Source organism: Triticum urartu, chromosome 7A (genome assembly GCF_056163025.1).
Source record: "Triticum urartu cultivar PI428250 chromosome 7A, HENAU_Tu73, whole genome shotgun sequence".
Classification (NCBI taxonomy): domain Eukaryota; kingdom Viridiplantae; phylum Streptophyta; class Magnoliopsida; order Poales; family Poaceae; genus Triticum; species Triticum urartu.
Window position 1 is genome coordinate 151221800 of NC_141879.1, and position 72089 is coordinate 151293888.

General features: G+C 47.6%; 1 protein-coding gene across 1 annotated transcript; it reads left to right on the plus strand.

Annotated features, from left to right (window-relative positions):
• Positions 1–28399: 28399 nt before the first annotated feature.
• On the plus strand, positions 28400–29512 carry LOC125522837 (26.2 kDa heat shock protein, mitochondrial-like). Its single transcript, XM_048687875.2, has 2 exons — positions 28400–28706; positions 28808–29512. Exons 1-2 carry the CDS (start codon positions 28493–28495, stop codon positions 29224–29226), a joined length of 633 nt encoding a protein of 210 aa, XP_048543832.2. The 5' UTR covers positions 28400–28492; the 3' UTR covers positions 29227–29512.
• Positions 29513–72089: the final 42577 nt, after the last annotated feature.

Sequence of the window (72089 nt, forward strand, 5' to 3'; positions counted from 1 at the left end):
GTTTTTCGCGTGGGTGGCCTCCAGCGTTCACTCTTGCTAGTCGGCAGCCGCTCTGCGGTCTGTGACTAAGAGTGGGCCTTCGGTACCGCGCACAGTACTAAGCCGTCTGCGGGAACTAACGTCTCAGGCCAAACGGCCAGCCCCCGGGCCAACTCTGGCTGGCGTCGGGGCAAACAGTGATGCTATTGTAATAAAACGCGGAGACAGCCCCGGAGCATCGCTCGTGGTTATCCATGCTTGCGTGGTGCAAAAAATATGCGGGTGAGGAGCTCACATTGATTTTCGTGTAGTCGCGGTCGTTGAAGACAGCCGACGCGACTCAGCGCTCGGGGAGCGCGTCGACGCACCCGCTGGGTGCAGCCCCCGGGTGCTTGAAGGGGGGTTCCGGCCGGTCAGGCTCGACCGGCCAGGCGGCGAGGCGTCTTGCAACGCCCCTTTTTTTCTGCCGGCTGCTGACAGCCGGACAAAACTCTTCTCTTGTCTGCAATCTTCGCGGGGGCGCGTCAGCGCACCCGCTGCGTGTAGCCCCCGAGATTCAGGCCGACTGCTGAGCAGTCGGGCCGGATCTCCCGGCAACTACTTTGTCTTCTCTCTCACGGGGGCGCGTCAGCGCACCCGCTGGGTGTAGCCCCCGAGATTCGGGCTGACTGCTGAGCAGCCGGGTCGGATCTTCCGGCAACTACCTTGTCTTCTTTCTCGCGGGGGCGCGTCAGCGCACCCGCTGGGTGTAGCCCCCGAGATTCGGGCCGACTGCTGAGCAGTCGGGCCGGATCTTCCGGCAACTACCTTTTCTTCTTCTCTCGCGGGGGCGCGTCAGCGCACCCGCTGGGTGTATCGCCCGAGATTCGGGCGCTCGAGGAGGTCCCGGCCGGTCGGGCTTGACCGGCAGGGGGCGAGCGGAATGCGACCGAGCCGGCGCTCTTGCCGGCCAGACGTTGAAGCTGGAAGGCAGGCCGGGTCGCGTCTAGCCGTCCGAGTGGCGAAGCAGGCGGACGGATAGACGAACGTTTTTTTTTGGATACATTTTTTCTAAGTCGACTTGAGCAGTCGGCCACATTTCTTTTTCTCTCAATGGGTTGGCCAGTCGGCCCTTCTTCTGCACGAGCAGCCAGCTGGATGCCTCTCTATCTTCTTTTCTTTTTGCTTTTTTGGCAGTCGGTCACTCCTTTTTTGGCTATGGGCAATCGGCCCTTTCTTTCTTTTCAAGAGCCGGCAGCACAAGCAACAGGGCAGCCGGCCCACTTCTCTCTCTTTTTTTTCAGCCGGCTTGACTTTTCTTTCTCCCTCGGCCGACCTCTTTTTTCTTTCAGCCGGCCACTTTCCTTCTCTGTTTCCCTAGCCAGGCCGCTTCGTTCTTCAGTCTGCAGCCGGCAGGGTGGGGTGTAAGCGGGCAGGCGGAGCAGCCGGCGCGGCTAAGCCGGCAGGCCAGGAAGCGGGCGGAAGCCGGCCGCCGGCTGGAGCGGCGACCCGGCCAACGGGCGTGTGGGAGCCGGCCGGCCGAGCGAGGAGGCGGCCAGACGCGGGCGACGGAGCCGGCAAGCAGCGGAGCCAGCCGTCCGGCTCGGGGCGGAGACGGCAAGCGGCGGAGCCAGCCGTCCGGCTCGGGGCGGAGACGGCAAGCGGCCGAGGCCGGGAGTGGAGGCCGGCACCAGAGGCGGCCGGGTTGGGGGGCCGGCCAGGGCAGAGCAGGCGAGCCGGCGCGGAAGACCCGGAGGGAAGGAGCCGGACGCTCAGGGCCGGGCGTAGAGGCCGGCAGCAGAGGCGGCCGGGTTGGGGGGCCGGCCAGGGCGGAGCAGGCGAGCCGGTGCGGAAGACCCGGAGGGAAGGAGCCGGACGCTCGGGGCCGGCTAGGCGAGAAGGCGGAGCCGGCGCGGGAAGGCCGGGCGCGGGAGTCGGCTGGCGGACGCGGCGACCCGGCAGGCGTGGAGGAGCAGAGCAGGGCCGGGCGCGGAGCCAGCGGGCGGGGCGGACCCGACGAGACGACCGAGTGGGCGAGGCGGCGCGAGGGCGGCAAGCTGGCCAGCCAGGTTGCGGGCGGACCTGGCAAGGACGAAGCCGGGAGGCCGGGTCGCGGGGGAGCCGGCAGGCGCGCGGTTGGCGGTGGCGATGCGGACAGGAGACATCGGGCGCGGTCCGATGGGCACGACCCGGCGGGCGCGAGGACGCGGGGCCGTGGTCGGGTCGCTTGGACGGCGGAGGGAGGAGCCGGCGCGGAAGCCAGCGGGAGGAGGCCGGTCGCGGGGCGGAGCCGGCGGTGCGAGGCGGAGCTGGTCGTGGGAGGCGCTCAGGGGAGGCCGGAACGACGGGCGGCGCGGGAGGAGGCCGGACCCGGCGAGCGAGCCAGCCAGCCGTCTCGCGGGAGGCCGGGTGGGCGAGGCGGGGGCCCGGCGGCGCCGAGTTGGTGAGTGGGCGGAGCCGGAGCCGGCCTAGGCAAAGTCGGCGGGCGCGGCGGGAGGTGGCGCAGAAGCCTGGGCCGGCACCGCAGGCGGGAACGGCGAAGAGGAACCGGCGCGGAGCCGGACGCAGCCGGGCCCGGGGAGGCGGAGCCGAGGCCGGGCGCCAGCGTGCTGGTGGAGCTGGCCAGGGCAGCGGGTGGAGCAGGCGGGCCGCGCTGATCCGGCGCGCGCGGAGGAGCCGGCCATGGAGGCGCGAAGGCCGGCCGGAGCGGCCAGCCGGCACAGTCGCGTGGCGGACGCGAGGCACTCAGTCTCAGAGCCGCTGGTCCAGCAGGTCAATGACGACGGCCAGAGGCCGGATGCGTAGGTAGTTGGAGAGCGGCTAGGAGGAGTAGCGCAGCGTGGGTGCTAGAGATAAACCACGTCATTGCCTGGGAAGTATCCTGGTAGTATCTGGCTTGCATCCGGCCAACGAATGGGTAGTGTATGGATGGTTTGACCATTGACTGACTTGCATCTAGCTAGCTTGTCTAGGTAGCATATGGAGGGGCGAGCGCTTGTTTTGGCAGGAGCAAGGCGCAACGTGGAGGGAAGCAGACGTGAGCGGCGCGTGGGTGGCCACGGCCGACCGAAAAGAGGCCCCGCGAGCAGCACGCGCGCGGACGGACAGTCGGCGTTGCGGTGATGGTGAAGAAGGCAAGGCTGATGGCGAGGTCACGCCGCCCCTCACGGCCGTTCCGGGGGCATGTCGATGTCGAGCCCCCGACCGCTATCGGAGAGGCGGCGTGACGCCGCGATGATGAAGACGAAGAGGCCGACGGCGAGGACGCGCCACCCCTCGCGGCCGCTCCGGGGGCGGGTCGATGTCGAGCCCCCGAGCGCTACCGGAGAGACGGCGCGACGCCGCGGCGGAGGCGATGAAGAAAACGGGGTCCCGCCCGGACAGCGAAACCAGCAGCAGCGTGGTAGCAAAGTACCGCCCCACGGTGGGCGCCAACTGTCGTGGTATTTCTCACGGGGGGCTTGCGAGTCGACAGATGCCACAAGGGCTTAGTGTGTGGGTAAGGCTGCTGCTGATAGGCCCGGGAGCGGGTATGCGAGTAGCACGCGGTGATTTACCCAGCTTCGGAGCTCTCCGGAGAGATAATACTCCTACTGCTGCATGTCTGAGTTTATCTATCTGGGGTGTACATCGGGCAGTACAAAGTGCTCCTGGAGCTGTATCTCGGATCAGTGCCAAATGCATCTGATCTGGTATATGCCTATACGAGGCATGCTAGTGGCCGGCCATGCTCATGGCTGTGAGCATGTGTGCTCATGTGGATGGATGGATGGATAGATGGATGGATAGCTAGCTTGCTTGCTGGCTTGTGTGTGTGCTAGGCCTTGTGCCCGTGAGTGTCCATCCCCTGGATGGATGGATGTGTGCCTCTTTTTATAGTGTGAGGTAGCTTAGGATGTAAGCTAGGTAGTGGCATGGGCTAGGCATGGTGGGTGTCATCCTTGTCCCCTGGGTCACTTCATAAATAGTGCCAGGGGACAAGTGACACTATACATGATGGCTGAGATGACACGTGAATAGTGCTCGGGTACAATTGTCTCGTCCGCGGTATGGCCGCCACGTCGGGGTCTTGCCGATGTCGCTTCGGGCTGCAGTCGGCAGCCGGCTGGTTGGCGTAGTCGGCAGCCGGCTGGCTGGCGGAGTCGGCAGCCGGCTGGCTGGTGCAGTCGGACTGAGGGGCTTTGCTAGCCCCGATGTCTTGAAATATTGTCTTGCCGTCCTCGGGGTACCCGTGGTCGATTACTCCGACACACCCCAAGAGAATTGAGCAAGATTCTGAGAGAACTAATGTAGATGCACCTAGAACTTCTAAGAGGAAGAAAAGGAAAAATGATAGGACTTTGCATGCTTCTAGTGAACCTGTTGTTGTCACACCTGAGAATCCCAATGATATTTCTATTTCTAATGTTGAAACACAATATGGTAATGAACATGAACTTAGTGATAATGTTAATGATGATGTTCATGTTGATGCTCAACCTAGCAATAATAATGATGTAGAAATTGAACCTGCTGTTGATCTTGATAACCCACAATCAAAGAATCAACGTTATGATAAGAGAGACTTTGTTGCTAGGAAGCACGGTAAAGAAAGAGAATCATGGGTTCATAAACCCATGCCTTTTCCTCCTAAACCATCCAAGAAAAGGATGATGAGGATTTTGAGCTATTTGCTAAAATGATTAGATCTATCTTTTTGCGTATGCGTTTGACTGATATGCTTAAAATGAATCCTTATGCTAAGTATATGAAGGATATTGTTACTAATAAAAGAAAGATACCGGAAGCTGAAATTTCCACCATGCTTGCCAATTACACCTTTAAGGGTGGAATACCAAAGAAACTTGGAGATCCAGGAGTACCAACTATACCATGCTCCATCAAAAGAAACTATGTTAAAACTGCTTTATGTGATCTTGGAGCTGGTGTTATTGTTATGCCTCTCTCTTTATATCATAGACTTGATTTGAATAACTTGACACCTACTGAAATATCTTTGCAAATGGCTGATAAATCAATTGCCATACCTGTCGGTATTTGTGAGGATGTGCATGTTGTGGTTGCAAACGTTACTATTTTAACGGACTTTGTTATTCTTGATATTCCCGAGGACGATAGTAAGTCGATTATCCTTGGTAGACCCTTTTTGAATACTGCAGGGGCTGTTATTGATTGCAACAAAGGCAATGTCACTTTTCATGTTAATGGTAATGAGCATACGATACACTTTCTGAGGAAACAACCTCAAGTCCACAGTATCAATTCTATTGGAAAATTTTCAACAATTACTATTGGAGGTTTTGAATTTCCTCTTCCTACTGTCAAGGAGAAATATATATTCTTATTGTTGGGGACATGCATATCCCCGTTGAGGTAACCTAGTGTTATTCGAAATTTCTCCGGTTTCATGCGATTCGGAATGAGTTTGTTAACAAGGCTTGATCAACCTTGTTAGTAGATTCCTTTTGATGAGCATGAGATGGATGGATTTAGAAAACACAACTCTCTGTACCGTCTTTTTACTTTCTGTTATTTATATTAAATAAAGCAAAAATAGTATTTTTTTGTCTGCTTTTTGAATTATCCATGCAATAAAAAAATACCCCGAAAACAAAAGTTCTCCAAATGCCCTGAAAATTTAATATGATTTTTTCTATAATATTTGAGAATATCTGGCACTGAGAACACACCAGGGGGGCTCACCATGTGCCCAAGAGGGTGGAGGGCGCGCCTACCCCCCTAGGCACGCCCCCTGCCTCGTGGACCCCACGTGGGTCCCCTCCACTTATTATTGCACCCACACACTTCGTCTTCCTCCAGAAAAAATCATCCACCAGCTCAAACCCGAGTTCTAGCTCATCTTGCTACCATTTTCGATCTCCTTGCTCAAAGCTCCATTCACAAAACTGCTTTGGGGGATTGTTCTTTGGTATGTGACTCCTCCAATGGTCCAATTAGTTTTTGTTCCAGTGCTTTATTTATTTCAAATTTTTGTTGCTTAGGTGACACTGTTCTTGAGCTTGCATGTCAAATTGATATGGTCCCAAGTAGTTTTAATGCATGATATAGCCTCTAGGCACTTGTAGGAGTAGTTTCTATCATTTTTTTGAGTTTGGTTCACTTTTATTTTGAGTTACTAAAAATTTCAGAAATTTTTAGAATAAGATGAAGAGATTTTTGAGGGGCTCTTCGAGCCGAAGCTTGAATGATAAGCAAAGTGAAGAAAACCAGAAGCCCAAATATAATCTCCCTCGCACTGCGGAGGTTCGGCCGTGTGAATGGCCTTGTGATGAGTTCTTGAGAGAAGCCGGGATTTATGAAGATTTTTATTATTTGGCCTAGAATGCAGGCCTCACCGACTTCCTCCACGACCAGTGTGAACAGTACCTCTTACTCACCAATAGTTTTGTGCAAAATTTTCATTTCCATGCTAGGAGATCACCACCTTCGGTGGAATTTTATTTATATGATGAGCATAAGGAGATGTCACTTTTATGACTTTTGCCGGGTTTGTAGGATACCCTTTGAGGGCAGCATATAGGAACCACGTCATAATGATGTGGAGGGATTTATTGATATGATTGCTGTAGGGGAAATGAGGAAAGTTTCCGATGCAAGAATCACTAGCATACATTTTCCTGTTCTACGTTACTTTGCAATATTTGCTAGTAGATGCTTAATTGGTCACGGGAACTGTGGAAATCTTAGTGCCCCTGATATTGTTATTTTGCGCCATGCTTTATTTCATGATACCACTTCTAGTTTAGGCGCTATTGTTGCTAAACGGTTAAATATGAACCATACAAAGGGTCCTGTCTTGGGAGGCATATTTGCCTCGCGCCTTGTTGCACACTTTAACATACCTATCAGTCATTTTGAGAAAGAGGAAAAGTTGCTGCCTCCTATTGTTCTAGGTTATAAGAGTATGGTAGCACATGAATTTATTGTTAAGGATAATAATAAGATACTTAAGTACAAATTAATATTTGGTAAAATTATTGTGAGATTATTACCTTGCCTGCGCCCTCTTTGTTTAACATATTTTCAGGCACGCACCTCATTTTGCCCGGGGCCAGATGTCAACTGCAGAGCCAGAGCCACCATCTGATCCTCACCGTCAGTCTATTTATCAGTGGAATCCGGAGGAGATCGCCAACCAGTGGCAACCTGAGGACCCTTCTCAGTACGACCCCTACTACAATTTTGATCCATGGTCATAGACCAACTTAGGCCAAAAGCCTAAGCTTGGGGGAGTACGTATTTCTCACCGACATTACATTTATGTTCACACACTCATTCGAGTTGTCGGTGCTCATACTTTTTTAGTGTATCATCCATGCTAGTTTATTTTCTTTTTAAGCTTTCTTCTTGTGTGTTTGAAAAACCTTAAGAAAAACCCAAAAAATAGTTGTAGCTTTTAGCTAGTTTACTTTCCATGCCTGTAGTGGTAGTAATTAAAAGAAAACCCAAAAAGATTTCTCATTCTTCTTCTGCTTGTTGGGAGCTTTCCCGTGTAAATAGTTTTGTTCCTTTCCTTTTCTTTGGGGGTCGAGAGGAGAAGACCACGATGAAAATGTTGAGTGGCTCTCATATGCATTATTGTTGATCTAACAAAGAGCCCATATTACCTTGTCTTCTCCAATGTATTGAATGCTTGCAGATTCCAGCTCAGTCCAATGCGCATGCACTATTATTATTATCCACACTATTCGGTTGTGCAAGTGAAAGGCAATAATGACGATATATGATGAATTGATTGAGATGAGGAAAGCTGGTATGAACTCGACCTCTCTTGTTTTTTTAAATATGATTAGTTCATCGTTCGTGATTCAGCCTATTCTGAATGAAACATGTTTGCAATGATAATTAGAGATTATAGTTGCTTATGCCATGCTTAATTTGCTAGGAGTTTATAATGGTTTACCTTGCGTGCCAACATGCTATTAAAATGGTTGTGATGTGGTATGATAGGGTGGTATCCTCCTTTGAACGATTTGAGTGGCTTGACTTGGCACATGTTCACACATGTAGTTGAAACAAAATCAACATAGCCTCTGTGATATTTATGTTCATGGTGAATTATATCCTACTCATGCTTGCATTCGGTGTTGATTAATTTTAATGCATGTTCATGACTGTTGTCGCTCTCTAGCTGGTCGCTTCCCAGTCTCTTTCTAGCCTTCACTTGTACTAAGCGGGAATACTGCTTGTGCATCCAATTCCATAAACCCTAATGTTATTCCATATGAGTCCACCATACCTTCCTATACACGGTATCTACCTGCCGTTCCAAGTAAATTTGTATGCGCCAAACTCTAAACCTTCAAATAAACATTCTGTTTTGTATGCTCGAATAACTCATGTATCAACTAGGGATGTCTATATCTTCCATGCTAGGCGGGTTATTCTCAAGAGGAGTGGACTCTGCTCCTCACTCACGAGAAAATGGCTGGTCACCGGGATGCCCAGTCCCATGCTCAAATCAAATCAAAATAATTGCAAACAAAACTCCCCCGGGATTGTTGTTAGTTGGAGGCACCCTTTGTTTTGGGAAAGCCATGGATTGATGCTTGTTGGTGGTGGGGGAGTATAAACTTTACCATTCTGATTGGGAACTGCCTATAATGTGTGTAGCATGGAAGATATCGATATCTCTCGGTTGTTATGTTGACAATGAAAGTATACCGCTCAAAATATTACTCATCTCTATTTCAAAACCGAGCTCTGGCACCTCTACAAATCCATGCTTCCCTCTGCGAAGGGCCTATCAATTTACTTTTATGTTGAGTCATCATCCTCTTATTAAAAAGTACCAGTTGGAGAGCACCGCCGTCATTTGCATGTATTATTATTAGTTTACATTGAGTATGACTTGACTGGATCTCTTTTACCATGAATTACAATGTCTAGTCAGTCCTTGATCTTCAGGGGTGCTTTGAATTTATGTTTTGCGGTCTCAGAAAGGGCTAGCGAGATACCATCTTGTTATATCATATTATGATTATTTTGAGAAATTGTTGTCATCCGAGATTTATTATTATTGCTCGCTAGTTGATTATGCCATTGATATGAGTAAACATGAGACCTAAATGTTATTATGAATATGGTTAGTTCATAATCTTTGCTGAAAACTTGAATGTTGGCTTTACATGTTTAGAACAACAAGAGCAAACAGAGTTTGCAAAAGTTTTTTTTATCACTTTCAGTTTTTCAACTGAATTGCTTGAGGACAAGCAAAGGTTTAAGCTTGGGGAGTTGATACGTCGTCGTCGTATCTACTTTTCCAAACACTTTTGCCCTTGTTTTGGACTCTAACCTGCATGATTTGAATGGAACTAACCCGGACTGACGCTGTTTTCAGCAGAATTGCCATGGTGTTATTTTTGTGCAGATATAAAAGTTCTTGGAATGGCCTGAAAATCAACGGATATTATTTTTGGAATATATAAAAATACTGGCAAAAGAATCAAGGCCAGGGGGCCCACACCCTGTCCACGAGGGTGGGGGCACGCCTACCCCCTAGGTGCACCCTTGCCTCGTGGGCCCCCTGATGCTGCACCGACGTCCATCCTGACTCCATATATTCATGTTCGGGGAGAAAAAAATAAGAGAGAAGGATTCATCATGTTTTACGATACGGAACCACCGCCAAGCCCTAATCTCTCTCGGAGGGCTGATCTGGAGTCCGTTCGGGGCTCCGGGGAGGGGAATCCGTCGCCATCGTCATCATCAACCTTCCTCCATCACCAATTTCATGATGCTCACCGTCGTGCCTGAGTAATTCCATCGTAGGCTGGCTGGACGGTGATGGGTTGGATGAGATTTATCATGTAATCAAGTTAGTTTTGTTAGGGTTTGATCCCTAGTATCCATTATGTTCTGAGATTGATGTTGCTATAACTTTGCTATGCTTAATGCTTGTCACTAGGACCTGAGTGCCATGATTTCAGATATGAACCTATTATGTTTTCATGAATATATGTGAGTTCTTGGTCCTATCTTGCAAGTCTATAGTCACCTATTATGTGTTATGATCTGTTAACCCCGAAGTGACAATAATCGGGATACTTACCTGTGATGACCATAGTTTGAGGAGTTCATGTATTCACTAAGTGTTAATTCTTTGGTCCGGTACTCTATTAAAAGGAGGCGTTAATATCCCTTAGTTTCCAATAGGACCCCGTTGCCACGAGAGGGTAGGACAAAAGATGTCATGCAAATTCTTTTCCATAAGCACGTATGACTATATTCGGAATACATGCCTACATTACATCGATGAACTGGAGCTAGTTCTGTGTCACCCTATGTTATAACTGTTGCATGATTGATCGCATCCGACATAGTTATCCATCATTGATCCGTTGCCTACGAGCTTTTCATATATTATTCTTCGCTTATTTACTTTTCCGTTGCTACTGTTACAATCACTATAAAACCAAAAATATTACTTTTGCTACCGTTACCACTACTATCATATTACTTTGCTACTAAACACTTTGCTATAGATATTAAGTTTCCAGGTGTGGTTGAATTAACAACTTAGTTGCTAATACTTGAGAATATTCTTTGGCTCCCCTTGTGTCAAATCAATAAATTTGGGTTGAATACTCTACCCTCGAAAACTGTTGTGATCCCCTATACTTGTGGGTTATCAATCATCACTACTTTTTATAGCATAAGTGTCATCACAATAATCATCATAAATAGGAGCCATGCTATCATCATAATAAATTTGCTCATCAAAACTTGGGAGACTAAAATTATCATCCTCATTAAACATAGCATCCCCAAGCTTGGGACAAACATTAATTGCAGCAAATACATTCTCAAACATGTCATTCTCATCAAACATGGCATCCCCAAGCTTGGGCCTTTTCATATCATAAGCATAATCACTCTGATCATTAATAGTATGGATAGCACCAATAGTATAGCAATTATCATCATCACAATGAGTAAGAGGAGCAACATCATTTGGGAGGGATAAGTTTTTACCTTTGCTTCTACATCTTTTCTTTTGCTTCTTCGCATCATGTGTGGGTTTAACCCTCTTTTTGGAGCTCCTTATTAATGAGATTGGTTGAATAGAAGGCTCTTCCTCGTTACCTGATCCATCATAAGAAAAAATAGGAGGATATTGGGAAATCTCTTCCCTTTCATTAGTATTCTCTTCATCTTCTAATTATTTTCTTGACTTTATGTAATTGGCAATATAAGGATTTTCAATGCAATTCACCGCACAATACATATAAATTTCCTCTAGATGAAAATCAAGAACTTTATCAAGGGCAAATTCTGGAATATCCTTAGTTATACGTTTCATTTCTTCATAACCCAGAAGAAAAATAATTTCATTATGATGTACAAGGGAAATCAAGTCATCACAATTTTTGGACACGATTCGATCATGAAACAGTTTTCATTGGATATTTAAATGACCACGTTCATTACAAAGTTCACAAGGATGACTAAGAAAATTTAGATTTTCAGCACAAACATCTAGCCTTTCTTCCAACCTTTTAGTTTCTAAATACTGATGCCTCTTGCACAATCTATCTTCCCTATTTGGTGTGTACTTGCAAACTCTATGCACTCTACAAAAATTGACATGCTTATAAGAGACATTTTCATCATGACTAGTGCAATCATCATTAGTACTATGGGTATTCAAAGATTTCATACTAACAACATTGCCATCCTGCTCATCATTGAAAGATTTAGTGCCAAAATTTTTAATGCATTCTTCTTCTAGCATTTTGGCACAATTATCGGAATCCTTATTTTCATGAAAGATATTACAAAGATGAAGCATATGAGGTACCCTCAATTCCATTTTTTGTAATTTTCTTTTATAGGCTAAACTAGTGATAGAAAAGAAACAAAAAGATTCGATTGCAAGATCTAAAGATATACCTTCAAGCACTCACCTCCCTGACAATGGCGCCAGAAAAGAGCTTGATGTCTACTACACAACCTTCTTCTTGTAGACGTTGTTGGGCCTCCAAGTGCAGAGGTTTGTAGGACAGTAGCAAATTTCCCTCAAGTGGATGACCTAAGGTTTATCAATCCGTGGGAGGCGTAGGATGAAGATGGTCTCTCTCAAACAACCCTGCAACCAAATAACAAAGAGTCTCTTGTGTCCCCAACACACCCAATACAATGGTAAATTGTATAGGTGCACTAGTTCGGCGAAGAGATGGTGATACAAGTGCAATATGGATGTTTCATATAGGTTTTTGTAATCTAAAAATAAAAAACAACAAGGTAGCAAGTGGTAAAAGTGAGCGTAAATGGTATTTCAATGCTAAGAAACAAGGCCTAGGGTTCATACTTTCACTAGTGCAAGTTCTCTCAACAATAATAACATAACTGGATCATATAACTATCCCTCAACATGCAACAAAGGGTCACTCCAAAGTCACTAACAGTGGAGAACAAACAAAGAGATTTGTAACATCCCAAATTTTCAATTTGGAATGTTATACACTAGATCATCATTGCATATCATATTTATTGCATTTTGGTTGATCCTAGAAATTTTTCGCAACTCAAGGACCCTGAGAGAGAGTTGGGGATTTCGTTATTTTCATATTTGAGTTGTCTCAAATTTTGAAAATAGGATCATTTGATTTTATTTATTTTATCTTCAATTATTTCTATTACAAAAATTATGAGAGAGGGAATAAAATGACTTTCCCCAAATAAAGAAATATTGAGGATTTAATAAAAAATCATTTAAGATTTTATTTGGTTTTATTTGCTATTTTATTTGAATTTAGGAAAAATGCGCGTTTTTCAAAATTGAATTTAGGCCCCAAATAAATGTTCATCCTATGTGGCTTGATTTTAGAAGCCGGCAAAAATTTATTTCGGGATTTTTGGAGTCCGTTTAGTAGTCCTTTTGTTTTTTCCGAGCGTAAATATATATAAAAAACGTCCGAACCGACCTACGGGCCGTGCTAGGCCCGGACTCCTCCGGCCTCAGCCCTTATAAGCCGCTGGCCCACCCCGGCCCGAAACCCTAGCCGCCGCCCGCCTCGAGCCCCGTGACCGCGCCGCTGCCGCCGCCGCCGCACCCGACGCCGCCCTCGCCGTCGCCGCCCCGGCAGACCCCGCCGCCGCCGATGCCGCCGCCTCGCCGGAGCCGCCGCCGCCTGTCTCGTCGCCGAGACGCCGAGGTTGACCCGCCGGTTTTCGTTCGGTTTTTTTAGTTTAGTTTTTTTAATAGATCGATTTTTTCGGTTTATTTATTTAGCGAGCGTTCGCTCGTTCGTTCGCTTTAACGAACGCGTTATTCGTTTCGATCCAGTTAACGAACGTTCGTTCATTAAACTGTTCGTCGTTTTTCTTTTTCTCGGATTAAATCCGCGATTTTTTAGATCGCGATTTCTGATCGAATTTTCGTTTTAGTCTAACTTTTCGCTCGTTTATCGGAATCAGGCGATTCAAGCGCCTGGAGTTTTGTCTCGTAACCCTCTTTCCGTTTAGCCAACCTAAACAAGTTTTTGCCACCATAAAAATTGCCTTAGATCCAGAATAGTAAACGAAGCCTGTTTCTTTTGCCGTTTGTCTTCCGTTGCTTCGTTCGATTTGATTCTTTTTGCCAACCGGAGTTCTTAAGTTGAACTTTCTGGTTAGATCTCTTATTTCAGTTTTATCTGTGCATTAGTTGAGTACTTATTATATGCTTGTTTGCTTGCGATAGAGTACCCGGAGTGCGCCGCTTGCTACTTCGAATCGCTAGGTTTCCCGGACCATCAGCAAGGCAAGTAACACTTTGATCATGTTTTTCCCTCTACCCAGTTTTATTGCATTAGATCAATCCTTACACATTGCATGATTAGGATCTAATTAAATTGTGGGTTTGGGAAGTAGTTGAGGTAGTACCTATTACCTGTTATTAGCCAATCTTTGGGAGTTACTTCTACGTTTGCTTATTATGCCATGCTATGCTAGTAGACATGGATTGGGTGAGTGTATCCATGACAGATGTGAGATTGTTAATTAATGGTTTATCTAAGGTGGCAACTTAAATACACATCTGGGTGGATTGAGGCACCTGGGTATTCCAGCGATTGCCTGTTTTTCTTTATGGACCGCTACCCAGGCTCAAAGGGATCATGAGATTATTCATGCTAGAAACTTCCGTGTGCAGCCACAAGCTATTATGGGCTCTATCATAGTTGAATAAGTTGTGCGAACTCTTACAGTGGTAGACTAGCAGATGTAGGGGATGTAGGTAGGTACGGTCTACTCGTTCGTAAGGTGCTAGCGCTTCTGAAAGACTATGTCTCGGTCATCCGTTTCTCAAACACCATGTAGTGCGAGAACTCCAACGGAGGAGATCGAGTCTTGTGGGGAAAAGTGCGCAAACCTCTGCAGAGTGTATAAACTAATCATGGTTAGCCGTGTCCCCGGTTATGGACATCTTGAGTATCTAGTGCCTGGATTATCATGTGAATCTCAACATGTTACTCTAAATTAATTTTTGATGGGTTTGTTTAATGATGATGCTTAATTGGGATTGAGAATGTTGTCAACCATTCTCAATGTTTAACAACCACCATGATAGTTAAACAAATGTATTCCTTTGCAGTAGGGAAAAATTGGCTTTACGCAAAACTGTAACCATAGAGCTTTCCACCAGCCAAATATGCATATACAATAGCTGTTTCATTCCATTACACTCTATGTGTTACTTTGCCAGCATATTCCATGTGCTGACCCATTTCGGGCTGCAATGTTAATGTTGCAGACTTTTCAGACGATGATTAAGGAGTTTTAGGTCGTGGTTCTATACTCAGTGATGCCATTGGAGTTGATGGACTCACTTATCTTCCAAGCCTTCCGTTGTTATCGTTATTAGATGGCCTTACGCCATATTTATTGTAATAAGTTCTCTTTTGAGACACTCGATGTAATAAGTGTGTGATTGCTACTCTGTTATAAATCCTTCAAGTACTGTGTGGTGTCAGCATTACTGATCCAGGGATGACACCTGAGCACAGAGATTGGACCGTTTGACGTCTGGTCGCTACAAGATGGTATCAGAGCACACGCTGACTGTAGGACACGACCACTAAGCTAAAGACCTAGATCATTACTCACTCTATTCTCTTTTCCGACTTCTCATCTTTTCTACTCTTTTAGGATGGCGGATGCAAGGAACAAGTTCACTCAACCGGATGAAGATACACCCTTTGGACGTCACTTGAAGGAAGTCACTAGATACCTGAACATAGGAGTACCAAGCTTCACCGGAACCTACAACGCCACTTTACCTGAAGAGGAGCGCTGGATGATTCAAGTTCAAGTCCCAGGAAGGACGTTCATGCCAGTCACTGAGCCCATAGAGTTTTCTTTTGATGCACCAGCTTGGAGTCTAGGAAAGAGCATGGAGCTCACATCGCCATGGGACGCATTCGAGAAGTCTACCGCAATGATCTCAAGGATACTATCTACCAGATTTGTGGGCGCTGAGATGAGCACTGGGAGATGATCAGCACCAGAAGGGATAGATCAGTTGCAGCTTTTATCCAGGAGTTAAATCAGCACATTTGATGTCAGGAGAACCAGATGTGCGCCGACATAATAGACCTGAAGAAGGCAAAGACAAGAATCAAGGAACTAGAGGAAGAACTCAAGGCTAGACGTGAAGATTATGAAGAGGAAATTAAAGTATTAGTGGAGAAGAATGACGATTTGATCAAGAAGATCGGAATATTTATGGGAGGCCCTACACCGGTAGAAGAAGACGAAGAACCCAAGGAGATTCGCCCGGAAGACTACATCATCATCGACGACACCGACTCGGATCCAGATGATAGCGATGACGAGTATGTTGATGAAGCTGGAGCAGATATCATGGAGTCTGCAACCGAAGAATATTTCTAGTAGACCCCCTCATCAGTAGTAGTAGTCCACCATGTAAATATAGTAGTCCGATCACTTTTGCGATAGTTAGATCGTTTGTATGCCCTTGTTTGATTGTTTGAATGAAGTGAATTGTTTGTTTTGCCTCATGTGCATATGGGTAGTGTTTTCTCTATAGACCCCTCTCTATTCTTAAATCTCATCTTTTCTAAACCCTCAGATGCCTCCGAGACGTGACCCCGGATTTACCTTCCCACTGGAGCTCACCCAGTTGATCCAGCAGCAGAACACATTGATGCAGTTGCTAGTCCAGAATCAGAATCAGGGGAACAACAACAACAACCCACCACCACCACCACCTGTTGATCATTTAGCCCGTTTTCTTAGGCTGAATCCGCCGGTGTTTTCTAGTAGCACTGAGCCGATAGTAGCAGATGATTGGCTCCGCAAGACAGCTAGGGAGTTGACCACAGCAGGATGTACGGATGCGGAAAAGGTGAAGTTTGCCGCACATCAGCTTGAAGGACCCACAGCATCATGGTGGGAGAATTTCACAGCCACTTTCCCTGTCGACACTGTCACATGGGACCAGTTTCAGTAGGCTTTCTGAACTGCCCATGTTTCAGCAGGAGCTATGGCCATAAAGACGCGAGAGTTTCGCAACTTGCGCCAAGGAGGACGGACAGTTGGCCAGTATGTGGAGGACTTTAGTAAATTAGCACGTTATTCCCCAGAAGACGTTGCTACGGATGCAGCAAAGCAGGAGAAGTTTTTGGAAGGACTGAACGATGAGTTGAGCATGCAGTTGATGGTAGCAACCTTCAACAACTACCAGGAGTTGGTAGATCGTGCTCTTATGATTGAAGGGAAGCAGCAACAAATTGAGAATCGCAAGAGGAAGTATGGACAAGGAAAACACAATTCAGGAGCTCAGCAGAAGCCACGTTTCACCCCTAGACCGGGAGGACATTTTCAGCATACCCATGGAGGAGGTAGCTCGCACAACCATAATGGCACCAAGAATGGTAATGGGAATGGAGGAAGCAACGGCCAGAACTGCCCCAACCCATCGACCCCAGCCAAGAGAGACCTGAGCCAACTCACTTGCTTTAAGTGCCAGAAGACTGGACATTATGCCAATGAATGTCTTGAATCCCAGAATAGAAATGGCAATGGAAGCTCTGGGAAGAAGCTGAATCCTTTCAACAGGGGACAGGTGAACCACGTTAACGTGGAGGAGGTTGAAGAGCAGCCGGATGTAGTAATCGGTAAGTTTTTGGTTAAGTCATTTACTGCACTTGTTCTTTTCGATACTGGTGCATCGCATTCATACATATCAAGGGGATTTGTGGATAAGTATACACTGCCAACCCAAGCCCTTAGGTCACCCATGTTAGTAACCTCGCCTGGAGCAGAATATATGGCTAGTCTATGGTGTGATCGGTTACCATTAAGGATTGGTAACTACGTATTTCCATCAGACCTAATAGTGTTGGAATCTCAAGGATTGGATGTGATATTAGGCATGGATTGGTTGTCAAAGTATAAAGGGAATATTGAATGTGCCAGTAAGTCAATTTTGCTTACCAACCCAGAAGGGAGAAGGATCAAGTATGTATCCTGACATGTGCCAAAGAGGACTCAAGCAAATTGTTTAACAGGAGTTGTGCAGGAGGAAGTACCAGTAGTGAAGGATTTCCCCGATGTATTTCCAGAAGAATTGCCAGGCATGCCACCGGATAGAGATATTGAGTTTTTGATTGAGCTTTTGCCAGGCACAGGGCCAATATCAAAGAGACCATATAGGATGCCTGCAAAGGATTTGGTGGAAATTAAGAAGCAAATTAAGGAGTTACTGGATAAAGGATACATTCGCCCAAGTTCTTCACCTTGGGGATCGCCAGTACTCCTAGTGGAAAAGAAGGATGGATCGTTAAGGATGGTTGTCAATTATCGAGGATTGAATGAAGTAACCATCAAGAACAAATACCCACTACCGATGATCAATGATCTGTTTGATCGATTGCAAGGAGCTAAGGTATTTTCCAAGATCGATCTGCGATCAGGATACCACCAGTTGAAGATTCGGGAACATGATATACCCAAGACGGCTTTTACCACTAGGTATGGGCTGTACAAGTATACCGTTATGTCATTTGGTCTGACTAATGCACCTGCATATTTCATGAACATGATGAACAAAATGTTTATGGAGTTCTTGGATAAGTTCGTCATAGTGTTCATTGATGATATCTTGGTTTACTCGAAGAATGAAGAGGAGCATAAGGAGTATTTGCGTTTGGTTTTTGGAAAGCTCAGAGAACATCAGTTATATGCCAAGTTTAGCAAATGTGAGTTTTGGTTGAAAGAAGTTGGATTTCTCGGACATGTTATATCCGGAGAAGGTATAGCAGTAGATCCCACTAAAGTTGATACCGTGACCAAGTGGGAAGTACCAACCAAAGTTGGAGAGATCCGGAGTTTTCTTGGACTCGCAGGATACTACCGGAGGTTCATTGAGAATTTCTCAAAGATTGCGAAACCTATGACGGAGTTGTTGAAAAAGGATACCAAGTTCATATGGACTGAGGAATGTGAGGCTAGTTTTCAGGAGTTGAAGAAATGTTTGGTTGGCTCACCAGTGTTGATTTTACCAGATCAAACCAAGGATTATGAGGTGTATTGTGACGCTTCACGTCGAGGACTTGGAGCAGTGCTTATGCAGGAAGGAAGAGTTGTTTCATATGCCTCACGACAGCTTAAGCCCCATGAGTTAAATTATGTTACGCATGATTTGGAGTTAGCAGCCGTAGTGCATGCATTAAAGACTTGGAGACATTTTCTCATTGGAAACCATTGCGAGGTGTACACGGATCACAAGAGCTTGAAGTATATTTTCACACAGAAGGAGTTGAACCTTAGACAAAGAAGATGGTTGGAGCTTATCAAGGATTATGATACGAAATTGCATTATCACCCTGGAAAGGCTAACGTAGTAGCTGACGCGTTGAGCTGTAAAAGTCATGTCAACACCTTAATGACGGGAGATTTACCAAGTGAGTTAGCCGAAAATCTTCGAGAGCTATGTTTGGAAATAGTCCCGAAAGGCTATGTAGCAGCATTGGAGATTCGGTCCACGTTGATGGATAAGATCAGAGAAGCCCAAAAGACTGACAAGGAGATTGCCTCTATTAAGGAGAAAATGAGCAAAGGAAAAGCTAAGGGATTTCGTGAGGATGAGCACGATATCTTATGGTTTGAAGATCGTGTTTATGTACCAAATGATTCAGAGATCAGGAAGTTAATTTTACAAGAGGCCCGTGATTCACCGCATTAGATTCACCCAGGAAATACCAAGATGTATTTGGATTTGAAGGATATTTTCTGGTGGACCAGAATGAAGAGGGATATTGCAGAATATGTAGCAGTTTGTGATGTATGTCAAAGAGTAAAGGCAGAGCATCAGAAGCCAGCAGGATTGCTACAACCATTGCCGATACTCGAATGGAAGTGGGATAAGTTAGGCATGGATTTTATCACAGGATTGCCCAGAACACGTTCAGGATATGACTCGATATGGGTTGTAGTCGATCGTTTGACAAAGGTAGCTCATTTCATTCCAGTGAAGACTACCTATAACAGTGCAAAGTTGGCAAAGATATACATGACCAGGATCGTATGTCTGCATGGAGTTCCAAGGAGCATTGTATCAGATAGAGGAACCTAGTTTATCTCAAAGTTCTGGAAACAGTTGCATGAGACTTTGGGAACCAGACTGGAGTTTAGCACAGCTTTCCACCCGCAGACAGATGGACAGACTGAGAGAGTCAATCAGATTTTGGAGGATATGCTAAGAGCTTGTGCGCTAGATTATGGATCTAGTTGGGATGAGAATTTGCCATATGCGGAGTTCTCTTACAACAACAGCTATCAATCCAGTTTGAAGATGGCCCCTTTCGAAGCCTTGTACGGAAGGAGGTGCAGGACCCCGTTGTCTTGGGATGAAGTTGGAGATCGCCAGTTGTTTGGACCGGATCTGATAAAGGAGTCTGAACAGAAAGTGAAATTGATTCGCGATAGGCTCAAGATAGCTCAATCCAGGCAGAAGAGTTATGCAGATTCTAAACGCAAAGAGATAGTTTACGGAGTCGGAGACCGAGTTTATCTTCGAGTATCACCGCTTCAAGGAGTTAAGCGCTTTGGAGTTAAGGGAAAGTTAGTGCCACGTTTTGTAGGCCCATACAAAGTTTTGGAGCGTATGGGAGAAGTTGCCTACAAGTTGGAATTGCTTGAATGATTGTCAGGAGTTCACGACGTGTTCCACATATCCCAGTTGAAGAAGTGCCACGCAGAGATGGCTGACATACCGCTGAGAGATACGGTACCACTGGAAGCAATTCAGTTGGACAGTGATTTGACTTATGAGGAGAAACCAATTAAGATTCTAGAGTATGCCAGTCGAGTCACCCGCAGCAAGGTTATCAAGTTTTGTAAGGTTCAGTGGAGCCACCACACGGAGGATGAAGCCACCTGGGAACGAGACGAAGATTTGCTGAAGGACCACCCTCACCTATTTTCTAGCCAACCCGAATCTCGAGGGCGAGATTCATCTTAAGGGGGGTAGGTTTGTAACATCCCAAATTTTTAATTTGGAATGTTATACACTAGATCATCATTGCATATCATATTTATTGCATTTTGGTTGATCCTACAAATTTTTCGCAACTCAAGGACTCTCGGAGAGAGTTGGGGATTTCGTTATTTTCATATTTGAGTTGTCTCAAATTTTGAAAATAGGATCATTTGATTTTCTTTATTTTATCTTAAATTATTTCTATTACAAAAATTATGAGAGAGGGAATAAAATGACTTTCCCAAAATAAATGATACTGAGGATTTAATAAAAAATCATTTAAGATTTTATTTGGTTTTATTTGCTATTTTATTTGAATTTAGGAAAATGTGTGTTTTCCAAAATTGCATTTAGGCCCCAAATAAATGTTCATCCTGTGCAGCTTGATTTTAGAAGCCGGGGAAAATTTATTTCGGGATTTTTGGAGTCCGTTTAGTAGTCCTTTTGTTTTTTTTTCCGAGCGTAAATATATAAAAAAACGTCCGAACCGACCTACGGGCCGTGCTAGGCCCGGACTCCTCCAGCCTCAGCCCTTATAAGCCGCCGGCCCACCCCGGGACGAAACCCTAGCCGCCGCCCGCCTCGAGCCCCGCGCCCGCGCCGCCGCCGCCTTCCGCCGCCGCCGCCGCGCCCGACGCCGCCGCCCGCGCCCGCCGCCGCCCTCGCCGCCGCCGCCCCGCGCCGCCCCGCCGGACCCCGCCACCACCGACGCCGCCGCCTCGCCGGAGCCGCCGCCGCCCGTCTCGCCACCGAGTCGCCGAGGTTGACCCGCCGGTTTTCGTTCGTTTTTTTAGTTTCGTTTTTTTAATAGATCGGTTTTTCCGGTTTATTTATTTAGCGAGCGTTCGCTCGTTCGTTCGTTTTAACGAACGTGTTCTTCGTTTAGATCCAGTTAACGAACGTTCGTTCGTTAAACTGTTCGTCGTTTTTCTTTTTCTCGGATTAAATCCACGATTTTTCAGATCGCGATTTCTAATCCGATTTTCGTTTTAGTCTAACTTTTCGCTCGTTTATCGGAATCAGACGATTCAAGCGCCTAGAGTTTCGTCTTGAAACCCTCTTTCCGTTTAGCCAGCCTAAACAAGTTTTTGCCACCATAAAAATTGCCTTAGATCCATAATACTAAATGAAGCATGTTTCTTTTGTCATTTGTCTTCCGTTGCTTCATTCGATTTGATTCTTTTTGCCAACCGGAGTTCTTAAGTTGAACTTTTTGGTTAGATCTCTTATTTGAGTTTTACCTGTGCATTAGTTGAGTACTTATTGTATGTTTGTTTGTTTACGATAGAATACCCGGAGTGCGCCGCTTGCTACTTCGAATCGCTAAGTTTCCCGGACCATCAGCAAGGCAACTAACACTTTGATCATGTTTTTCCCTCTACCCAGTTTTATTGCATTAGATCAATCCTTACACATTGCATGATTAGGATCTAATTAAATTGTGGGTTTGGGAAGTAGTTGAGGTAGTACCTATTACCTGTTATTATCCAATCTTTGGGAGTTACTTCTACGTTTGCTTATTATGCCATGCTATGCTAGTAGACGTGGATTGGGTGAGTGTATCCATGACAGATGTGAGATTGTTAATTAATGGTTTATCTAAGGTGGCAACTTAAATACACATCTGGGTGGATTGAGGCACCTGGGTATTCCAGCGATTGCCTGTTTTTCTTTATGGACCGCTACCCAGGCTCAAAGGGATCATGAGATTATTCATGCTAGAAACTTCCGTGTGCAGCCACAAGCTATTATGGGCTCTATCATAGTTGAATAAGTTGTGCGAACTCTTACAATGGTAGACTAGCAGATGTAGGGGATGTAGGTTGGTACGGTCTACCCGTTCGTAAGGTGCTAGCGCTTCTGAAAGACTATGTCTCGGTCATCCGTTTCTCAAACACCATGTAGTGCGAGAACTCCAACGGAGGAGATCGAGTCTTGTGGGGAAAAGTGCGCAAACCTCTGCAGAGTGTATAAACTAATCATGGTTAGCCGTGTCCCCGGTTATGGACATCTTGAGTATCTAGTGCCTGGATTATCATGTGAATCTCAACATGTTACTCTAAATTAATTTTTGATGGGTTTGTTTAATGATGATGCTTAATTGGGATTGAGAATGTTGTCAACCATTCTCAATGTTTAACAACCACCATGATAGTTAAATAAATGTATTCCTTTGCAGTAGGGAAAAATTGGCTTTACGCAAAACTGTAACCATAGAGCTTTCCACCAGCCAAATATGCATATACAATAGCTGTTTCATTCCATTACACTCTATGTGTTACTTTGCCAGCATATTCCATGTGCTGACCCATTTCGGGCTGCAATGTTAATGTTGCAGACTTTTCAGACGATGATTAAGGAGTTTTAGGTCGTGGTTCTATACTCAGTGATGCCGTTGGAGTTGATGGACTCACTTATCTTCCAAGCCTTCCGCTGTTATCGTTATTAGATGGCCTTACGCCATATTTATTGTAATAAGTTCTCTTTTGAGACACTCGATGTAATAAGTGTGTGATTGCTACTCTGTTATAAATCCTTCAAGTACTGTGTGGTGTCAGCATTACTGATCCAGGGATGACACCTGAGCACAGAGATTGGACCGTTTGAGGTCTGGTCGCTACAAGATTATTGTAGGGTACGAAACCACCTCAAAGTTATCCTTTCTGACCGATCTATTCAATAGTGTAGTAAAATAACATGAAGCTATTCTTTCCGTTCGATTTATCCTAGAGTTTGTACTAGAATAACACCTTAATACACAAATCAACCAAAACCCTAATGTCACCTAGATACTCCAATGTCACCTCAAGTATCCGTGGGTAAGATTATATGATATGCATCACACAATCTCAGATTCATCTATTCAACCAACACAAAGAACTTGAAAGAGTGCCCAAGAGTTTCTACTGGAGAGTAAAGACGAAAACGTGTGCCAACCCCTATGCATAAGTTCATGAGGTCACGGAACTCGCAAGTTGATCACCAAAACATACATCAAGTGGATCACGTGATATCCCATTGTCACCACAGATAAGCACATGCAAGACATACATCAAGTGTTCTCAAATCCTTAAAGACTCAATCCGATAAGATAACTTGAAAGGGAAAACTCAATCCATCACAAGGGAGTAGAGGGGGAGAAACATGATAAGATCCAACTATAATAGCAAAGCTTGCGATACATCAAGATCGTGCCAAATCAAGAACAGTAGAGAGAGAGAGAGAGAGATCAAACACAGATCTACTGGTACATACCCTCAGCCCCGAGGGTGAGCTACTCCCTCCTTGTCATGGAGAACGCCGGGATTATGAAGATGGCCACCGGAGAGGGATTCCCCCCTCCAGCAGGGTGCCGGAACGAGTCTAGATTGGTTTTCGGTGGCTACAGAGGCTTGCGGCGGCGGAACTCCGATTTAGGTTATTTTCTGGAGGTTTGGGATTATATAAGAGGTGTTGGAGTCGGGAACAAGTCAGGGGGTCCCCGAGGTGGCCACGAGGTAGGGGGCGCGCCCAGGGGGTAGGGCGCGCCCCCACCCTCATGGTAGCCTCGGGACTCTTCTGGCCCATCTCCGATACTCTGTGGGCTTCTTCTGGTCCAAAAATGATCTCCGTGAAATTTCAGGTCAATTGGACTTCGTTTGGTTTTCCTTTTCTGAAAAACTCAAAAACAAGGAAAAAACAGAAACTGGCATTGGGCTCTAGGTTAATAGGTTAGTCCCAAAATCATATAAAATAGCATATAAAACATCCTAGATGGATAATATAATAGCATGGAACAATAAAAATTATAGATACGTTGGAGACGTATCACAGAGATCCGATGAATTGTGGATTTATGATCAAGTTTATATATGAACAATATTTGGTTCTTCTCTGAATTCTTATATGCATGATTTGATATCTTTGCAAGTCTCTTCGAATTATCGGTTTAGTTTGGCCTACTAGATTGATCTTTCTTACAATGGGAGAAGTGCTTAGATTTGGGTTCACTCTTGTGGTGTCCTTTCCCAGTGACAGTAGGGGCAGCAAGGTACGTATTGTATTATTGCCATCGAGGATAAAAATATGGGGTTTATATCATATTGCTTGAGTTTATCCCTCTACATCATGTCATCTTGCCTAAAGCATTACTATGTTCTTATGAACTTAATACTCTACATGCATGATGGATAGCGGTCAATGTGTGGAGTAATAGTAGTAGATGCAGAATCGTTTCGGTCTACTTAATACGGACGTGATGCCTATATTTCATAGTCATGCCTAGCTATTCTCATAACTATGTGCTTTTCTATCAATTGCTCGGCAGTAATTTGTTCGCCCACCGTAATACTTGCTAGAAGCCACTAGTGAAACCTATGGCCCCGGGTCTATTTTATATCATATAAGTTTCCGATCTACAATTCTTGTTTACTATTTATTTTATTTTGCAATCTTTACTTAACAAAAATACCAAAAATATTTATCTTATTATCTTTATTAGATCTCACTTTCGTAAGTGACCGTGAAGGGATTGACAACCCCTTTATCATGTTGGTTGCGGGGTTCTTGATTATTTGTGAAGGTACTAGGCGACTTGCGTGTAGTCTCCTACTGGATTGATACCTTGGTTCTCAAAAACTGAGGAAAATACTTATGCTACTTTGCTGCATCACCCTTTCCTCTTCAAGGGAAAACCAACACATGCTCAAGAGGTAGCAATCACCCAGTTACGAAGTGACGTTTGATAGCACATAAGGCATTCATCTGGTATCCGGGAGTGGCATGATCTCATGGTCTAAGGAACTGATACTTGACATGAAGAAAGGTATAACAAATAAACTAAGCGATACGATCTGTTGCTGAGCTTATGGTTGGGTCTTGTCCATTACATCATTCTCCTAATGATGTGATCCAGTTATCAAATGACAACTCATGTCTATGGTTAGGAAACCTTAACCATCTAGTAGAGGCTTACTAGGGACACGTTGTAGTTTATGTATTCACACATGTATTTAAGTTTCCAGATTAATACAATTATAGCATGAATAATAAACATTTATCATGAACGGGAAATATGATTATAACCAATTTATTATTGTCTCTAGGGCATATTTCCAACATAAACCACCACAGTGAGCCGAAGCCCACAATCCAAGTCCAATCCATCTCTTGTGAGTGATGGAGGATATATGTCTCACTCCGGCCTGCCAGTGAAGATCGCCATTTCCGCGTGGGAGGGATCTTGGGCACAACTGTGGAGGACAGCCGGAGAACCGCTAGCCACCTTGGCTAACACTGGCCAACGGATCTCCCCCTCAGGAACTAGGCTCCTAAATCTCTTGCGTTGGGATGAATCATGGCCGACTATACCGCAACGGATGCACAAAAGGTGCATTCCAACTCGTTATGCCCCTCCCGAAAGCACTTGAAGCAGAGGCCAAAAAGCTGCGGTGTAACTTCCGGCGCTCTAGGGAGGAAGCAGAAGAATGTCTCCCCACCGAGCCAGCCTCCTGCTAGTGCCGCAACGCTCGACGATAGTGCCACATGGCCCTCTGTGATGGCCCAACCTTTAACCAACCCTCCTCCTGTGCCACCGCCTGAGCCGGATCCGTGGACCTAGGTGGCCCAACACCTTCTAAGGATGAGCGAGAGGAGCCAGGTGACTTTGGGAGGCCTAGACCCGAGACCATTGGCTGGTGACGCGGAAAGGCTGTAGAGACTGACACAGGGTTGGTCGAACCAGGAGCCATGGGAGCCAGGGGGGTCGAAGGTAGACATACTTGGTGTTTTCTTAGAAAAGGTATCGTAATATCTGATGTCAAAAGGGAAGGCAGCCACTAGCGAACATTTCGTTCGCTGGGACGGGACGACCAAGCAAACTTTTTTAGGTAGGTATATACGAGTGTTTCCATGCGACCCCCAAGCTGCTCCAGATAATTATGGTGCAGAAAAAAGGACTATGCCAACTAGTTGATATTTCCAGAAAAATTGCCATCAACCAAAATGTAAATATTTTCTTATACAAAAAAAGGCATAGACAACATAATTTAAAAAATGCAAACAAAAAAATGCCATGGTGGCGTACCAAAAAATAGTTATATGGCAAAAAGGACATAGTAAAATAACATAAAACCGTGCTCCAAATTGCAGACAAAAGAAGATTATGCATGGAAAATTTGCATATTAATTAAAAGAAAGACATACACGGAACTTTCCATGTTTTATATTTTTATTTTCAAAAACACATAGAGATCACACACAAGAAGTTGGCACAATCCAACAAAAAAATACAATTGACATGCTCTCAATAATAAAATTTCCATGCTCTAAAATAATAAAAGGATATCATCTTAGTAATAAAATAGGCATTTGCGAAAATAGAAAAACAAATTCCAAAATTGCAATGAAAATAATTGATAAAAATCATCAAAGCTTGCTATGTTAGCATAACAAAATAAAAGACTAAAATTGCTATGTTTGGAGGTGAAAAATGTTAGGAATTTTTCATGGGACCTTGAGAATTTGTCATCGAAGGTAGACATATCTAGTGTTTTCTTTAAAAAAAAGGTATCACAATATCTGGCGGATGTCAAAACAGAAGGCGCCCACAAGCGAACAATTCGTTCGCTTCGATGGGGACGATCAAGAAAACCTTTTTAGGTAGCTATATACGATTGTTTCCATGCGACCCCCAAGCTGGCCGAGATAATTATGGTGTGAAAATGGGCTATGCCAAATAGTTGATATTTTCAGAAAAATTGCCATCAATCCAATTTGAAATGTTTTCTTATACAGAAAAAGGCATAGACGAAATAATTTACAAACTGCAAACAAAAAAATGCCATGACAGCGTACCAAAAAAATAGTTTCATGGGAAAAGGGCATAGTAAATAAAAACACAAGAACAAAAAACAGTGGTCCAAATTGCAAAAAAAGAATATTATGCATGGCAAATTTGCATATTAATTAAAAGAAAGACATACACGGAACTTTCCATGCTTTATGTTTTCATTTTAAAAAACACATAGAAATCACACACAGGAAGTTGGCACGATCCAAAAAATAAATACTATTGCCATGCTCTCAATAATAAAATTTCCATGCTCTGAAATAATAAAAAAATGCCATCCTCTTACTAATAAAATTGGCATGTGCGAAAGTAGAAAAACAAATTCCAAAATTTCCATGAAAATAATTGATAAAAACTCAAAGCTTGCCATGGGACCATGAGAATTTTTTTCTAAAACTTTCCATGTGTACAAAACAAACTTGACATGTGAAACATTACAAAAAATAGATTAAAAATTGCCATGTGGCAAGTTTTTTTTTATAAATCAGCCATATTTAAAAGAAAATTGCCATGTACCAAAAGCAAAAATATGCAAAGTAAAAATGAAAATAAAAGGAGGAGTTGGGATTCAATTACGGGTCTCCGATGGGCGGCTCTATTTAGTTAGGGTAGCGTTCGCGCAACTTTTATGTCCTGCTTATGAGTTTCGAATCTGATGTGGCAAGGCTTCTTATGGTAAGATCCGTGCATATGATCTGGTGGCAGGGGCGTTCGCTGGAACTTGCTACAAATATGACGTTCCCCAATATTATTTTCAAAAAAGAGAGGGTAACATTGGATTATGTGGGTTATTATACAAAGGTGGACACGGTTTTATAGTTTCGTATGGTTATTTAGGAGCCTTGTATAAGCTGAACATGCAGAGTTTATAGCAAACCAAACAGTGTTATTAGGTTGACAGTGGAGCTGTCTGTTGCTTCCATGCGAGTCCACCAAACGGTAGGAATTCAGCACATCAAAAGTTAGCACGAATCGTAAAGCCCCAACCGATCATTCTGGAGGACTCGAGACCCCGACCGATCTCTCCGGAACCTTCTAAACCCAGTTCACCATCCCCTCGCCCAAGAAAGCTTTCCCGCTCCTCCTTTACAAAACCCCCCTCCCTCCATTTCCCACCCCCGTCTCGCCCACCACAAGAATCCAAAATCATCACAGCAGAGCGAGAGAGAGAGAAGAGAGAGAAAGAGGAGAGAGAGACCATGGCCTCCGCCATCGTTTGCAAGGGCGAGGGTGCCGCGCCGGCCAGCCTCCTCAAGTCCGGTGCTCCCGTGGCCTTCTACCCGCTCCGCTCCCCCGCCGTCACCGCCGCCCGCCGCCCGTACAACACCCAGGCCAAGGAGGTCAGCCGCTACGACGACGACGACGACGACTACAGCGCCCGCGACCTCGTCACCCCCAGCTTCTTCTCGCAGGGTATGCTTCCGTTCCTTTGCGTTCACCTGTGGCGCGCCCTTTCTTTGCGTTCACCTCAGCCTTCTGATCTGCTTTTGGTTTCCTTGGTGCTGATTCTGCAGACGTGATCGGCTCGCTCGGCGCGCCGACCAGCATGGCCCGTCTGCTGTCTCTGATGAAGGCCGGCCTCTCCTCCACTGCTGGTGCTGGGACGTCGCGGCTCGGACGCTGGGTGGCCAAGGAGGACGACGACGCGGTGTACCTCAAGGTGCCGATGCCGGGGCTGACCAAGGATCACGTGGAGGTGCGCGCGGACAAGAACATCCTGGTGATCAAGGGCGAGGGCGAGAAGCAGCCCTGGGACGGCGACGGCGACGACTCCGAGGTGCCGAAGTACAACCGCCGCATCGAGGTGCCCGCTGCTGACGCGTACAAGATGGACAAGATCAAGGCCGAGATGAAGAATGGCGTGCTCTGGGTCACCCTGCTCAAGGTCAAGGAGGAGGAGCGCACGGACGTCTTCCACGTCAAGGTCGAGTAGTCCTTGTGGATGTGGTAGTGCTCATGGAAGACGCCTTGTTGATGTGGTCATGTTTGGTGTCTTGTTGATGTGTTCATGGAGGATGGCCGGCGAGAAGAGTGTGAGAGACGCCTTGTTGATGTGTTCATGTTTGGTGTCTTTCTTCCTTGTTTTGCTTCGTTGATCGTCTTGCATCGAGTAGGTGAAGTTGGCTGCGAACTCTGTTAGTTTCCTCAAGTTTGGCATATGATGAACTGATTTGGTGGTGAAATTGGTCAATTCTGTTAGTTTCCTCAAGTTTGGCATATGATGAACTGATTTGGTGGTGAAATTGGCCATGAAGCCTTGTTGATCTCCTTAAGTTTGGCGTGCTGGACTAAATTAGTGGTGAAATTGATCATGAACGGTGTTGATTGTATCAAGTTTGATCTCGCCTGTCTATCTTTTCTCGTTCTTGATCTGTATTGCTTTAAGCTTTCTGAAAAAGCTGGGCATTCATGCCTACTCTCTGAAACTTTGACTGATCTCCTCGAGTTTGACGTCATGGAGTTGGTGAACGGGCAGTTACGGGTCGATGATTTATCCTCTGTTTTACTTTGTCAGAAGAGTAACTGTTCGTGTTTGTGCTTGTAGCGTTTTTGTGTGCACAGTAACGGAATTTCAGTATGCACGACGAAATTGGTCAACAACTCTGTTGATTTCCTCAGTTCGACGTGATGAACTGAATTAGTGGTGAATGGGCAGTTACTCATTCTTGTTGCTTGCTGTTTCAGTCTGTAGGTATAGTATTCTTGCGAGCAGCCATATGAGATGGCCGTTTGTTTATCTCATGCTTTGTGATCTTCTTGGTGACAAACACAATCGGAATAGATTGTTTGTCTCATGCTTTGTGATTTTAAAATAGAATTGCAGTATGCACAACGAAAAGCAATTGGTTTTATCTTTGGCTTTCGGCGCTGCATCTTTTCCCCTTTTCTATTAGATTGAAGTCCAGCAGCGGGTTTTACTGTACATGATTTACCAGATGATCGCTGAGAGAGGGCGTGACAGGAACTGGAAAAATATACAATTATGCTTACGCTAGATCTCCCATGGAGGCATGGCGATTCCAGAGGCGATGAACCTGGAGGAGGTTGAACGCCCATTCGGGGTCGCATCGGCCAGTTCCATCGAGCGAACCCAAGCAACTGGGGTGATGTTCGGGCATCAAGTAGCCGCTGCAAACTCTTGCTAGGTCTTGGACAGCCGACGGTGGAGCCGCAATCACATGAAGAAGCGACATTTGGGGAGAGGGGTCTTCCCAACAAACCGCAATGGCGAGGGTGCCAAATCCATGAACTGTCGTCTATAGGCCGAGGAGGTAGTGAAGTTCCACAAGCTGGGCCCAGTAGCGAAGCTAGCTCACTGGGCCAGGGTGGCCTACAGTGAGAATTGCTCATTTTTTCTTTAGTTTTTCAACCTTGCAACCCAGGTTGGGCCGTGGCCCACCCGGCCATCCCTACCTCTGCCACTGGCTGGACCTCCAGCGGAAGATGCCGCCATGATCCAGGCGAAGAATGAAGGAGATCGCTCTGAAGTGCAGGTCAATGAAGTCCTGCAGAAGGGTGGAGGGGGCCGGCCTTAGCGGTGACGAATCAAGGCATCGTCCTGGATGGTATCCCAAAGTGTGCAGTTCTTCCAACAAGATATGGTGAATAGCTTTGGCCAGAGACGGCGGGGCGACTCGGTCCCGTTCCACGTGTCTTGAAAAATCGATGTGCTTTCCTCATCCATTGTCGATCTTGGTCACAGAAGCAAAAATGTCTTGGTCTTGGAGGAGCGGGGCAACTCCATGCCACGACAGGGTAAGTTGACTGTCGTCTAAGTTGTAGCCTAGCTGAAATGATTCAGACTTGCACGCCGTGCCCATACTGAAGCCTGTGCGTGCATATATGTTGTTTTTTATTTTAAGATGAGAGAAGAAATGACAATGGGTTTTAGGTCGAGCTCATTGCAATGCTTTATACAGAAAAAGACCTTTCATAAAGACTGTAACCCTTTGATCATTGCATATCTCTATTAGATTTGACTGTAGAAGATTAATTGTGAAGTGATATGCAACACCATTCACATAGGGAGAGTCTCCTTTTCCTGCATATTTGAATGCTTGTACGGCTTCCCAATGATCAGGGAAACATAGAACACTTTTTTTGTATGGATGATTGGCTATGATTGCTTTAGGAGGTTGCCTGGCTATCAGAGAGCGAGACTGAACAATGAATGGATAGTGCCACATGGCACATAGTCTTGTGCGGAGCTGGGCATCACCCATGAACACATCTTTCAAAAAATTATTGCTGGCATTCATTGTACAATGCATATGCGGAAAATCAATTGATACTGAGTGTTTCAGTAATGCAAGTAGTTCAAAGGAAACATTAATATTGATTAGGAGAGTGGCCTTATTTACGATCTAGACGTGTATAAAACTTGATCTAAAAGCTGATAGTTTCATTCTATATGCCTTTTTCCTGTCACAACATGGCAAATATTAGAATAAACAACAGAAATAATCATTTTAAATAGGAAAAAGGTTAAATTTGGTGTACAAAGCTTAGATACGCGGGAGAGGACTACGTTAAGTTGAAAATAATTAATTGTAGCATTCATGAACTGAGAAATGGTGCCTAGGGATGTTGAGCTACATAGAAATTGCCATGAACCAGGGGCGGAGTCAGGATTTAGACATCAGGGGGGGCGAGAAAGATACTATATTCAAGAGAGCCAATACATGAATTTCGTTTTAGAAGTAGCATTGATACGAAAGCATTGGCAACTAATATTTGACAGTACAAAATTCTACATCTCTATTAGTTTCAATTTAACTCTATGAGTACATCAGGTGGATTTTTATTTTGGGTGGCATGAATATTGGAGCTGGAAGCCTTCCTCTTAAAAATAAATCTACTCTCGTTATATTCTTCTTCTTCATACTTCAACCATTGAAACATTGAAATAGAGAGTGGAATTTGAACTCTAAATTGTAACCTTACTGCATCTAATAGGTAGATTAACCTATTTTTATATGTAGTTGGACTAGTTCACCGTATGTGTCTGATCTGAAAAAACTACTGGGAGTTTGTTGTATATTACGATAATACCAGTAATGTACCTTAAGTTATGCCAAAATCGAATGATGAAGGAGCCGTGATTCAATCGCTGGATTAGAAGCACAGAATTAATGCGTAGGGCTCCAGCAGCGACGAAAGGAGCAGCGAGATCCGAGAGGCGACGGCGCATGGGCGGACAAAGCCACGAATAAAACTAGGAACGAAACTGACTACTCGATCGACGGCTGTACGTACGCCTATTTTCCCCATGCGTAGGTAACTAGCGATTGAGTATTGGGTCGTTTGGGCGAGATGATGGGGGTGTCTGACACTGCTCGCACCCCCCCCCCCCTGTAACACCCCGGATGTAACCTACCTTATTTGTACTCCAACTCTTGCCGTTTCCGGCACTAAGTTATGTAATTTCCTCGTTGTCGGGTTTTTGTCTTCGTGTGTTTTGTCTTTGTCATGCATCTCATATCATGTCATCATGTGCATTGCATTTGCATACGTGTTCGTCTCATGCATCCGAGCATTTTCCCCGTTGTCCGTTTTGCATTCCAGCGCTCCTATGTCCTCCGGTGTCCCTTTCCACCTCTTTTCATGTGTGGGTGTTAAACGTTTCCGTATTGGACCGAGACTTGCCATGCGGCCTTGATTTACTACTGGTAGACCGCCTGTCAAGTTTCGTACCATTTGGACTTCGTTTGATACTCCAACGGTTAACTGAGTGACCGAAAAGGCCTCGTGTGTGTTGCCGCCCAACACCCCTCCAAAGTGGCCCAAAACCCACCAAAACCTCTTCTATCATCAAGATCGTTCGATCACGATCGCGTGGCCGCAAACCGCACCTCATTTGGAGTTCTCTAGCTCCCTCTACCCCTATATAAAGGCGACACCCCGAAATTTTTGGGCAAACCCTAGATCCCTCCCTCTCCTCGCGCGCCGGACACAAACCTCGCCGACGGACCTGTCTGGCTAGTCGCCGCCGTCGCCACCGCGCCAATCAGGCGACGCCACGTGGCGCGCCGCCACCCGCAGCCACGCCGGCCCGCTCGGCCCGCCGCGAGCCCCCGAGCCCGTTCGGCGCGCCCGTGCCGCCCCGTCTCCTCTCCCGCGTCGGCACGCCTCCACCGGGCACCGCCGCCCGCCATCGCCGCTGTCCTGCTGCGCCCTCGCCGGCCACCTTCGCCTCGTGCCAGCAGCCCACACCTCGCCGCCCGACGACGCCGGCGACGCTGCCGCCTCGATCCTCGTCGGCGACCGCGCCTGGAGCCGACCCCGCGACGCCGCGCCTTCCTCTCCATCCTCGCCGGCGCCTGGAACCGCGAGATCCGGCGACTTCGGCGTTGAACCTCGGATTGCGTGCACCGGCCGATCCAGATATGAGGGTTGACCTAATTTTGACCTAATCCCCGTAATTTTTGCACATTTTCATCGCATCATAACTTCACCACCGTGGCTCCGATTCGTGCGTGTAGCATATCAAAATGTTCGCCTCGACGAGTACATCATTTCATCTCATTGCATCATTTTCATTTGAGCTCATCTTGATGCCCGAGATGCTGTTGGAAGAGGGCTATGTGATGATAGTTTCAGATCTGTTTCAGCAAATGTCCTTTTGTCATTTTTGCCATGATTAATGTGTGCATGACATGATCCTGAGCTCTACATGTGTTTTGTAGAATGCCATGTTATCTTTACAGGGGTGTATGTCATGTATTTTTGGGATCATTGTGGTGACTAGCACAAGCATGGAAAGTAGCTTACTCAATGATGCTGATTTCAGGGACTTAGAATTTCACTAAGTCCTTGCCCTGTCCTTATTTTTATGCCATATGTTCATGTTGTTTTCCTAGTGATCCATGCCTCTTTTGAGCATGATCAGTAAGGATGTTTTGTAGATAATGTTGTGCTCTATCCATCCATGTCTTTGTTTGCAATTATGGACCACCCTACCTTGAGTCAATCGAGCTCTACTTTTGCTATAAAATGTTCCTGGCAGATTGTTAACATGTTCTGCAATTTTGCCAAGCTTGTTGTTGTTGATCCGTGCATCATATGTTGTTGTTCTTGCCATGTTTAGCTTCTATGCCATGTCTATTTGCTGGGTGTATGCTTAGTTTGTCATGAAATGCCTCGTAGTGAGTGAATCGAGCTCGTAAACATGCCTACTTGTTAACTGTTTTGTCATGCTCCAGTTTATCACTAGGACTGAATCTGTTTATATTTTTGCTATGTTCACATGCTTGCAATTGTATTTTCTGATCCCTTTTGGCTCATGGTCACTAAAGGACTTTTGTTATATGCTTTGAGTAGCTTCATGCCATGCCTTGCTTTGCCATGATATGTTCCTGTAGCATGTAGTTATCGTGCTCTAAACATTGCTTCCTGAGGATAAATTCCTGACATGCTGTTATTTTCACTAAGTCTGAAACCTGTTATTTTTTGCACTTTTGCCATGCTTGTTTGAACCTGTTAATGAGTGAATTAGCCGTAGCTCAGTGTTCATCTTTTGTCAAGCATCATGAGTGGATCCCTACCATGTATTATGTTGCTATGTTTGGGTGATGTAGCATATTTATCTTGATGCATTTAGATGGCTACTTGCTGTTTATCGCAGACCGGTGCCATATTTGTTTTGCTTGCCATTTCCAAACCGTGCATCCGATTCCGGTGATCTTTATATCGATTTCAACCGAAATTAACTCCTCTTTCCAGTGACACTCTTGGATTTCCAAGTTGAGGCCAGGTTCAATCATTCCTTTCCAAATCATGCCTATGCATCACATATCGCATCCCGCATATCATACCATGTTTGCATCATGTTGCTTGAGCATTGCATGTGGTTGATTGTGTTCCTTTTGCTTGTTGTTCTTGCTTGGGTAGACCCGGGAGATGAGTACGTGAATGAGGAGCCCGTTGAGTTCGCTTACGAGGATCAAGGCAGCTCTGAGAACTTTGCAGGCAAGATGACCATACCCTCGAAATCACTTCTATCTTTGCTTGCTAGATGCTCGCTCTTTTGCTATGCCTATGCTACGATACCTACCACTTGCTTATCATGCCTCCCATATTGCCATGTCAAACCTCTACCCACCATGTCCTAGCAAACCGTTGTTTGGCTATGTTACCGCTTTGCTCAGCCCCTCTTATAGCGTTGCTAGTTGTAGGTGAAGATTGGAGATCGTTCCTTGTTGGAACATGTTTATTGTTGGGATATCATAATATTATCTTATTTATCTTAATGCACCTATATACTTGGTAAACGGTGGAAGGCTCGGCCTTATGCCTGGTGTTTTGTTCCATTCTTGCCGCCCTAGTTTCCGTCATATCGGTGTTATGTTCCCGGATTTTGCGTTCCTTACACGGTTGGGTTATAATGGGAACCCCTTGACAGTTCGCCTTGAATAAAACTCCTCCAGCAATGCCCAACCTTGGTTTTACCATTCGCCACCTAGCCTTTTTTCCCTTGGGTTTCCGGAGCCCGAGGGTCATCTTTATTAAACCCCCCTGGGCTAGTGCTCCTCTGAGTGTTGGTCCGACCGAGTAGACTGCGGGGCCATCTCGGGGCAACTTGAGGGTTGGTTTTACTCGTAGGATGTCTCATCTGAGTGTGCCCTGAGAACGAGATATGTGCAGCTCCTATCGGGATTTGTCGGCACATTCGGGCGGTGTTGCTGGACTTGTTTTACCATTGTCGAGGATGTCTTGTAACTGGGATGCCGAGTCTGATCGGATTGTCTTGGGAGAAGGAATATCCTTCGTTGACCGTGAGAGCTTGTGATGGGCTAAGTTGGGACTCCCCTGCAGGGATTTGAACTTTCGAAAGCCGTGCCCGCGGTTATGGGAAGATGGGAATTTGTTAATGTCCGGTTGTAGATAACCTGAAACTTAACTTAATTAAAATGCACCAACCGCGTGTGTAACCGTGATGGTCTCTTCTCGGCGGAGTCCGGGAAGTGAACACGGTGTTGGAGTAATGCTTGACGTAGGTCGTTCTAGGGTCACTTCTTGATCATAGTTGTTCGACCATGCCTTTGCCTTCTCTTCTCGCTCTCTTTTGCGTATGTTAGCCACCATATATGCTAGTCGCTTGCTGCAGCTCCACATCATACCTTTACCTTACCTATAAGCTTAAATAGTCTTGATCACGAGGGAGTGAGATTGCTGAGTCCCCGTGACTCACAGATTACTTCCAAACCAGATGCAGGGACCGATGATACCGCTCCAGATGATATGACCGAGCTCAAGTGGGAGTTTGATGAAGACTCTCGTCGTTACTACGTGTCTTTCCTAGATGATCAGTAGTGGTGCCCAGTTGGGGCGATCGGGGACTTTGTCGCATTTGGGGGTTGATCTTTATTTTGGTTCCGTAGTCGGACCATGAGTGTATTGGATGAATGTAATGACTCATTTATGTATTTGTGTGACGTGGCGAGTGTAAGCCAACTATGTATCCTTTCCCCTTTATTTATTTACATGGGATGTTGTGAAGATTACCTCACTTGCGACATTGCTTTCAATGCGGTTATGCCTCTAAGTCGTGCTTCGACACGTGGGAGATATAGCCGCATCGAGGGCGTTACAAGTTGGTAATCAGAGCCTTCCCCGACCTTAGGAGCCCCCTGCTTGATCGAATCGCTGGCGTTGTTGATTCTAGAAAAATGTTTTGAGTCATTTAGGAATTATATATCAGAGAGTTAGGAATTCTTTTTACTCCTCAGGCCCTTCGTCGCTCTGCTGAGGCATCCTGATGTAGAGTTTTGACTCTTCTCTTCTCAAATTTCACTAATTTTTTTTATGATCACGCGGGTATCTTGGAATTGTTCCGATGGTTTTGTGACGAGAACATTGTTCTTGGTGCCTCCTGACATTTAGGGGTTGGGACAGTGTCCCTGGGAGTTGAGCTCCGAGGTGTTGTCGTCACAATTTTATCGTTGAGATTCTGGAATGCCTGTGTTTCACCGACATCGAAAATCTCTTTTATGCAGTTGTTGGTTAGATAACCTCGACGCCACGCAGTACTGGGGCGGGAGTTCGGGAGTATTGCCATAACTTGTATAACGGATGCTTTTCGAAGGTTGAGGTCAATGATTTCCGAAGGTTTCTTGGTTATGTGTTGAAGGATGGATACAGCTAGATGTAGGATTTGCTAGCTTTGGGTGAGATATTATGCTTCCCCTGTATCCCCAACACCTGATTGCATAACCGGAAAGGTTCGGGAGTTTCATAGGTGGGAATTCTTGTAGCTCTAGTTCTTCTTCCGTGGATATTTGGTTTGGGATTGGGTAATCCTCACCAAGTATTTGTTCTTGTCCGTACCTTGTTGTTTTATTCTTCTACCACTATCTAAGTGGCTTCTCAATTTATGGAAATGTGACCATTTCAATTGGAATTCATTCGTTCATTTTGTTTGGATGTGAAGACTTTATGTTGCAATTTCAATCCGTTTGATTCAGCTTGAATATTTGTCTGTCAAAATGCTAACGGATGTCACCCTCTTCAGGATGGCTCCTGCTAAGGGTCAGAATCAGAATCAGGATCCGCCACCACCACCTCCACCTCCGGAGGCATGGCAAGCTGTGATGGCCGCTACCAATGCAAACACGCAGCTGATCATGCAAATTCTGCAAGAGCGCAACCAAGGCCATGGCAACAATCAGAATCAGTTTGCTACACTCAACCAGTTCCTCGCTAACCAGTCTAAGACCTTCAGCAACTGTGTCGAGGCCTCAGACGCTGATGATTGGCTCATGGATATATGCAAGCATTTCGAGTGCAGTAACGTCAGGCCTGAGGACTTTGTCAAGTTTGCCTCCTTCCAACTCAAAGACCAAGCTGCAGAATGGTTTCAGCAGTACAAAGATTCCATAGGAGGCCGTGCGATTACGTGGGATGAATTCCGTCAAGACTTCAAAGCTCATCACATTCCTCAGAGTGTTGTTGAAAGCAAGCATGAGGAATTCGGCAACCTGAAGCAAGGCAACTTGTCTGTTTACCAGTATAACATCATGTTCCAGAAGCTCGCTCATTTCGCCAAGTAGGACGTCCCTGACGAGAAGAGCATGATTTATCAGTTCAGGGGTGGCCTCAGAGAATAGCTTCAACTTGCTCTCGTGCTTTTCGAGCCTCAGAAGTACGATGAGTTTTACAACATGGCACTGAAACAAGAGGCTGCTCAACTCAAGTGTGATGCTTCCAAGAAGCGAGTCAGAGATGCGACTCCTTCTTCCTCAACTCAAGTGGCTAAGCAGCAAAAGTATTGGCTGCCTCCTCCTCCTCCGTTCCGTCAGGCTTATCAGCAGAAGAGCAAAGGTGGCAATGGATCTTCCCACCCACCCAACCCTGGCTTTTAGAAAAAGACTTCATATCAAGCTCCAAGATCAAGTGCTCCGTATCACCGTCCGCTCTCGGAGGTCACGTGCAACAAGTGCCAACAGAAGGGTCACTATGCCAACAAATGCTCCAATCAGAGGCGTCTTCCTCCTCCTCCTGTTAGATCTGCTAGCAATGCAGTGGTCAAGAATAACCCCAAGCACGCCAAGGTCAACTTGTTGAACGCAGCTCAGGCAGAGGACTCGCCAGATGTGATTATGGGTAACCTTCATGTTAACGATGTTCCTGCAAAAGTTCTTTTTGACACTGGTGCATCGCTTTCTTTTATTTCAAGACCATTTGTTGTCAAGCATGAATTTGTGACTGAAAGGATTCCTTTCCCGTTGAAGATCGTGTCCCCGGGCAAGAAAATGACATCTAACAATTGCGTCCCGGATGTTACTATCACGTTGGGCGACTATAAGTTTCTATCCTCTCAAGTGGTCCTTGGTAACTCGGATATTGATCTTATTCTTGGAATGGATTGTCTTTCTAAGCACAAGGCTTAGCTTGATTGCGCTGCCAGGCAGATTCAATGGACTCATTCTTCTGAGGATGTAATTGTCTTTGCCGCAAGGGATGATACCATTCGACTGTTTTCTCTCAATGAGAAGGGTGAGCTGGATGCCATCTCTCAAATTCCGGTCGTTTGCGAATATCAAGACGTCTTTACAGGAGAGCTTCCAGGAATGCCTCCGCACCGGCCAGTTGAATTCGTCATCGATCTTGAGCCTGGCATAGAACCTGTTTGCAAACGTCCTTACAAGCTTGGACCTGAAGAGTTGAAGGAGCTGAAGAAGCAACTTGATATTCAAGAGCGAATGGGTCTCATCCGACCTAGCTCTTCTCCATGGGGTTGTGCTGTCCTTTTTGTGAAGAAGAAGGATGGAATGGACCGACTCTGTGTCGACTACCGTCCATTGAACAAGAAGACCATAAAGAACAACTACCCACTTACCAACATCAATGAGCTGTTTGAACAACTCAAAGGTGCTCAAGTATTCTCCAAGCTTGATCTCCGTATGGGCTATCATCAGATACGCATTCGTGAGCAAGATATCCCTAAGACAACATTCAGAACAAGCTATGGTTCATATGAATACACTGTCATGTCTTTCGGCCTCGTCAACGCTCCTCCAACATTCTCTCGCATGATGAATTTCATCTTCAACGCCTACACAAATGACTTCGTCTTGGTCTACCTCGATGACATTTTGGTTTTTTCCAAGAACAAGGAACATCATGCCAAGCACTTGCGTTTGGTGCTGGATAAGCTCAGAGAACATCAGTTCTATGCCAAGTTTTCAAAGTGCGAGTTTTGGCTCAATGAGGTTCTCTACCTTGGACAAATCATCTCTGCCAAGGGCATAGCGGTTAATCCTGAGAAGGTGTCTGCAATTGTGAATTGGGAACCACCTCAGAATGTGAAGCAACTCCGCAGCTTCCTTGGTCTCGCAAGCTATTGTCAAAGGTTTGTTGAGAACTTTTCAAAGATCGCGAAGCCTCTTTCCAACCTTCTCCAGAAGCACGTCAAGTACGTTTGGTCTCCTGAATGTGACATCGCTTTCAACACCCTGAAAGAGAAGTTAATCACTGCTCCAGTTCTAACTCCTCCTAATGAATCCAAACCGTTTGAGGTCTTCTGTGATGCTTCCCTTCAAGGTCTTGGTGCAGTGTTGATGCAAGAGAAGAAAGTTGTGGCCTATACCTCTCGCCAGTTGAAGCCCAATGAAAAGAACTACCCCACTCATGACCTCGAGTTGGTGGCAGTTGTGCATGCTCTTTTAACTTGGAGACATCTCTTATTGGGAAGAAAAGTGGACATCTTCACTGATCATAAGAGTCTCAAGTACATCTTCACTCAGCCTAATCTCAACCTCAGGCAGATTCGTTGGGTCGAAATGATTCAAGAGTATAATCCGAGTATCGAATATACTCCAGGCAAGGCCAATGTAATTGCTGACGCATTGAGCAGGAAGGCTTACTGCAACAGTTTGATTATCAAGCCTTACCAACCCGAGCTTTGTGAAGCTTTCCGCAAACTCAATCTGCAAGTTGTTCCTCAAGGTTTCCTCGCCAACCTCCAAGTCTCTCCTACCTTGGAAGACTAGATTTGCGAGGCTCAACTTCTTGATGCTATGGTGAAGAAGGTGAAGATTGGGATTGCCAAGAGTCAACCCAAGTACAAGTGCTATCGTCTTGATGACAAGGATACTCTATTCTTCGAGGATCGCATTGTTGTGCCTAAAGGTGACCTTCGTAAAGTCATTATGAGCGAGGCTCACAATTCACTCCTCTCTATCCACCCTGGAAGTACAAAGATGTACCAGGACCTCAAGCAGTCGTACTGGTGGACTTGAATGAAGCGCGAGATTGCTCAGTTCGTCAATGAATGTGATGTATGTAGAAGAGTTAAAGCAGAACACCAACGGGCAGCTGGTCTCCTCCAACCTCTTGCCATTCTAGAATGGAAGTTTGACCATATTGAGATGGACTTCGTGAATGGATTTCCAAAGTCCAAGCGTGGCAATGATGCTATCTTCATTGTCATCGACAAACTCACTAAAGTGGCTCATTTCCTTCCTTGCAAAGAGTCTATCATAGCAGCTCAATTGGCAGAGCTATATACCTCCCGGATTGTCTCTCTACATGGCATTCCGCAGTTGATATCTTCAGATCGTGGCAGCATCTTCACCTCCAAGTTTTGGGATTCTTTTCAGAAGGCCATGGGCACCAACATCCGTTTCAGCATAGCTTTTCATCCTCAAAGTAGTGGCCAAGTCGAGCAAGCTAATCAGATTCTTGAAGATATGCTCAGGGCTTGCGTCATGTCTTTCGGTATGAAGTGGGAAGATTGTCTTCCATATGCCGAGTTCTCCTACAACAACAGCTTCCAAGCGAGTTCGGGCAAGGCCCCATTTGAAATTCTCTATGGAAGGAAGTGCCATACTCCTCTTCACTGGTCAGAGACTGGTGAACGCCAACTTCTTGGTAATGACTTGATAACAGAGAGCAGAAGAGATGTGCAAAGTCATTCGTGATAATCTCAAAGCCGCACAATCGCGCCAGAAGAGTTACTATGATAGCAAGCATCGTGACTTGGCTTTCGAGATCAGAGACCATGTTTACCTCCGCGTCTCTCCAATGAAAGGTACTCGTCGCTTCGGTATCAAAGGGAAGCTTTCCCCTAGATACGTGGGTCTTTTCAAGATCGTCAGCAAGAGAGGCGATCTCGTCTATCAACTTGAGCTTCCCTCCAACTTTGCAAACGTGCATGACGTGTTTCACGTGTCTCAACTCCGCAAGTGCTTCAAGACCCCTGACCGCACCGTCAACTTTGAAGACATTGATCTCAGAGAAGACCTGTCTTATCGTGAGCACCCTGTTGCTATCCTTGAAGAAACTGAGCGCAAGACTCCAAACAAGTCTATCAAATTCCTCAAAGTCAAGTGGTCACATCATTCCGACCGTGAAGCCACCTGGGAATGCGATGATCACCTCCGTTCTGAGTACCCGGAGTTTTTCCAGTCCTAGATCTCGGGACGAGATCCTTTCGTAGTGGTGGAGTGTTGTAACACCCCGGACGTAACCTACCTTATTTGTACTCCAACTCTTGCCATTTCCGGCACTAAGTTATGTTATTTCCTCGTTGTCGGGTTTTTGTCTCCATGTGTTTTTTCGTTGTCATGCATCTCATATCATGTCATCATGTGCATTGCATTTGCATACGTGTTCGTCTCATGCATCCGATCATTTTCCCTGTTGTCCGTTTTGCATTCCGGCGCTCCTATGTCCTCCGGTGTCCCTTTCTACCTCTTTTCATGTGTGGGTGTTAAACATTCCCGGATTGGACCAAGACTTGCCATGCGGCCTTGGTTTACTACCGGCAGACCGCCTGTCAAGTTTCGTACCATTTGGACTTCGTTTGATACTCCAACGATTAACTGAGGGACCGAAAAGGCCTCGTGTGTGTTGCAGCTCAACACCCCTCCAAAGTAGCCCAAAACCCATCTAAACCTCTTCTATCATCTAGATCGTTCGATCATGATCGCATGGCCGCAAACCACACCTCATTTGGAGTTCTCTAGCTCCCTCTACCCCTATATAAAGGCCACTCCCCGAAATTTTCGGGCAAACCCTAGATCCCTCCCTCTCCTCGCGCGCCAGACACAAACCTCGCCAACGGACATGTCCAGCTAGTCGCCGCCGCCGCCACCGCAGCAATCAGGCGACGCCACATGGTGCACCGCCACTCGCAGCCACACCGGCCCGCTCGGCCCGCCGCGAGCCCCCGAGCCCATTCGGCACGCCCGTGCCGCCCCGTCTCCCCTCCCGCGCCGGCGCGCCTCTGCCCGGCACCACCGCCCGCCATCGCCGCCGTCCAGCTGCGCCCTCGCCGGCCACCTCCGCCTCGCACCGGCAGCCCGCACCCCGCCGTCCGGCAAAGCACGGCGACGCTGCCGCCTCGATCCTCGTCGGCGACCGCGCCCGGAGCCGACCCCGCGACGCCGCGCCTTCCTCTCCGTCCTCACCGGCGCCTGGAGCCGCAAGATCCGGCGACTTCGGCATTGAACCTCGGATTGCGTGCACCGGCCGATCCAGATCTGAGGGTTGACCTAATTTTGACCTAATCCCCGTAATTTTTGCACATCTTCATCGCATCATAACTTCATCACCGTGGCTCTGATTCGTGCGTGTAGCATATCAAAATGTTCGTCTCGACGAGTACATCATTTCATCTCATTGCATCATTTTCATTTGAGCTCATCCTGATGCCCGAAATGCTGTTGGAAGAGGGCTATGTGATGATAGTTTCAGATCTGTTTCAGCAAATGGCCTTTTGTCATTTTTGCCATGATTAATGTGTGCATGATATGATCCTGAGCTCTACATGTGTTTTGTAGAATGCCATGTTATCTTTACAGGGGTGTATGCCATGTATTTTTGGGATCTTTGTGGTGACTAGCACAAGCATGCAAAGTAGCTTACTCAATGATGCTGATTTTAGGGACTTAGAATTTCACTAAGTCCTTGCCCTGTCCTTATTTTTATGCCATATGTTCATGTTGTTTTCCTAGTGATCCGTGCCTCTTTTGAGCATGATCAGTAAGGATGTTTTGTAGATAATGTCGTGATCTATCCATCCATGTCTTTGTTTGCAATTATGGACCACCCTAGCTTGAGTCAATCGAGCTCTACTTTTGCTATAAAATGTTCCTGGCAGATTGTTAACATGTTTTGCAATTTTGCCAAGCTTGTTGTTGTTGATCCGTGCATGCTATGTTGTTGTTCTTGCCATGTTTAGCTTCTATGCCATGTCTATTTGCTGGGTGTATGCTTAGTTTGTCATGCAATGCCTCGTAGTGAGTGAATCGAGCTCGTAAACATGCCTACTTGTTAACTGTTTTGCCATGCTCCAGTTTTTCACCAAGTCTGAATCTGTTTATGTTTTTGCTATGTTCACATGCTTGGAATTGTATTTTCTGATCCCTTTTGGCTCATGGTCACTGTCGGTGTCAAAACCGGCGGATCTCGGTAGGGGGTCCCGAACTGTGCGTCGAGGCCGGATGGTAACAGGAGACAAGGGACAAGATGTTTTTTACCCAGGTTCGGGCCCTCTCGATGGAGGTAATACCCTACTCCTGCTTGATTAATATTGATGATATGGGTAGTACAAGAGTAGATCTACCACGAGATCAAGGAGGCTAAACCCTAGTAGCTAGCCTATGGTATGATTGTTGTGTATGGAGTTGATTGCCTACGGACTACAACCCTCCGGTTTATATAGACACCGGATAGGGTTAGGGTTACATAGAGTCGGTTACAATGGTAGGAGATCTTGAATATCCGCATTGCCAAGCTTGCCTTCCACGCCAAGGAAAGTCCCATCCGGACACGGGACGAAGTCTTCAATCTTGTATCTTCATAGTCCAGGAGTCTGGCTGAAGGTATAGTCCGGCTACCCGAACACCCCCTAATCAAGGACTCCCTCAGTAGCCCCCGAACCAGGCTTCAATGACGATGAGTCCGGCGCGCAGATTGTTCGGCATTGCAAGGCGGGTTCCTCTCCAAATCTTGTGTACCTGTAGGAATAATGTCCGATTTTTGTAATGTAGTGCTCCTCGGCTTCCACGCCCAATAATGGTCGTCTTCCATGTGTTCAAACGAATGCGAAAAGCCGGGGTGTTTTTACATCCAACCCCTAGCCATATAAACGAGCCGCCTATTTAACGGGATGGGGATTTAGGTCCAAACCACATCTTCTCCTTTCCGCGAGTTATCATCAGAGCGCTTCCAGCAAAGGTCCATTCCAACATGACTAGCCGTCGCAGCTCCTCCCCTCGCCCCTCCGGTCCCAAACCCGGGGACTGGGAGAGTTGCACCATCCCGCATAGCGAGTTATTGTCACTTCAGGCCAAGGGATTTCTCCCTCAGGCATACATGGTCCCGGTCCGAGCCGGTCTCGCCACCTATAATGGCGGAAAACAAGCGGAGAGCACCCCCAATCCTTCTAAAGGAGAGCGGGTGTGCCTCGTCCCCTATCTAATAAGGGGACTGGGATTCCCAATTCACCCATTTCTCCGCGGGCTTCTGGAGTTCTACGGCCTCCAGCTGCACAACCTCACGCCCGCCTCCGTATTGCATATTGCAGGTTTTGTCGCCCTTTGCGAGCTATTTTTAGGCGTTGAGGCTCATTTCGCGCTGTGGAAGAGGTTATTCTGCCTGGTGCCCCGTTCTAAAGAGGGGTCTATATACCAAGTGGGTGGAGCCGACGTATGGCGCATCACCGGGACCGGATACCTATCTGGAACCCCGAAGAAGGCGCCCGAGGACTTGCCTTCGGAATGGTTTTATATAGATGACGTCCCGCTACCGGACCCTATCCGGGTCGGTCTCCCTGAGTTCAACAGTGCTCCATTGAAGAAACGCTTGAGCTGGCGTCCGCGGAGCTCTCAGAGAGAAAGCGACAGAGACGTTCTTTATCTGATGGGTCGGATAAGACTGTTGGCTCATTCCGGACTAACCATGATTGGAGTCATGGCCACATGCATTATGCGGGGGGTGCAGCCACTTCAATATAGAGGCCACCCCATGTGGGATTTCAACGGGGAGGATGACGCCACCCGTTACGGTCGTAAGGGGCCGGCTTCAGCTGCCGCCCTAGTAAAGATCTTATCCTCTTTGTACAAGGGAGAAAAGGAGGAATTCCTCCGCGTCAACCCGCAGGCCAGATTTACTATGTACGATCCTCCAAGTTGGGTAAGTGAACAACTGCTCTTGCCCGTTTGTTTTGTACTCCCACGGTTAGATATGTAGTCTAACGACTTCAATGCAGGAACTGCGACAGGTGGTAAAGGATATAAACAGCCGCCCTCCACAACCCGAGGACCCAGAACGGTCCCTCGATCCGGACTCCGAAGAGGATCCAGACATATCGGTGGAGCTTATCGACGGGGTGTTCCATCAGCTAAGCAAGGACAATACCTTGGTAGCCATCACGGCTGATTACCCAGGGTTAGTCCCGGCCTCCCAGGTGACAGAAACCGGAGTCTCATTCCCTTGAGAGAGATTCCACTCTCACGTATTCCGGTGTTTCTGACGACAACCGTGTTTTGCAGGGGAGATTTCCGAGGCAGGAGGCCGAACCTGCGGCGGCTAGCCAACGAGGGGCCGCAGGGCCCCGTGGGGCAAAAAGGAATGTAGTCCGGACTGAGATGCCGGCGCAAAGGTATAGCGCACCCTCTGCTTCCCTGGTGTTATTCTGTCCGGGCATATTAACGTTCGTGCTATCTTCAGAACAAAGAGACCTCGCCAGACTATATCCGGAGAGGTTGCCAATCGCGCCTCCACCAGCCAAGCTCCAACGTCTGGCCAGGAAGCGGAGGCGAGCACAAGGCGCGCACCGGACGCTCCTCCGACAGAGGATGCGGACAGGCTGTCTGCCACAAATTCTGAAGTGGAGAGTGCCATGAACCATAGGCGTCGCCGGACAGTTCTACGCGACGCTTGTTTCTCCCAAGAGGCTTTAGATGCCTTTAATTCGGGAGATGCGTACCTCCGTGCCGCTCAAAATGGTTTAGCCAGAGCCACGGAGCAGTATGTAAAAGACATACGGGTAAGAAAATTTTGGTCAAATATATATATACTCGTAGCCCCCGAGACTTGAAACAGTTAGAGCAACTGATTTAAGGATCATTTAATATTCAGGTTCTTACAGATAAGAATACTGTACTGTCCCAGGAGCTGGAAAAGTGCAAGGCCCAACTAGAGGCCGCACTAGCCGCAGCAGGGGAGTCCAAAGAGACCCCCTCAGGTAAGATACACTTCGAAAGATTAGTATTGTGCGGTGTGGGTGCAAATCTGACAAATCATGTTGCAGATGGCGCCGGACTCGATCCGGAAAAGCAACAACTCTTACGCCGGCTAAAGGCCGGTGAGAGTACGTTGACAAAGGTGAGGCGAGAGAATAATGATCTTCAGGATGCCAACACCAGGCTGGACGTCGAACTTAAAGATGTTCGTGGCCAGCTGTCGGACTCCATGAAGGAGAATCAGCGGCTTCGATGCGGCATATTTAGTAAGTGCTTGAACGAACTTTGAAAAAAGAGTTCGGCGAGGAAGTCGACTAACAAAGTAATGTCTGTAGGTATGCTCACAGGTCGTCCTGCAGAGGAGATGCCCAGTTCTACGGGTGACCTTCTTCCCGAACTCATGCAACTGCACGAGCGAATTCGGCAGGCGATGCGAGGTGTTGCCCAAGCCTTATGGCCTGCCCACTCCATGCCCGAGGGCCTTGGAGAGCTTGCGGAGAAGCTGAAGGGAGCACAGTGGCGCTTCCGGCTGTGGAAGATATCTGCCTACCGACAAGGCGCTAGGGAAGCCTGGGCCATGGTGAAGACCCGTTTTACGAAGTCTGACCCAAACCACATGGCCGAGGTCGGACCAGTGGGGCCTGACGGGAAGGAGATCCCTGTGAGCTTAGTATATGGCCAAGTAGAGTTGGCCGCGAATTATTCCCAGCAGGACTGTAAATTAGACAGCCTGTTAGATGGTATAGAAGAGGAATACAATCAGTCAGAATGACTATGTAATTTTGAATTGACATGTGTAATGCCTTCTAGCCGGATTGTAGATCGTTTGTCGTTGCCGACCCTTTCGCTTCAACCTCGGGACCTGACGGTCCGGAGTGTGTCCGAATACCATAGCGGTTATATAAGAGCCGTGGTATGCGTGGAGACCAGGCATAGGGGTCATTAGTGCTTTATCAGACAAGTGCCCAACTAGTTATGTTATATTACATGGTTAGTAAGAAACATCTTCCAGAGAGAATAGTTCCGTTAGGGGTTCCTTTCGCTGGGAGGCATGCCCTAAAGTGCATGTCCGGACTGCGTAAAAAGATGCAGAAAAAAGCATCCGGGGGCGCATAGAATGAGTAAAAAGATCATCTTTTATCTCACCGACCGAATATTCCCTTAAGAACGCTAGCTTTCGGCTTCACCCAGTCTGAGGTACACATCCGGCTGACCCGGCAGTAACAATCGCAGAGGTGCTCCCTTTACTGCCTAGCCGAACAATCGGGAACACAGGGGTAAGCACAGGAGCCAGGCAACCCAGCTTGGCCAAAACTTAAGTCATATCGATGCATATAATGGTGAAAAAAAGGGTACATGCGGAAGTTTGACGCATGTGTTGGGCGTGAAGCCCATATAAATAAGCTTTTGTTAAAGAAGCCCCCAGGTTTAATGAGCGCGAGTGGCGCATCACTAGATGAGCCTTTAAGGGCTATAAAAGAAAAGAGGGGAAGGAGAGAAATGTAAGACAGAAAAATGCAAAAAATGGACAGAGGAAGGAGACGAACACAGAGTCCGGCGCTAGGCATAGAATCTTCGGAGACGGGTGGCATTCCACGGGTTCGGCTCGAGTCGATTATCCGACGCATCTCGCAGGCGGTACGCCCCGCCAGTCAGGACTTGGTCGATTATGAATGAACCTTCCCACTTGGGCTTGAGTTTGTCCTTTTTCTTATCCGGCAGGCATAGAACTAGTTCGCCAACATATTAATTTTTGGCCCGTACTTCTCTGCTTTGATATCTTCGGGCCTGCTGTTGATAAAATGCGAAACGGGCTTTTGCCATGCCACGCTCCTCCTCTAGGGCGTCCAAGTTGTCCTGCCGATCGAGCTCGGCTTCTCTTTCTTCGTACATGCGCACTCTAGGTGAATCATGAATCATGTCGCAGGGCAGAACTGCCTCTGCGCCGTACACCATAAAAAATGGTGTGTATCCGGTGGTGCGATTTGGCGTGGTCCGCAGCCCCCATAGCACGGAGTCGAGTTCCTCTACCTAGTGCGTGTTAGATTCCTTGAGGGACCACACCAGTCTGGGTTTAATGCCGCTCATGATGAGACCATTTGCACGTTCGACCTAGCCGTTGGTTTGTGGGTGATAGACGGAAGCATAATCGAGCTTGATGCCCATGTTTTTGCACCAGAGTTTTACCTCGTCGGTGGTAAAGTTTGTACCGTTATCGGTTATGATGCTGTGGGGACGCCATAACGGTGTACAACCCCGGATATGAAGTCTATCACAGGTCCGGATTCGGCCGTTTTAACAGGCTTGGCTTCTATCTATTTGGTGAATTTATCCACCATGACCAGTAAGTATTTTTTCCTATCGGTCCCACCTTTAAGGGGTCCGACCATGTCAAGCCCCCAGACCGCAAAAGGCCAGGTGATGGGTATAGTTTGGAGTGCGGTGGGTGGCATATGGCTTTGGTTGGCAAAAAGTTGGCAACCAGCGCATCGTTGGACTAGGTCCTGAGCGTCTGCCCGGGCCGTCAGCCAATAAAAGCCTGTACGGAAAGCCTTGCTAACAAGGGACCGAGCAGCAGCGTGGTGACCACCGAGTCCAGCATGAATTTCAGCCAGAAGGTTCCGCCCTTCCTCTTCGGAGATGCACCTTTGAAGGACTCCGGTAGTGCTTTTCTTATAAAGCTCTCCCTCATGGACTCTATAGGCCTTAGATCACCGCACTATGCAGCGGGCCTCGTTTTGGTCCTCCGGGAGTTCCTGCCTAGTAAGGTAGGCTAGGAATGGTTCTGTCCACGGGGCAATGACCGCCATTATTACGTGGGCTGAAGGTGTAATTTCATTGGCAGGGCCTCCAATTGGGTCAGATTGTTCGGCGTCGAGTGGTGCGGCTGGGTCCGGGCTGTTATTTGCGGGTTCCCCCTCCCATGCTACGGATGGCTTGAACAATCTTTCCAAAAAGATGTTGGGGGGGACTGCATCGCGTCTTGCTCCGATGCATGCCAGGACGTCCGCTGCTTGATTGTTTTCTCGGGCTATATGGTGAAACTCCAGCCCTTCGAACCGAGCTGACATTTTTAGGACGGCGTTGCGGTAAGCTGCCATTTTTGGGTCCTTGGCGTCGAACTCTCCATTTATTTGGGATATCGCGAGGTTTGAATCCCCGCGTACCTCTAGGCGCTGGATACCCATGGATACTGCTATCTGGAGGCCATGTAGGAGGGCCTCATATTCGGCTGCATTGTTGGAATCCATGTACATGATCTGGAGCACATATTGGACTGTGTCTCCTGTGGGGGACGTCAGGACGACGCCAGCCCCCAGTCCGGCCAACATTTTGGAGCCGTCAAAATGCATAATCCATTTTGAATATGTGCCGTACTCTTTAGGGAGCTCGGCCTCCGTCCATTCTGCGACGAAGTCGGCCAAAACTTGCGATTTAATAGCTCGCCGTGGCTTATAGGTTATATCGAACGGGAGAAGCTCGATGGCCCATTTTGCAATCCGGCCTGTTGCGTCGCGGTTGTTGATAATATCGTTGAGTGGTACTTCCGAGGCTACTGTTATGGAACACTCTTGAAAGTAGTGTCGTAGCTTCCGGGATGCCATGAATACCGCGTATGCAATCTTTTGATAATGCGGGTACCATGATTTGCATGGAGTGAGGACGGTGGATACGTAGTAGACCGGCCTTTGAAGGGGGAATTTGTGTCCATCCGTTTCCCGCTCGACAACGAGTACTGCGCTGACAACTTGATGTGTTGCTGCAATGTACAATAACATTGGTTCGCCGGTGTTCGGCGCGGCCAGGACTGGGTTTGTTGCCAATATGGCTTTTATTTCATCAAATCCGGCCGCGGCGGCCTCCATCCACTCGAAGTGTTCGGTGTGCCGAAGGAGGCGATAGAGGGGTAGTGTCTTTTCTCCCAAGCGGGAGATGAAGCGGCTTAAAGCCGCCATGCATCCGGTTAATTTTTGTATTTGTTTGAGGTCCTTTGGGATATCCAATTGTGACAAAGCTCGGATCTTGGCTGGATTTGCTTCAATTCCTCTACCGGATACAATGAAGCCCAAGAGCTTTCCGGCTGGAACGCCGAAGAAGCATTTTTCCGGGTTGAGCTTGATGTCATATTTTCGGAGGTTATCGAATGTAAGCCTCAAGTCGTCTACTAGAGATTCGACATGTCTTGATTTGACGACCACATCGTCCACATACGCCTCCACTGTTTTGCCGATCTGATTTGCCAGACATGTCTGGATCATGCGCTGATATGTTGCGCTGGTGTATTTTAGCCCGAAGGGCATTGTGTTGAAGCAGAATGGGTCGTATGGTGTGATGAATGCTGTTGCAGCTTGGTCTGATTCTGCCATCTTGATTTGATGGTAACCGGAGTATGCATCGAGGAAACACAACAAATCGTGTCCTGCGGTGGCATCGATAATTTGGTCGATGCGGGGGAGGGGAAAGGGATCCTTTGGGCAAGCCTTGTTAAGGTCTTTAAAGTCGACACACAGGCGCCAGGATTTGTCCTTCTTTGGTATCATCACCAGGTTTGCTAGCCAGTCCGGATGTTTTATGTCTCTGATGAATCCGGCCTCCAATAGCTTGGCTAGCTCCTCTCCCATAGCCTGTCTCTTGGGTTCGGAAAAACGCCGAAGGGCTTGTTTGACAGGTTTAAATCCTTTTAGGATATTTAAGCTGTGTTCGGCCAGCCTGCGTGGGATCCCTGGCATGTCTGAAGGGTTCCAGGCGAAGATGTCCCAGTTCTCTCGTAGGAACTCTCGTAGTGTGGCGTCGGCATCAGGGTTCAGTCGTGCCCCGATTGAAGCTGTTTTATTGGGGTCCGTTGGATGGACCTGGAATTTGACTATTTCGTCGGCTGGCTTGAAGGATGTGGATTTGGATCTCTTATCGAGTATCACATCATCCCTGTTAACCGTGGAGCGCAGCGCAGTCAGTTCCTCGGCCACTAAGGCTTCGGATAGCGCCTCAAGGGCTAATGCGGCCGTCTTGTTTTCGGCGCGGAGTGCTATGTCCGGATCACTAGCTAGAGTGATAATTCCATTCGGCCCGGGCATCTTAAGCTTCATGTACCCGTAATGGGGTATTGCTTGGAAGATTGTGAATGCTTCTCGCCCTAGTAAAGCGTTATATCCGCTCTTAAACGGGGCCACCTGAAACGTGACTTCTTCGGACCTGTAATTATCCGGCATGCCGAACACCACATCTAGTGTGATTTTTCCTGTGCAGCGCGCTTCCCGATTGGGGATTATTCCTCTAAAGGTTGTGCTGCTTCGCTCGATGCGGTTCCAGTCTATTTCCATTTTTTGAAGGGTTTCCTCATAAATGAGGTTCAGTCTGCTGCCTCCATCCATGAGCACCTTGGTGAGGCGAAAGCCGTCCACTATGGGACTGAGGACCAATGCGGCTGGTGCTCGGGCTGTTCGGAATCTAGGTTCATCACTTGCGTTGAAGGTAATAGCAGTGTCGCTCCATGGATTTATTGTTGCAACTTGATAGACTTCGGCGAGGCTGCGGAGTGTTCTTTTTCGCATATTGTTTGATGCGAAAGTCTCGAAGACTGTGAGAACGGTACTGGTGTCCTCGGGCTGGCTTTCTGCGGCCTCCAGAATTAAGAGGTCCTCGCCAATTTTGGCCACCTGCCGGAGTATCCAACATGCTCTAAGGCTGTGAGTTGGTGTGGCGTCCTCTGTACTGTGAGTTCTATAGGGTCCATCAAGCCACCTTTCCAGTACGGTTCGATGCCCTGTAGAGGGTTTTGGTTTTTTGGTGTTTATCCTGGGTGTCCTATGATGATGCACCCTCTTAGTTCGGACGGGATTACTATTCAAGGCCGGATTATCCCAAACTTTATTTCGGTTTTCCAGGCGGTTTCCATCGCACAGTATTTTTGTACTATGGACGCCAAGTCAGCGAAGCGTGTAATATCACGACGACTTACGGCATTAAGGATTCCCTCGTCCGTGCAATTACTGCAGAAAATTGAGATTGCGTCTCCCTCGCGGCAATCCTTTATCCTGTTCATAACCAGGAGGAACCTGGCCCAGTAATGATGACTGTTTCCTCGGGCCTCTGCCTGATTTGGGAGAGATCGCTTATGTTCGGGTGGGCAGGTGTCATTGAATCTGAAACCTCACCCAATCCAAGATTCGGAGGCCGAAGAGTTTCCGAACTCTGAAGTTCGGATTCTTGGATGTTGTCCAACGAATCTAGCCCGTTGCCTGATCCTAAGCTCAGGTCTTGAGTTACATCCTCCTCTCCGCGGGTATCCGGCTTGGAGGAGTCAGGAATTCGGACGTAGCTAGTCCTTAAAATAGATGAAGGGTCGCCGCACTGCGCCTCTACCATGGCAACGTGGTGGGTGACTTGGCGAGAGTTAATTTCTCTTAGATCGGGTTTAAACCCAACCTGGTCGTAATCCGTAGCGACCCCCAGGGCGGCGATGCGATCCAAGAGCTCGTTTACGGAAGAGAGCTCCATTGGATCTAGCTGCTCGATGAGCCCCGAGCTGACGTGTAGGTTGCTTTTGATGACCCGAGAGGTCACCGTCGGCGCAACAGCCGAACAGGCGGTCATGAGGGAACCACCTAGCCGGAGGGTTTGGCCGACAGCCAAGGCTCCCTTAGCAACGGCGCCATCTTTAAAGACAGGAGGAGGCATACTTCCTAATTGTGACAGCACAGAGGAACTCTCAATTAAAGCACCAATGTCTGTGTCAAAACCGGCGGATCTCGGGTAGGGGGTCCCGAACTGTGCGTCGAGGCCGGATGGTAACAGGAGACAAGGGACAAGATGTTTTTTACCCAGGTTCGGGCCCTCTCGATGGAGGTAATACCCTACTCCTTCTTGATTAATATTGATGATATGGGTAGTACAAGAGTAGATCTACCACGAGATCAAGGAGGCTAAACCCTAGAAGCTAGCCTATGGTATGATTGTTGTGTATGGAGTTGATTGCCTACGGACTACAACCCTCCGGTTTATATAGACAACGGATAGGGTTAGGGTTACAAAGAGTCGGTTACAATGGTAGGAGATCTTGAATATCCGCATCTCCAAGCTTGCCTTCCACGCCAAGGAAAGTCCCATCCGGACACGGGACGAAGTCTTCAATCTTGTACCTTCATAGTCCAGCAGTCCGGCTGAAGGTATAGTCCGGCTACCCGAACACCCCCTAATCCAGGACTCCCTCAGTCACTAAGGGACTTTTGTTATATGCTTTGAGTAGCTTCATTCCATGCCTTGATCTGCCATGATATGTTCCTGTAGCATGTAGTTATCATGCTCTAAACATTCCTGACATGCTGTTATTTTCACTAAGTCTGAAACCTGTTATATTTTGCACTTTTGCCATGCTTGTTTGAACCTGTTAATGAGTGAATTAGCCGTAGCTCAGTGTTCATCTTTTGTCAAGCATCATGAGTGGATCCCTGCCATGTATTTTGTTGCTATGTTTGGGTGCTGTAGCATATTTATCTTGATGCATTTAGATGGCTACTTGCTGTTTATCGCAGACCGGTGCCATATTTGTTTTGCTTGCCATTTCCAAACCGTGCATCCGATTCCGGTGATCTTTATATCGATTTCAACCGAAATCAACTACTCTTTCCAGTGGCACTCTTGTATTTCCATGTTGAGGCCAGGTTCAATCATTCCTTTCCAAATCATGCCTATGCATCACATATCGCATCCCGCATATCATACCATGTTTGCATCATGTTGCTTGAGCATTGCACGTGGTTGATTGTGTTCCTTTTGCTGGTTGTTCTTGCTTGGGTACACCCGGGAGACAAGTACGTGAACAAGGAGCCCATTGAGTTTGCTTACGAGGATCAAGGCATCTCTGAGAACTTTGCAGGCAAGATGACCATACCCTCGAAATCACTTCTATCTTTGCTTGCTAGATGCTCGCTCTTTTGCTATGCCTATGCTACGATACCTACCACTTGCTTATCATGCCTCCCATATTTCCATGTTAAACCTCTAACCCACCATGTCCTAGCAAACCGTTGTTTGGCTATGTTACCGCTTTGCTCAGCCCCTCTTATAGCGTTGCTAGTTGTAGGTGAAGATTGGAGATCATTCCTTGTTGGAACATGTTTATTGTTGGGATATCATAATATTATCTTGTTTATCTTAATGCACCTATATACTTGGTAAAGGGTGGAAGGCTCGGTGAGGGAGTCCTGGATTAGGGGGTGTTCGGGTAGCCGGACTATACCTTCAGCCGGACTCCTGGACTATGAAGATACAAGATTGAAGTCTTCGTCCCGTGTCCGGATGGGACTTTCCTTGGCGTGGAAGGCAAGCTTGGAGATGCGGATATTCAAGATCTCCTACCATTGTAACCGACTTTATGTAACCCTAACCCTATCCGGTGTCTATATAAACCGGATGGTTGTAGTCCGTAGGCAATCAACTCCATACACAACAATCATACCATAGGCTAGCTTCTAGGGTTTAGCCTCCTTGATCTCGTGGTAGATCTACTCTTGTACTACCCATATCATTAATATTAATCAAGCAGGAGTAGGGTATTACCTCCATCGAGAGGGCCCGAACCTGGGTAAAAAAACATCTTGTCCCTTGTCTCCTGTTACCATCCGGCCTTGACGCACAGTTCGGGACCCCCTACCCGAGATCCGCCGGTTTTGACACCGACGTTGGTGCTTTCATTGAGAGTTCCTCTGTGTCATCGCCTTTAGGCCCGATGGCTCCTTTGATCATCAACGACGATACGGTCCAGGGTGAAACTTTTCTCCCCGAACAGATCTTCGTCTTCGGCAGCTTCGCTCTGCGGGCCAATTCACTCGGCCACCTGGAGCAGATCGAAAGCTACGCCCCTGGCCATCAGGTCAGGTTTGGAAGCCTAAACTACACGGCTGACATCCACGGGGACTTGATCTTCGACGGATTCGAGCCACGGCCAAGCGCGCCGCACTGTCTCGATGGGCATGATATAGCTTTGCCGCCGAACAGCGCCTTGGAGGCTGCATACGCATCGGTTTCGACCATTGATTCGGAGCATACTGCGCCAATCGAGGATCAGCGGTTAGACGCTGCCTCAGGGGCTGCGATCTCAGAGGCGATCGAGCCGAACTCCAGCCCCGCACTCCGCATGGCCCGTGACTCCGAGGATCCGGACTCCTCCCCGGACTCCAAACCCCCCGCGCCCCTGCCAATCGAATCCGATTGGGCGCCGATAATGGAGTTCACCGCCGCAGACATCTTTCAGCATTCGCCTTTTGGCGACATCCTGAACTCTCTTAAGTCTCTCTCTTTATCAGGAGAGCCTTGGCCGGACTACGGTCAGCGAGGGTGGGATACGGACGATAAGGAAATTCAGGGCCCACCCACCACCCACTTTGTAGCCACTGTCGACGATCTAACCGACATGCTTGACTTCAGCTCCGAAGATATCGACGGCATGGACGACGATGTAGGAGATGAACAGGAACCAGCACCTATAGGGCGCTGGAAGGCCACCTCGTCATATGACATATATATGGTGGATACTCCAAAAGATGGAGATGGCGATGGAACAGTGGGGGATGACGCCCCCAAGAAACAGCCAAAGCGCCGGCGTCAATGGCGCCGCTCTAAATCCCGCCAAAGCAAAAACGGTGATTCCGGCACGGGAGATAATACTACCCCGGATAACGCCGAAGAACACCCACCTTAGCAAGTTTCGGCATAGGAAGATGGAGAAGCCAGCCCTCATGAGAGAGCGGCAGACCGAGAGGTCGAGGATGATAACTATACGCCTCCCTCCGAAGACGAGGCAAGCCTCGATGACGACGAATTCGTCACACCATCAGACCCCGCCGAACAAGAGCGTTTTAAACGCAGGCTTTTAGCCATGGCAAGCAGCCTCAAGAAAAAGCAGCAACAGCTTAAAGCTGCCCAAGATTTGCTAGCTGACAGATGGACTGAATTCCTTACGGCCGAAGAGTATGAACTCGAACGCCCCTCCAAGAGTTACCCGAAGCGCAGGCCGCTACCCCAATCAGAGGAGGAAGCACCTACATCACCAGCGCATGACATGGCAGACCGGCCACCTCGCAGCCGCGACAGAGAGGCCCCTCGGCCCTCCACCCAAGCCATGCCCCGACGCCGCTCAACTAAGGCACGGGAAAATGCGCCCGACCTGCGAGACATACTGGAGGATAAGGCAAGACACACAAGATCGATCTACGGATCACGCAAGCGCCCTACGGCATGTGACAATGATCTTCACTCTGGATACAACAAATCTGGCCGGGCCGAACACAACAGACATAGCGCTTCCGAGCTACGTCGTGATATAGCCCAGTACAGAGGTGCCGCACACTCGCTATGCTTCACGAATGAAGTAATGGATCATAAAATCCCAGAGGGTTTCAAACCCGTAAACATCGAATCATACGATGGCACAACAGACCCGGCGGTATGGATCGAGGATTATCTCCTTCACATCCACATGGCACGCGGCGATGATCTACACGCCATCAAATACCTCCCGCTCAAACTTAAAGGACCGGCCCGGCATTGGCTTAACAGCTTGCCAGCACACTCAATCGGTTCTTGGGAGGACCTGGAAGCCGCATTCCTCGACAACTTCCAGGGCACTTACGTGCGACCGCCGGATGCCGACGACTTAAGCCACATAATTCAGCAGCCAGAGGAATCGGCCAGACAATTCTGGACACGGTTCCTAACAAAGAAAAACCAAATAGTCGACTGTTCGGACGCAGAGGCCCTAGCAGCCTTCAAGCATAACATCCGCGACGAGTGGCTTGCCCGGCACCTGGGACAGGAAAAGCCGAAATCCATGGCAGCCCTCACGACACTCATGACCCTCTTTTGCGTGGGAGAAGACAGCTGGCTAGCTTGTAGTAACAACTTATCAAAGAACCCTGGTAATTCGGATACCAAGGACAAAAGTGGCAGGACACGTCGGAATAAGCAAAACGCCGCGTTAACAGCGACAGCAATGAAGACATGGCAGTCAATGCCGGATTCAAAGGCTATAAATCCGATCAGCGGAAAAAGCCATTCAAAAAGAATACTCAGGGCCCGTCTAGTTTGGAAAGAATACTCGATCGCTTGTGCCAGATACATGGCACCCCCGAAAGGCCAGCCAATCACACTAACAGGGATTGTTGGGTGTTCAAGCAGGCAGGCAAGTTAAGGGCCGAAAACAGGGAGAAGGGGCTGCACAGCGACGACGAGGAGCCCAAGCCGCCGAACAACAATGGACAGAAGGTCTTTCCCCCACAAGTGCGGACGGTGAACATGATATACGCAACCCACATTCCCAAGCGGGAGTGGAAGCGTGCGCTACGGGACGTATACGCGATAGAGCCAGTCGCCCCAAAGTTCAACCCATGGTCCTCCTGCCCGATCACTTTTGATCGAAGGGACCATCCCACTAGCATCCTTCATGGCGGCTTTGCCGCATTGGTTCTCGACCCAATCATCGACGGATTTCATCTCACAAGAGTCCTCATGGACGGCGGCAGTAGCCTGAACCTGCTTTATCAGGATACAGTGCAGAAAATGGGCATAGATCCCTCAAGGATTAAGCCCACAAGAACGACCTTTAAAGGCATTATACCAGGTGTAGAAGCCAACTGTACAGGCTCAGTAACACTTGACGTGGTCTTCGGATCCCCGGACAATTTCCGAAGCGAAGAGTTAATCTTCGATATAGTCCCGTTTCGCAGTGGCTATCACGCCCTGCTCGGACGAACTGCATTTGTAAAGTTTAATGCGGTGCCGCACTACGCATATCTCAAGCTCAAGATGCCAGGCCGTCGAGGAGTAATTACGGTCAACGAAAACACCGAACGCTCCCTCCGTACGGAGGAGCATACGGCGGCTCTCGCAGCGGAGGTACGAAGTAGCCTTCTCAGGCAATTCTCCAGTCCGGCCATTAAAAAGCCAAACACTGCCAAGCGCGCCCGGAGTAACCCACAGCAGGACCGCCTGGCACACTTTGAGCAAGCGTAGCAATGCGGCCCCAACCCCAGCTATCGCGACATAGCGAAACCAGTACCTCGCGTACATAACTACGCCCTTGAAATACCATGGGCACAGGGGAAGGGGCACAATAACGGCACGCCCAGAATACGGCTTAAAACGTACTAGGGGCTGCCGGATTCTCTTTTTAATTTTTTCTTACCTTCAGGACTCCATACTTCGGACGACCTGTTCGGCAATTCGACTGCCGCACAAACGATGCAAGATCCAGGAAGGCAGACAAGCCATGCCGCACTATGGAACTCCTAGGTGGTCTCTGTTACGAGCGGTATACCTGTTTTAAATACAATTCCGCGGCCTGCCCCCAGTCAGGACATACTGAATAGTCCAATATCTTTTGCTTACTGTACTATTTGTATCGTTCGGCTTTGATAAATAGCCTTTATATAAACAATGCATAGCTTTTGTCTATTTTATACATTACTCTCTTTTATATATGTTCATTAATGACATGTTGCACCCGTACACTGTGGTACGGCAAGTACGCCAGGGGCTTCAGTACCCTTTAATATGGTGTGAGAAGTCCATACACTTTCACAAGTGCGGCACCCCGAACTTATAGCACTGTATGCATCGGCTCCGAATCATGATTTGGGTCAATAGTTGGGTTTGCTCGGCTCCTATGTTTTGGTGCCTTACGTTCCGCTATATCGGCTAAGGTAGCACTAGGAGAACCACTGCGATTGTGCCCCGGTTGAGCTGGGTTAAGCACCTCAGTGGAGAAAGCTAAAACTGACTGTCATGATGAGGCGAGAGACCGGTCGCTATTCGAGAGGTTTTTTCGAGTCCCTAAAGACTTATGCCGCTTCGAGCGAGGAGCCGGATTTGTCCGGCCAAGGCGTGGATAGCGCCCCGAACTCGGTCTTCCGAACTAGGGGCTTCACCAAAATTTAAAATTATAAAGTTCTATGGCTAAGTGAGAGTGTTCAAGCATTATAGTCTGATTGCCTGGTTCATTGTGCTGAGCGCCTCCCTCGAAGGACCCAACTATGGGAAAAAGAGCGCTCAGGTTTATCCCGAACACCCCAGCACTAGTGGCATGGGGACAGAAGCCGACGACTGGCCATCTCTCATTTTTTTGATAAATGGCCACACAGAAAATAATATTTTAAATTCAACAAGCATTGCTTAAGAGCTTTTGAACAAGTTTTCAGTGCACAGGATAAAAACGAGCGAGTTTATTCAAAAATTACATCCTTACTACATTCATCCGCCACAAGGAGGGCACCTCCAAGAACATCCTTGTAATAGTTCTCGGGCTTGCGATGCTCCTTCCCCGGCGGCGGCCCGTCCTTCACAAGCTTCTCACCGTCCAGCTTACCCCAGTGCACCTTTGCACGGGCAAGGGCCCGATGGGCACCTTCGATGCAGACGGAGCGCTTGATGACCTCGAGCCTTGGACAGGCCTCCACCAGCCACCGCACCAGCCCGAAGTAGCTCCCAGGCAGGGCCTCTCCGGGCCACAGTCGAACTATGAAGCCCTTCATGGCCTGTTCGGCCGCCTTGTGGAGCTCGACCAGCTGTTTCAGCTGGTCGCTCAAGGGCACAGGGTGTCCGGCCTCAGCATACTGAGACCAGAACAGCTTCTCCGTCGAGCTGCCCTCTTCAGCTCAGTAGAATGTGGCGGCGTCAGATACGCCGCGGGGAAGATCTGCGAATGCCCCTGGAGAACTCCGGATTCGGGTAAGTAACAAGTAGTTTACTTTTATATTTCTGCTTTGCATAAAGAATGCCTTACCCGCTGCTATATTCTTAATCTACTCCAACTCTTGGAGGGCCTTTTGGGCTTCGGCCTTGGCAGACTTGGCAGTCTCAAGGGCCGCCGTGAGCTCGGACGCTTGGGTCTTTGACTCAAGCTCCAAACTCTCATGTTTTTTCATGAGAGCCTGAAGCCCTTGCTGCACCTCGCCGACCTGAGCCCCAAGTTTCTCTCGCTCGGTGCGCTCCGCGGCCATTTTCTTTTCGGCCTCGGACAGCGCCTGCTTGAGGGTCGCCACCTCAGTCATGGCCCCTATAATAAGCAGTGCAATCCTGTTATTTTTTGCAATCACGCCTCTCTATAGGCACTTTTTCTGTAAGGTATTTCCTACCTTCTTTTTCCTCGAGCTGCCGCTTGGCAAGGCCGAGCTCTTGCTCGGTCCGCTTGAGGTCCTGTTTCAGGACACCCACCTCTGCAGTTAGTGCGGCGGTGGATAGCAGCGAAGCCTGCACACGCATATTGACTCTTTATTGTTAGACTCCTGCGAAATTTACTAGATCCTCTATTCGGCTTTTCTTTTCGAACGCCAAACAGAGCATCAGGGGCTACTGTCTATGCATTTATATTTTTACATATTTTTACTTACCTCGAAGCCTGTTAGGAGGCTAGCGCAAGCTTCACTCAGTCTGCTCTTGGCGGACTGAACCTTCTGGATCACTGTACTCATAATAGTACGGTGCTCCTCATCGATGGAGGCGCCGTCAAGCACCTCGAGCAGATTGTCCGGCACCTCCGGTTGGACGGAGGCCGCCGGCTCAGAAGGCTTGCTCCTCTTGGAAGGAGTTCGCCTACCGCGGTCTGGAACTGTTGAAGATTCCGGCGTGGTGTCCGGCACAAAGCCGGACTTGGAGCCCTGGGGGTCTTGTCCCCTTTACTCCTGGGGTCCGGGAGGTCACCCTGCGGCTCCTCCAGGACCACCTCCTCCTGCCCCGGAGCTCGTTGCGACGCCACTTCGGCGTCGTCCGCGGTGCGGGGGGAGACAGCGGGCGGAACTGAGTTCACGTCCGATGAATCCAGGGAGCCGCTCGACGACTCGTTGAGTTCGGCCCGGGGCGGGCTGCATAATTATGTTCGACATTAGGGAAAGCTGTGCAACAAAGGAACATCATGAGTTATTCTGATATCCGAACTTACGATTTTGCCGGACGCTTGGCCCTGTTTGGCCACTCCTCTTTGCCCTCTTCGGCGTTGGGGGCGTAGTCCGGCGGAGGGGTCTTCCTTTTCCTAGACCCCTCGGCCTCCCCCGTTGGGGCGGCCTTCCTCTTCTCTCCTCCCCCCGCTGGGGGGGAGAGGTTTCTTCTTCCTCCTCCTCGTCTTCACGGGGGGAGTGCATCTCAGACTCGTCGGACGACGAGTCCGACACCACCATATGCCGGGAACTCTTTCGAGTCCCCGTGGCCTTCTTCTTCTTGGCCTTCTTCTCCGGCACCACATAAGGTGCCAGAACCAGCAGCTTCGCTAGTAGAGCGGGGGCTGGGTCTTCGGGCAAGGGAGCCGGACAGTTAATCGATCCGGACTTCGCCCGCCAAGCCTGTCAAAGGTAAGGGAGCTTAGATCCCGCACAGAGTCAAACTATGAAAAAACTTAACATCCTGTAAAAGGTGAAAATAGCTTACCTCGCTAGCGTGACGCTGCGAGCTGTATCCGCGGTCCTCGGAAGCGGATGTGGGAGCCTCGGCGCCTTTGGTTAGCACCTTCCAGACATCTTCATACGTCATGTCGAAGAGCCTGTTAAGGGTTTGGTGCTGCACCGGGTTGAACTCCCACAGATTAAAGCCCCGTTGTTGACACGGGAGGATCCGGCGGACGAGCATAACCTGGACTACATTGACGAGCTTGATCGGCTTGCTCACCAGGGACTGGATGCATGTCTGCAGTCCGGTCACCTCTTTTTCATCGCCCCACGACAGGCCCGTCTCTTTCCAGGACATAAGTCACGTGGGGGGTCCGGATCGGAACTCGGGGGTTGCGATCCATTTCGGATCGCGCGGCTCGGTGATGTAAAACCACCACGATTGCCACCCCTTCAGGGTCTCCACGAAGGAGCCCTCGAGCCATAGGACGTTGGCCATCTTGCCCGCCATGGCGCCTCCGCATTCCGCCTGGCTGCAGCGCACCACCTTGGGCTTGACGTTGAAGGTCTTGAGCCAGAGGCCGAAATGGGGGCGGATGCGGAGGAAGGCCTCGCACACGACGATGAACGCCGAGATGTTGAGGATGAAGTTCGGGGCCAGATCGTGGAAATCCAGGCCATAGTAAAACATGAGCTCCCGGACAAATGGGTGGAGTGGAAAACCCAGTCCGCGGGGAAGTGGGGAAGGAATACTACCCTCTCATGGCGCCTTGGGGTGGGGAGAAGCTGCCCCTCCTCGGGAAGCCGGTGCGCGATGTCTTTGGACAAGTATCCGGCCTTCCTTAGCTTTTTGACATGGCCCTCCGTGACGGAGGAGACCATCCACTTGCCTCCCGCTCCGGACATTGCTGGAGAAGGTTGAGGTGGGAAGTGCGGGCTTGGGCGCTGGAGCTCGAGTGCGCAGGAGATGGATAGGCAAAAGAGGAAGAAGGCGTAGGTAAAAGGGTGGATCCTTATCCCCTTATATGGGCGGATGCGGTTGTGCGTCCCCACCAGCCTAGTAAAACTCGCTTGCCTCCCAAGCATCGTGATAAATGGCGCGGTTGGGTTACCCACGTCCGTATTCATGAGAATCCCGTAAAGGGGGTACACGATCTCTGCTTTGACAAGACGTGCCAAGGAAACCGCCTCGCCAAACATGCTGAGGTGGAAAAGTAAAAACGATTCGAGTAAAGGACTTGGCCGTAGTGTGATGACGCACTGTGGAATACGTCGGCAGATTGGATTTGTGTCAATATTATTCTCTCTATGGAAATATGTGGAAACTTATTTTGCAGAGCCGGACACTACTCTTGGTGTTTACAATCTTCTACGAAGGACTTCGAGGAGGAACCCGCCTTGCAATGCCGAAGCCGATTTGCGCGCCGGACTCGTCGTCATTGAAGCCTAGTTCAGGGGCTACTGAGGGAGTCCTGGATTAGGGGGTGTTCGGGTAGCCGGACTATACCTTCAGCCGGACTCCTGGACTATGAAGATACAAGATTGAAGACTTCGTCCCGTGTCCGGATGGGACTTTCCTTGGCGTGGAAGGAAAGCTTGGCGATGCGGATATTCAAGATCTCCTACCATTGTAACCGACTTTATGTAACCCTAACACTATCCGGTGTCTATATAAACCGGAGGGTTGTAGTCCGTAGGCAATCAACTCCATACACAACAATCATACCATAGGCTAGCTTCTAGGGTTTAGCCCCCTTGATCTCGTGGTAGATCTACTCTTGTACTACCCATATCATCAATATTAATCAAGCAGGAGTAGGGTATTACCTCCATCAAGAGGGCCTGAACCTGGGTAAAAAACATCTTGTCCCTTGTCTCCTATTACCATCCGGCCTTGACGCACAGTTCGGGACCCCCTACCCGAGATCCGCCGGTTTTGACACCGACACTCGGCCTTATGCCTGGTGTTTTGTTCCATTCTTGCCGCCCTAGTTTCCGTCATATCGGTGTTATGTTCCCGGATTTTGCGTTCCTTACACGGTTGGGTTATAATGGGAACCCCTTGACAGTTCGCCTTGAATAAAACTCCTCCAGCAATGCCCAACCTTGGTTTTACCATTCGCCACCTAGCCTTTTTTCCCTTGGGTTTCCGGAGCCCGAGGGTCATCTTTATTAAACCCCCCTAGGCTAGTGCTCCTTTGAGTGTTGGTCCGACCGAGTAGACTGCGGGGCCACCTCGGGGCAACTTGAGGGTTGGTTTTACTCGTAGGATGTCTCATCTGAGTGTGCCCTGAGAACGAGATATGTGCAGCTCCTATCGGGATTTGTCGGCACATTCGGGCGGTGTTGCTGGACTTGTTTTACCATTGTCGAGGATGTCTTGTAACCGGGATGCCGAGTCTGATCGGATTGTCTTGGGAGAAGGAATATCCTTCGTTGACCGTGAGAGCTTGTGATGGGCTAAGTTGGGACTCCCCTGCAGGGATTTGAACTTTCGAAAGCCGTGCCCGCGGTTATGGGCAGATGGGAATTTGTTAATGTCCGGTTGTAGATAACCTGAAACTTAACTTAATTAAAATGCACCAACCGCGTGTGTAACCGTGATGGTCTCTTCTCGGCGGAGTCCGGGAAGTGAACACGGTGTTGGAGTAATGCTTGACGTAGGTTGTTCTAGGGTCACATCTTGATCATAGTTGTTCGACCGTGCCTTTGCCTTCTCTTCTCGCTCTCTTTTGCGTATGTTAGCCACCATATATGCTAGTCGCTTGCTGCAGCTCCACATCATACCTTTACCTTACCTATAAGCTTAAATAGTCTTGATCACGAGGGAGTGAGATTGCTGAGTCCCCGTGACTCACAGATTACTTCCAAACCAGATGCTCCAGTTTTTCACTAAGTCTGAATCTGTTTATGTTTTTGCTATGTTCACATGCTTGCAATTGTATTTTCTGATCCCTTTTGGCTCATGGTCACTAAGGGACTTTTGTTATATGCTTTGAGTAGCTTCATGCCATGGCTTGCTTTGCCATGATATGTTCCTGTAGCATGTAGTTATCGTGCTCTAAACATTGCTTCCTGAGGATAAATTCCTGACATGCTGTTATTTTCACTAAGTCTGAAACCTATTATCTTTGCACTTTTGCCATGCTTGTTTGAACCTGTTAATGAGTGAATTAGCCGTAGCTCAGTGTTCATATTTTGTCAAGCATCATGAGTGGATCCCTAACATGTATTTAGTTGCTATGTTTGGGTGATGTAGCATATTTATCTTGATGCATTTAGATGGCTACTTGCTGTTTATCGCAGACCGGTGCCATATTTGTTTTGCTTGCCATTTCCAAACCGTGCATCCGATTCCGATGATCTTTATATCGATTTCAACCGAAATCAACTCCTCTTTCCAGTGACACTCTTGGATTTCCAAGTTGAGGCCAGGTTCAATCATTCCTTTCCAAATCATGCCATGTTTGCATCATGTTGCTTGAGCATTGCATGTGGTTGATTGTGTTCCTTTTGCTTGTTGTTCTTGCTTGGGTAGACCAGGGAGATGATTACGTGAACGAGGAGCCCGTTGAGTTCGCTTACGAGGATCAAGGCAGCTCTGTGAACTTTGCAGGCAAGATGACCATACCCTCGAAATCACTTCTATCTTTGCTTGCTAGATGCTCGCTCTTTTGCTATGCCTATGCTACGATACCTGCCACTTGCTTATCATGCCTCCCATATTGCCATGTCAAACCTCTACCCACCATGTCCTAGCAAACCGTTGTTTGGCTATGTTACCGCTTTGCTCAGCCCCTCTTATAGAGTTGCTAGTTGTAGGTGAAGATTGGAGATCGTTCCTTGTTGGAACATGTTTATTGTTGGGATATCATAATATTATCTTGTTTATCTTAATGCACATATATACTTGGTAAAGGGTGGAAGGCTCGGCCTTATGCCTGGTGTTTTGTTCCATTCTTGCCGCCCTAGTTTCCGTCATATCGGTGTTATGTTCCCGGATTTTGCGTTCCTTACACGGTTGGGTTATAATGGGAACCCCTTGACAGTTCGCCTTGAATAAAACTCCTCCAGCAATGCCCAACCTTGGTTTTACCATTCGCCACCTAGCCTTCTTTCCCTTGGGTTTCCGGAGCCTGAGGGTCATCTTTATTAAACCCCCCTGGGCTAGTGCTCCTCTGAGTGTTGGTCTGACCGAGTAGACTGCGGGGCCACCTCGGGGCAACTTGAGGGTTGGTTTTACTCGTAGGATGTCTCATCTGAGTGTGCCCTGAGAACGAGATATGTGCAGCTCCTATCGGGATTTGTCGGCACATTCGGGCGGTGTTGCTGGACTTGTTTTACCATTGTCGAGGATGTCTTGTAACCGGGATGCCGAGTCTGATCGGATTGTCTTGGGAGAAGGAATATCCTTCGTTGACCGTGAGAGCTTGTGATGGGCTAAGTTGGGACTCCCCTGCAGGGATTTGAACTTTCGAAAGCCGTGCCCGCGGTTATGGGCAGATGGGAATTTGTTAATGTCTAGTTGTAGATAACCTGAAACTTAACTTAATTAAAATGCACCAACCGCGTGTGTAACCGTGATGGTCTCTTCTCGGTGGAGTCCGGGAAGTGAACACGGTGTTGGAGTAATGCTTGACGTAGGTTGTCTAGGGTCACTTCTTGATCATAGTTGTTCGACCGTGCCTTTGCCTTCTCTTCTCGCTCTCCTTTGCGTATGTTAGCCACCATATATGCTAGTCGCTTGCTGCAGCTCCACATCATACCTTTACGTTACCTATAAGCTTAAATAGTCTTGATCGCGAGGGAGTGAGATTGCTGAGTCCCCGTGACTCACAGATTACTTCCAAACCAGATGCAGGGACCAATGATACTGCTCCAAATGATATGACCGAGCTCAAGTGGGAGTTTGATGAAGACTCTCGTCGTTACTACGTGTCTTTCCTAGATGATCAGTAGTGGTGCCCAGTTGGGGCGATCGGGGACTTTGTCGCATTTGGGGGTTGATCTTTATTTTGGTTCTGTAGTCGGACCATGAGTGTATTGGATGAATGTAATGACTCATTTATGTATTTGTTGACGTGGCGAGTGTAAGCCAACTATGTATCCTTTCCCCTTTATTTATTTACATGGGATGTTGTGAAGATTACCTCACTTGCGACATTGCTTTCAATGCGGTTATGCCTCTAAGTCGTGCTTCGACACGTGGGAGATATAGCCGCATCGAGGGCGTTACAAGTTGGTAATCAGAGCCTTCCCCGACCTTAGGAGCCCCCTGCTTGATCGAATCGCTGGCGTTGTTGAGTCTAGAAAAATGTTTTGAGTCATTTAGGAATTATATATCAGAGAGTTAGGAATTCTTTTTACTCCTCAGGCCCTTCGTCGCTCTGTTGAGGCATCCTGACATAGAGTTTTGACTCTTCTCTTCTCAAATTTCACTATTTTTTTTATGATCACGCGGGTATCTTGGAATTGTTCCGATGGTTTTGTGACAAGAACATTGTTCTTGGTGACTCCTGACATTTAGGGGTTGTGGCAGTGTACCTGGGAGTTGAGCTCCGAGGTGTTGTCGTCACAATTTTATCGTTCAGATTCTGGAATACCTATGTTTCGCCGACATCGAAAATCTCTTTTATGCAGTTGTTGGTTAGATAACCTCGACGCCACGCAGTACTGGGGCGGGAGTTCGGGAGTATTGCCATAACTTGTATAACGGATGCTTTTCGAAGGTTGAGGTAAATGATTTCCGAAGGTTTCTTGGTTATGTGTTGAAGGATGGATACAGCTGGATGTAGGATTTGCTAGCTTTGGGTGAGATATTATGCTTCCCCTGTATCCCCAACACCTGATTGCATAACCGGAAAGGTTCGGGAGTTTCATAGGTGGGAATTCTTGTAGCTCTAGTTCTTCTTCCGCGGATATTTGGTTTGGGATTGGGTAATCCTCACCAAGTATTTGTTCTTGTCCGTACCTTGTTGTTTTATTCTTCTACCACTATCTAAGTGGCTTCTCAATTTATGAAAATGTGACCATTTCAATTGGAATTCATTCGTTCATTTTGTTTGGATGTGAAGACTTTATGTTGCAATTTCAATCCGTTTGATTCAGCTTGAATATTTGTCTGTCAAGATGCTAACGGATGTCACCCTCTTCAGGATGGCTCCTGCTAAGGGTCAGAATCAGAATCAGGATTCGCCACCACCACCTCCACCTCCGGAGGCATGGCAAGCTGTGATGGCCGCTACCAATGCAAACACGCAGCTGATCATGCAAATTCTGCAAGAGCGCAACCAAGGCCATGGCAACAATCAAAATCAGTTTGCTACACTCAACCAGTTCCTCGCTAACCAGTCTAAGACCTTCAGCAACTGTGTCGAGGCCTCAGACGCTGATGATTGGCTCATGGATATATGCAAGCATTTCGAGTGCAGTAACGTCAGGCCTGAGGACTTTGTCAAGTTTGCCTCCTTCCAACTCAAAGACCAAGCTGCAGAATGGTTTCAGCAGTACAAAGATTCCATAGGAGGCTGTGCGATTACCTGGGATGAATTCCGTCAAGACTTCAAAGCTCATCACATTCCTCAGAGTGTTGTTGAAAGCAAGCGTGAGGAATTCGGCAACCTGAAGCAAGGCAGCTTGTCTGTTTACCAGTATAACATCATGTTCCAGAAGCTCGCTCATTTCGCCAAGTAGGACGTCCCTGACGAGAAGAGCACGATTTATCAGTTCAGGGGTGGCCTCAGAGAATAGCTTCAACTTGCTCTCGTGCTTTTCGAGCCTCAGAAGTACGATGAGTTTTACAACATGGCACTGAAACAAGAGGCTGCTCAACTCAAGTGTGATGCTTCCAAGAAGCGAGTCAGAGATGCGACTCCTTCTTCCTCAACTCAAGTGGCTAAGCAGCAAAAGTATTGGCTGCCTCCTCCTCCTCCGTTCCGTCAGGCTTATCAGCAGAAGAGCAAAGGTGGCGATGGATCTTCCCACCCACCCAACCCTGGCTTTTAGAAAAAGACTTCGTCTCAAGCTCCAAGATCAAGTGCTCCGTATCACCGTCCGCTCTCGGAGGTCACGTGCAACAAGTGCCAACAGAAGGGTCACTATGCCAACAAATGCTCCAATCAGAGGTGTCTTCCTCCTCCGCCTGTGAGATCTGCTAGCAATGCAGTGGTCAAGCATAACCCCAAGCACGCCAAGGTCAACTTGTTGAACGCAGCTCAGGCAGAGGACTCGCCAGATGTGATTATGGGTAACCTTCATGTTAACGATGTTCCTGCAAAAGTTCCTTTTGACACTGGTGCATCGCTTTCTTTTATTTCAAGACCATTTGTTGCCAAGCATGAATTTGTGACCGAAAGGATTCCTTTCCCGTTGAAGATTGTGTCCCCGGGCAAGAAAATGACATCTAACAATTGCGTCCCGGATGTTACTATCACGTTGGGCGACTATAAGTTTCTATCCTCTCAAGTGGTCCTTGGTAACTCGGATATTGATCTTATTCTTGGAATGGATTGTCTTTCTAAGCACAAGGCTCAGCTTGATTGTGCTGCCAGGCAGATTCAATGGACTCATTCGTCTGAGGATGTAATTGTCTTTGCCGCAAGGGATGATACCATTCGACTGTTTTCTCTCAATGAGAAGGGTGAGCTGGATGCCATCTCTCATATTCCGGTCGTTTGCGAATATCAGGACGTCTTTACAGAAGAGCTTCCAGGAATGCCTCCGCACCGGCCAGTTGAATTCGTCATCGATCTTGAGCCTGGCATAGAACCTGTTTGCAAACGTCCTTACAAGCTTGGACCTGAAGAGTTGAAGGAGCTGAAGAAGCAACTTGATATTCAAGAGCGAATGGGTCTCATCCGACCTAGCTCTTCTCCATGGGGTTGTGCTATCCTTTTTGTGAAGAAGAAGGATGGAACGGACCGACTCTGTGTCGACTATCGTCCATTGAACAAGAAGACCATAAAGAACAACTACCCACTTACCAACATCAATGAGCTGTTTGAACAACTCAAAGGTGCTCAAGTATTCTCCAAGCTTGATCTCCGTATGGGCTATCATCAGATACGCATTCGTGAGCAAGATATCCCTAAGACAACATTCAGAACAAGCTATGGTTCATATGAATACACTATCATGTCTTTCGGCCTCGTCAACGCTCCTCCAACATTCTCTCGCATGATGAATTTCATCTTCAACGCCTACACAAATGACTTCGTCTTGGTCTACCTCGATGACATTTTGGTTTTTTCCAAGAACAAGGAACATCATGCCAAGCACTTGCGTTTGGTGCTGGATAAGCTCAGAGAACATCAGTTCTATGCCAAGTTTTCAAAGTGCGAGTTTTGGCTCAATGAGGTTCTCTACCTTGGACAAATCATCTCTGCCAAGGGCATAGCGGTTAATCCTGAGAAGGTGTCTGCAATTGTGAATTGGGAACCACCTCAGAATGTGAAGCAACTCCGCAGCTTCCTTGGTCTCGCAAGCTATTGTCAAAGGTTTGTTGAGAACTTTTCAAAGATCGCGAAGCCTCTTTCCAACCTTCTCCAGAAGCACGTCAAGTACGTTTGGTCTCCTGAATGTGACATCGCTTTCAACACCCTGAAAGAGAAGTTAATCACTGCTCCAGTTCTAACTCCTCCTAATGAATCCAAACCGTTTGAGGTCTTCTGTGATGCTTCCCTTCAAGGTCGTGGTGCAGTGTTGATGCAAGAGAAGAAAGTTGTGACCTATACCTCTCGCCAGTTGAAGCCCAATGAAAAGAACTACCCCACTCATGACCTCGAGTTGGTGGCAGTTGTGCATGCTCTTTTAACTTGGAGACATCTCTTATTGGGAAGAAAAGTGGACATCTTCACTGATCATAAGAGTCTCAAGTACATCTTCACTCAGCCTAATCTCAACCTCAGGCAGATTCGTTGGGTCAAAATGATTCAAGAGTATAATCCGAGTATTGAATATACTCCAGGCAAGGCCAATGTAATTGCTGACGCATTGAGCAGGAAGGCTTACTGCAACAGTTTGATTATCAAGCCTTACCAACCCGAGCTTTGTGAAGCTTTCCGCAAACTCAATCTGCAAGTTGTTCCTCAAGGTTTCCTCGCCAACCTCCAAGTCTCTCCTACCTTGGAAGACTAGATTCGCGAGGCTCAACTTCTTGATGCTATGGTGAAGAAGGTGAAGATTGGGATTGCCAAGAGTCAACCCAAGTACAAGTGATATCGTCTTGATGACAAGGATACTCTATTCTTCGAGGATCGCATTGTTGTGCCTAAAGGTGACCTTCGTAAATTCATTATGAACGAGGCTCACAATTCACTCCTCTCTATCCACCCTGGAAGTACAAAGATGTACCAGGACCTCAAGCAGCCGTATTGGTGGACTTGAATGAAGCGCGAGATTGCTCAGTTCGTGAATGAATGTGATGTCTACAGAAGAGTTAAAGCAGAACACCAACGGCCAGCTGGTCTCCTCCAACCTCTTGCCATTACAGAATGGAAGTTTGAACATATTGAGATGAACTTCGTGAATGGATTTCCAAAGTCCAAGCATGGCAATGATGCTATCTTCATTGTCATCGACAAACTCACTAAAGTGGCTCATTTCCTTCCTTTCAAAGAGTCTATCACAGCAGCTCAATTGGCAGAGCTATATACCTCCCGGATTGTCTCTCTACGTGGCATTCCGTAGTTGATATCTTCAGATTGTGGCAGCATCTTCACCTCCAAGTTTTGGGA

Excerpts from the sequence above, each read along its gene's own strand:
- LOC125522837 (XM_048687875.2), top strand. The coding sequence starts at position 28,493 with ATGGCCTCCGCCATCGTTTGCAAGGGCGAGGGTGCCGCGCCGGCCAGC. Across the intron at positions 28,707-28,807 it reads CCCCAGCTTCTTCTCGCAGG|ACGTGATCGGCTCGCTCGGC; the intron begins GTATGCTTCCGT and ends CTGATTCTGCAG.